The following is a 67,924-nucleotide window of genomic DNA, read 5'->3' as shown; positions in this document are numbered from 1 at the left end:
CCCACTAATATGTGCTCCAGTAGAACCTATTTCAATCTAACTGAGTTTGTGAGTATATTGAGTGGTATTGTTAATCCGAATATTTGCGTTGGTAAGCCTAATTTATAAATTTATTTGTGCTTTTGGAGTTTATTTGCGGTTCATGTTCTGACTGTATTATTCATGTGTGTGTTTCATAGATGTTGTTGGCAAAATTGTCAACGTGAGAGAGTTGGTTTTTGTTCCTTCCGTGGAACATTCTCAAGGAGGATATTTTGAGCTGTACTTTGGTTTACGTGATACTGAGTAAGTCACTATTCTTTTAAAGATTTAAACCAGAATATAATGTCTTATATGACTTCTTCAAATCTTAAAATTAGGTGTATCCATCTAGAGTGTCGTTTAACGGGTGATCTTGTAGTCGAGTTCTATGACTTATGGAAGCATCGTTCACGTAACACAGTGATATGTATTATCAAGTTTGTGAAATTAGAACTATCACAGGAACATAGGTGGAGATGTACCAATGTTACCGGAAGTACGAGGATTATGTTGAATCCGGATCTCAGTATTACCGACGAGATGCTTTGTTGGTAAGTATTTTTTTTTTCCGTTTACAATCAAAACTCTAAAGTTGGCGACTGGACATTCACTGTTTATGGTGTTCTTAATCGGATGTCAGGAATCCTGAAAATGACCAAGTACCAATCATCACACGGAAGGAGAATGTCATGGAGTGATGATGTTCGTTGATTTCTTATTTTGTTGGTGAATGATTTTAAAAGATGATTTATTATTATTTTTTAGCATTTATAATATTATTGAATTTTTTAAATTTCATCATTTTCCATAATTTTACCACACTAAATCCTAAACAATTTACCATTTTTTCTTACACTACCAAGTAACACCTAAACAATCCCTTATTTCACATGATTTTACCATTTATACAACATTCTTCCCGCGCATGCGCGCGGGCAATCACCTAGTTTGCATAAACCAAAGTGAAGTGGTGATTTTGTTCCCATGGCTTCCTTTGCAAGAGCTTCTCCCTTCAAGTACTAATCAAGACAGAAATCTGTTCTTCTGAAAACCATCGCCGCTCTAGGTAATCCTGCCATTCTTGACGAGTCTTGATCTTTCGAATCAGGGCCGGCCCAAGGCTAAAGCCCGTAAAACATGGGCTTTAGGCATCAGATATCTATAAAACGATTTAAGGGCATCATTTTACAGATATTTATTGTGGTAGAGTGGTTATCACCTTCAGTCTCTTCTTAGATCTGCTGAGTTCGAACCTACTCAGTGTACTTTTTATAGAAATTTTTTTTAATTGTATTTAATGATGGGCCAACATTTTTTTTTGCTTTAGGCATCATTTTCTCTTGGGCCGGCCCTGTTTCGAATCAAAGTTATAAGGGGATCAAGAGATACAATATTAATTAATTTGATTTTTTTTTTTTTCATTTTGTGTATCTACAAATTTACTGAAGTGATGGTGAACGTTAAAAAGCTTGTGGCTTCACGTCTAATTGTGGTCTTTGGCATCCTGGTAATTTTTCTTTCTTTCTTCTAAATTCTACTATGATTCTACTCTTCTCGTTTTTGTCTTTTGATGATAGTATAAGCTAGTTTTCTCATTTTTCTTTTTTTGTTCTTTTTTCTCGGGATGGGGTTCTAGGGTTTAGTTTGTTGATGCTTGTTTTTTTCATTAAATGTTGTTCTTCATCCAATTCGAAAAACAAAATAGCAAAACTCAAACATTGTCAAGCCAAAATCAGTTTCTCACAGAAAATAAATAAAAATAAAAACTGTAAACCTACATCGATTTCGAAATTTGCCAATGTATATATGATTATACCATCCGTTCATGTATATTTATTGAATGATTTAGGCATTTATGGTGGTTGTTTTCGGGTGCATATGGATTTCGAATTGGCGAACAACAACGAAGAGTGTAGCGAAAGACGTTGCTTCATTTACCGAAGATCTCCGGACAAGTCTAGTTTCCGAGATTCAAAACATTGGAAAATTTACATACCTCAAGACGAACTTATCTACAATCGGTTTAGCAAGAATGGTAGATTCTTATCTCACCAACAACGACACTGGTTTCACAGAGATTCAAACACAGGTTGTTAATAGTACTTTACATCAATTCATTTTCTTATAATCACATTATCTTAGGATTAGTTTGAGTTATAACATTAACTATAATTTTATGTTGTTTATTGTTCTTCAGATCGCACCATTGTTGTTTGAAGCTTATTCAACGATCCCTCAAGTCTCACAAGTTTCGTACATTAGTAGGGACGGTCTCCTGTTTTCTTACATTGCAGAATCAAACACAAGTGTCGCTGTTTTTGCCAATTCTTCGTCGACTTCAAGTGGTGGAGACTACACTTGGTACACTCAAACCGTTGATCAGTTAACCGGTCGTCTCAACGGGAACGCAACAAAATCTAAGGCGTTAGATTTAACCCATACATATTGGATCCAAGCAGCACAGAGTAATAATTACACTACCGCCTTTCTAGGAACGAGTTTGGGAGGAGAAGATAGCGAGACTCTAATTCAGAGCGTAGTTAGCTTGTACAGCAAGAAAGGTCTTGTTTCGCTAGGGTTCCCGGTTAAGACTTTAACCGATGTTCTGAACAGATTGAATCTACACGGCGAAGAGCTTTACATGTGGACAAAGGATGGGACGGTGCTTGTTCGCGAAGGTTCATTGAATGCTTCTTTCTTCATCTCCAATGGCTCAATTTGTTTCGGTAGAGAATCGAAATCCGTCTGGTCTCAATGCATCCCTGATAACTGCAGTTCTAGTGGTTACGAGGTGGAGATCAAAAGATCAACATTCCAAGCTTTTTGCTCTGTTCTTGAAGTTTCAGGCGTTCCTCTGGTAAATACTGAAACATTTTTATCTTTGAGATGTAGTAAAACTCATCAATTTCGTTCTTAGCTTGGTCTTTTTTTCACCAGAGATACACACTGATGTTTCCCAACAAAGGAGGAGCAACACGCATCAGGCACCAAGCGGAAAAGGCAATGTATCAACTTATTGTGGTTACGATATTTCTTGGCTTGGGTTGGCCTTTATGGTTCGTGTGGTTTATGATGCAAGCAACAAGGAAAGAGATGCATATGCGTGCAACGCTGATAAACCAAATGGAAGCAACACAACAGGCTGAGAGAAAGAGCATGAACAAGAGTCAAGCGTTTGCAAATGCTAGCCACGATATTAGAGGTGCCCTTGCTGGGATCAAAGGTCTAATTGATATATGTTGTGATGAAGTTAAGCCTGGCTCTAATGTAGACACCACTCTCAAGCAAGTGAATGTTTGCTCCAAGGATTTGGTTGGTAAGACTTTGATTCTTTAGCTTTCTCTTATGTGTTTTCTTCACTATCTCTCTAACAGAAAAGTCTTGGTCATGTTGTTAAAAAAATAATAGTTCTGCTCAACTCTGTTTTGGACATGAGCAAAATCGAAAGCGGGAAGATGCAATTAGTGGAAGAAGATTTCAACTTGGCAAAACTTCTTGAAGACGTCATCGACTTTTACCATCCTGTTGCGATGAAGAAAGGGGTTGATGTAGTTTTTGACCCACACGATGGCTCGATATTCAAATTCACGAATGTGCGAGGGGATAGTTGCAAACTGAAGCAGATTCTGAACAATCTTGTCAGTAATTCTGTCAAGTTCACAACGGACGGGCACATTTCGATCCGAGCTTGGGCTCAGAGGCCAGGTTCCAAAAGCTCTGTGGTCCTGGCATCAGACATTCAAGGTGTGTCTAAGATTTTGAAGAGTATGTTCTGCAAGAATAAAGACCAGTCGTCAACTTACGAAATAGAAATATCGAATTCCATAAGAAACAATGCCAACACGATGGAGTTTGTGTTTGAAGCGGACGATACAGGTAAAGGGATACCTATAGAGATGCGTAAATCGGTGTTTGAAAACTATATTCAAGTAAGAGGAACAGGACACCAAGGAACTGGTTTGGGGCTTGGCATTGTACAGTCTTTGGTAAGCTACTAAAGCATAAAACGTTGATTCTCATCACAAGTAAATTTAAATGGTTTTCATTTTTGTTCTATTATTTTCTAGGTAAGATTAATGGGAGGGGAGATAAGAATCACCGACAAGGCCATGGGAGAGAAAGGAACATGTTTCGAATTCAATGTTTTATTGACAACATTAGAGTCTCCTCCAATGAATAACATGAAAGTAAAACAGGACATCGAAGCAGGAGGTGATTACGTATCCACGCCAAACCTCGGACTGACTATAAACACTTCACTGGGAGGTAGCATGAATCTACGCAACCTAAGTCCTAAATTCAACAACTGTCTTAGCTCAAGTCCAAAGCAAGAATGGTCTAGAGTGGTTCTCCTATTGAAAAGCGAAGAACGCAGAAGAGTTACCGAGAAATACATAAAGAATGTTGGGATTAAAGTTTCAGTGGTGGAGAAATGGGAGCATTTGAGTTATGCCTTGGAGAGACTTTTTGGATTTTCACCTCAGAGTTCCATGGGAAGAGCAGAGTGTAGCTTGTCATGTTCGAGCTCAAGGAAGTTACCATTGATTGGCATGGATGGTATTGATTCAAGAAGCCAACTTCCTAAAAGGAGAAGAAACAGTTTCCCTGCACTTGTCCTTCTGGTGATTGATGCAAAAACTGGACCATTTTTTGAGCTGTACGATACTGTCAAACAATTTCGTAGCGGCTTGCCCATGGAATAACCTGTAAAGTTGTTTGGCTAAACGAATCGAGCACTCATGTAAGTGAAAGAGGGGACATCAGTTGTTCTAGACCCTTGCACGGATCGCGTCTTATGGAAGTCTTGAAGATGTTACCTGAATTTGGAGGAACTCTGCTAAGAGAAACACCAACTGAGCTGCAAAGAGAATCACCACTGAGATATTCTTTTGTTGCAGAGAGATCACTAAAACATAAATTCCAAGAAGAGGGACTAAGCTCATTAAGGTTTAACAAAAAATTAGGCAAGACGTTAATGGCACCAACATCTTCAGAGAGTGAGACTTCGGTCAAGTTACTGCGTATAGGTGGGAATCCTATTGGGAACCTAGAGGACGAGCAAGGAACTTCCAAGCCGAGTGACGATGAGTTCTTAAGAGAGAAGAGAGTTCTTGTGGTCGATGATAACTTTTTAACACGTAAAGTTGCAATAGGAAAGCTAAAGAAGATGGGAGTCTCCGAGGTCAAACAATGTGACAATGGAAAAGAAGCTTTGAGATTAGTCACTGAAGGGCTTACACAAAGAAGAGAAGAACAAGGTTCAGTAGATAACCTTCCGTTTGACTACATATTCATGGACTGCCAAGTAAGTTTAATTGGTTAACCTTCCATAACACAATAACAAATAGTTGACTAATATGTATTAATGTTCTGCACAGATGCCAGATATGGATGGATATGAAGCAACTAGAGAGATTAGGAAAGTGGAGAAAAGTTATGGGGTGCATATACCAGTTATAGCTGTATCTGGTCATGATCCTGGTTCAAGGGAAGCAAGAGAAACCATTCAAGCTGGAATGGACGCCTTCTTAGATAAAAATTTGAATCAACTTGCAAACGTCATTAGAGATATCGAAAGCAAGACAACTACTCGACACTAGTATTGTACACGTAGACATGATGCAGCATTTTGCTACTACCTTTAGTGTTTCTTATTCTCTTTTCCATGCATATGGAAAAGTTATACAAGATATTGTTATGACTATGTTACAGCAGTTTTTTTTTTCTAACTTTACTAGAAGCTTCCCTTTGTATTTGAAAATTAAAGAATATGCCACTTCGGATACCTACCGAACAAATTAACTAGTCTAAAGTCACAAATAATTATGAGCAGAAGAAAGGGTTGCGGCAATAACTCAAAGACTTTGATTGATTTTCACATCCAAATTGTAAACTTGAATCTATATATAATAGCAATCTAATAAATACCATTTGCACATCTGAACGGTTGTGTCTTTTTATCGCAACCTTTCGTTTAAATCAGTTATTTTGGTTGCGTCTTTTTATCGCAATTTTCGTTTTAATCGGTTATTTTTTTACGGTTATGTCGTTTCCAATAAATACCATTTGCACATCTGAACGGTTGCGTCTTTTTATTGCAACATTTCGTTTATATATATAATAGCAATCTCAATAAATACGTTTTGCAAATTTGAACGGTTATGTATTTTCGTCGCAATCTTTCGTTAAGTTTGTTTTTTAAACTATAAAATATTATTGTTTTTTTTAAAATTGCATCTGTTCAATTTTTAACTATAAAAAAATCTGAACATATATGTCTTTTTGTCGCAATCTTTCGTTATTTTTTTTAAATAGCTATAAAATATAATTTGTGGTTGTGTACTTGTATTTTCTTAAAGTTGCATCTGTTTAGTTTTTAAATATAAAATATTTGAACTATTGTATCTTATCGTCGTAACTTTTTCGTTAAGTTTTTTTAATAATTATAAAATATAATTTATGGTTGTGTTTTCTTAAAATTGCATCTATTTAATTTTTAACTATAAATTATAAATTTTATGGTTTTGTTATTTAGAAAATTGCATCTGTTCCGTGGCTGAATCGGTTCGTCAAATAAACTTTTTCATTTTACAATTGTGAAAAGTTGCATCTGTTCAATTTTTAACTATAAAGTATAAATTTTATGATTTTGATTTGTTCAAAAGTTACAACAGTTCATTTTTAATAACTATAAAATATAATTTATGGTTATATTTTTTTTTTAAAGTTGCATCTGTTCATTTTACGGTTGTTGGCATTTTTTCGCTATCTAGCATATACTTTGTTATCTATATTATTATTTATTTTTTCCTAAATAACTATTATTTTGGTTATATGTTAATTTTTTCTGAGGGTTATCTTTTTTTAACAACACAATTTAAAGTATTGCGTATTTTTATCATAATGTTTTGTTGAATGTATTTATATAATTATGTTGAGAAGTGTTTAAAAACTTGAAAAAGTACGTCTACTCATTATAATGATTAATTAATATATTTGTTTATGATCACATCTTTTCACCATAATGTTTTTTAATAATAATATAAATATTAATAATGTTTCTGAAGGTTACGTCTCTTTAATCTTTATCATCATTTTTTGCAAAATATATCTTAATTTATTATTAAAAAGAGGACAAAACTTTTTCACCGCAAAATTTTCATGTGAAGTGAATATCAGAGTTGTTGAACAAGAAAAGAATATAAAATATGGCATGTCCAATCCTAGCATAAAATTATAAACTATAGCCACAAAATATATGAATATTTGTACTCAATTTTATTTAGATAATCCAAGTATTGTGGTCCGAGAAAATGTGGAGCGAATAACATTCAAATATTTGTTCTTTGATAACATGAACCAAATATACATTTTTCATGTGTGGCCATGGATGGTTGTTGCTAGAAAATGATGCCATATATCCGAAATGAATGAGCCATCACGTTTCATTAGGCCCACTATCAGATCCCACTATCAGATCCCACTGGCCGAGCTGCATGCACATCTTTTTTTCGACAATGTTTTTTCCAAATCTTTCGGCATTATACGAGAAAGAAAAAACAAACCCATGAAGATATAAGTTATAACCAACCCATAAACGACACTGAAAAATTCACAAAAAGTAGAACTAGTTTCTTAAAAAGAGATAAACATAAAACATTTACACGAAAGATTTAGATTTCACACGAAATTATATAGTTTGAGATTTGTCTACACCACTTAACGTAGAAAAGTCCACAAATTCCTCCTACTAATGGTATAAAACTGTTTTGAGATACGTCCGTGGCAGACGTACTTTGATAGAAATTTTTATTGTCTTGTAATTTTTTAGAGAAAATATAAAGTGTTTGCTCACGTTCTTGATATTTTTGGGTTATTAAGAAGATGGTTTTTGAGGGAAAAAATGATGGATTCTCAAACATAAAAATATGTTTTTGATAAATCGAGAGAGTTCTAGACCTTTGATCATTAATCTTCTCATTTATAACCGTTGATAAATACTAACGTTTAAAACGTAAATCACTATTTCTAAATAGAGTTGAACTTCTTATATTGTGTTGTTATTCTAAAAACCACCATCACCCACTTTTTAAATTGCAAATGATATTCTCTCGAAAAGAGGTTTCGTACAAGTGTACTAATATAGGAAACTTTACTCAAATATATAACATTTTATATGAAATTACCAGAAACATACAGATCTTTTTTTTTATTATTATCATATTTCGGATATATTTTTTATATCCAGCGTGCCCCTGTTAAACGTTACAGGAAAAAACGTAATTACAAACAATGCCACTGCCACGTCAGTAAAGCCACGTCAGCAAAGCCGTGTCGCCACGTCAAAAATCGCTGACGTGTATTAATGAACTCAGCCGTCAAGCGATATAGCGGCAGTGACGGCTGAGTTACGGTATGTTGCGGCTGATTTAAGAAAAATGGCTGAGTTATGAGCAAACGGCTGACTTACGAGTATAACCCAGCCTGGAGTTACGGTTGACTTACTGAAATCTGTATGAGTTATGAAAAAATGGCTGACTTATGAGCATAACCCAGCCTAAGTTACGGCTGAGTTTTCATCCGATGGTTGATTTGTCAAATTTTTGGCTGAGTTATTGCTTCGATACGGCTGACTTAACTTTCTCCGGCTGGCTGAGTTATCAAAGATGGCTTAGTTATGGGATGACGTTATGGCTGATTTATGTTCGAGTGTCATAAATCAGCCGTAATGAACTGGATTAACGGAAAACTCGGCCTTATTACGGCTGACTTAGTAGCGAAAGATTAATTACTAGAATAGCATGCAATGACGGCCGACTTATTAAACGACACGGCTGAGTTAAATATTTTTGGTTGAGGTACGACAGTAAACGGCTGAATTTGGCTGCTGTTTTTTTGTTTTTTAATTACTGTAATAGTATTCATGTTGCGACTGAGTTAAAGTTTTGTTTGATGGCTGGTTTAATTAAGCAGATTTACATTTTCGTTTGGTGGCTTACTTGCCACTTCATCAATTAAAAAATGACGTTGATGCAACATTCCATGTCATCATTCCATGTCATCATCATCAAAGGACAAAAAAATAGAGCCAAATTTTTTCAACTCGTCTTCTTCACCTGAGTTTTTCACATCACCGGAACTTCCAATTCCTCATCGTCTTCCTCATTCTTCTTCAATTTCTTTCATCCTTCTCCCGATATGGTTGATCCGGTTCCGGTAATTGGGTATAGAAACACAAATACGTATTTAACACCGATGAAAGAGGGTGTAGAGTTGTGCAGATAGATGCGGAAACAACGCACAAAAAACTTGTGAAGTTGGTGCTCGATGATAAAGTTAGACGAAATGTTGCGTCTCTTATTATTTCGCGGAAAATTTACATGTCACGGCTGAGTTATATGCTTAAGGGAAGACGAAAAGTTCGGTCAATTTACATGTCATGGCTGAGTTATATGTTCTAGGAAGACGAAAGGTTCGGTAAAATTACATTACGGCTGAGTTATATGCTTAAGGAAAGACGAAAGGTTCGGTCAATTTACATGTCACGACTGAGTTCTATGTTCCAGGGACGACGAAAGGTTCGGTAAAATTACATTACGGCTGAGTTATATGTTTAAGGGAAGACGAAAGGTTCGGTAAATTTACATGTCACGACTGAGTTATATTCTCCAGGGAAGATGAAAGATGGGTGTAAATTATATGTTACGGCTGAGTTATATGCTTCAGGGAAGACGAAAGGTTCGGTAAATTACATGTCACTGCTGTGTTGTCATTCAGGGAAGACGAAAGGATGTGTAAATTATATGTTACGGCTGAGTTACATCACGTTACGGCTGAGTTATATCACTTTACGGCTGATTTATAATACAGATCGGAAAGCAACATTTTTTTGGAGAAGACAATATGAAATTTATTGGTCAAATAACAACAATCAAATTAAGATTCGTAAAAATATGTTTGAGAGATACATAGGAGGAAGATTAAACCGTATGAATCAAAACATAGATAGAAGTAGAAATGTCTCCAAATAGATCGATTGAGAGGAAGATTAAACGAGAGACATGTAAAATCAAAGTAAAAGAGTAGCTATTCTTGATTTCAACACAAACCCGTAACGAATCATGTAGAATTCCATAGATCTCTTTGATTTGGGTTTTTATTTTTGATGACTTTTTTCGTGAGCGAGGTTGCGAGTAGATCTGACGAGGCTTTTGATTTGGGACCCTATGGCAAGCGTTGCGGCTGTGAGGTATAAAAAGATCCAGTCCAATCCGGCAATTTGAAGATCTCTATCAATGTTGTACCCAAGTTAGTTGCAGAATATTAGATCTAAAAGTTTTTCTTGGATTTGGAGACAAAAAAAAAAAAGGAAGAGAAATAACGTGAGTTTGAAGAGTGTGAGATTGGTGATGTGGATTAATGACATGAATAATCAAATTTTTATTTATTATTTTTAATTAAAACAGAATTAAAAATTATTAATTAAAAAAATACTAATAAGGATGTTAATTGTAATTACACAAATGCTCAAAACATATGAGTAATTTTTTAAAGATATATAATATTTTAATAATAAACATATTTTTCTATAACATCTAAGTAAATTTTTCACTAATATATGCAAAAATAAAAGGACCCACGAAAATATGCAACTTGAATTTGGATAGATTCTTATCCAAAACTGAAAAGTTTAGTACATTTCTCTAATCTAACTTCACTTAGAAATATGTAACTTGAATTTGGATAGATTCTCCTTTGGAAAAATGCAAATGAGAATATTAAATGGACCCATGAAATGAAGTTACGTTACGAAAACAACGACGACTATTACTTTTTATTATTTATATATTCTTGCGAAGCAGATCAAAATTTATATTGACTAAAATACCTCTTTCCACGTCAGTCTGACTTGGATTTGACCCAAAAAGCGTTGGAAAATTTATTATTAAATCCAATAAGGCATAAACAAATACATATTACATGTAGTTTTGGTTATAGATTTACAACTATTACCTTAAGCTCCCCATAGTCTTCTGTTTTCATCAATTATACCATCATTTCTTTTTATAAATATTAACCCCTAATCGTCCGCTTTCAAACGTGGAATGTAGATGAATTTATATACACGTTTTAGTAAACAATTAGGCAGTGAAGTTTCTGAAGGAGACTGCACTTATAATAATCTTATTATGATCATATCCTATGGAGACATGTGATCACTTATTTTTCGTATACCCTTATTCTACTACGGTATGGGAAAAACTCCTAAGAGGAATTTTAGTAGACAAATTCTCGCAAAACTAGAAGGATGTGAGGACATTATTAGCCTACAAAGATTTGGACAAGGTACAAAAGTTTTTATTGTTATACTTTCGAGAACACGATATACTCTATTTGGGGAGAAAGGAACAACTGAAGACACAGAGCTCAGCCTTCAACAACGGAGAAGCTTGTTAAACTGATAGACAAGAATGTTTGTAATCGATGAGCACGATTACAAGAGGAAGGGACTTTAAATACGTTGATGGCATCCAAACATGGTTTGCAACAAAACAATGATAAAGGATAGACTCTTGTTAGAAGTTATAAAAATGTTATAGTAGAAGTTATAAATTTTAACCCGTGGTGTACCGCATGATGATTTAATTTTAAAGTTAGTATAAAAATATTTTGTAAATTATATCTCTTTATGACATATTTATTTATGTTATAGTTTACAATTGTTATTAAGTAACGGTATACCACGAGTCCACGAGACAATTATTAATAAACTGAAGATTTAACCCGTATTAAAGCGGTATATAAATATTGATTCAAATTCGTCCGCTATATAAATCTTTTCCGAAATATAACCCGTTCCGTAATTTCTTAACCCGTCCCGTGATTTGTTTTTATTTTAAAATTTAATGATTATTTATTATATATAAAAGTTTACAAATCATATCATCCTCTAAGACCACATGATATTATATCACGGGACAATTTTTGGTTTTATACAATTTTTTCTAAATGAGATTGATTTAATATGTCTAATATCTGTGGTATTAAAAAAATAAGGTTTTAATCCGTATTGAAGCGGCGGATTAATGATATTTTAATCTTTTTATTATTGTTGATTCAAAAACCCATCCCGCCAAATCCGTCCGGCCAAAAAACTCATTTATTTTATTAATGTTCTTATTTATGATATGATTCTAAATCATTGTCTAAATATTTTAATTTATGTAGAACGTTGAACACACATTTTCGTCAATTGGATAATATATGTCCGTTTTTAAAATTTCGAATCACAGTATATGCAGAAAAAAAAATTGATTTTTTTTTACTTTATGTATTGATGATTCAAAACAGTTAAAAGCAAATCAAATAAAGATGATAAGAGAATCATAATTATAAATCTTAATCAAATCTTCTAAATATCTAAATTATTAAATATAGAATATCCGATGTATGAGTTGAGTTAAATATAACCCGATCCAAGTATTTTTTTGTGAAGGAGATTAGAAAACGGGTTAGATATCCGATTAACCCAAAAGCATTTTTACCCAACCGTCACCAAAGTGTTGCGAAAATACTAGTATAGATATAGCAAAGTTTATTTTAAAAAAAAATATATAATTTAACATTAAATTCAAAAAACAAATATGCCACTAGTAAAATTATTTATAGTATTTCATATTAATTAATTCAAACAAAAGAAACAAAAGAAAATCATTCATCTTCCAAACTCTTGGACAAAATTTGTCTAAAAAGTGCATGAATTGTTTTTAATAATAATTGATGATTTTGCATGATTTTTTATTGGGTATTATCATTCTGTATGCCCAGACGACCAGATAATTAGTTGGACCAATTGGTCACTGTGCAAATGTCACTATCAACATCGTTTTGACTCTTTTACCCCTACCACTTCTCTCCTCTCTTTTCTTCTTTCATTTATTTTTCCGATGGTATTTTACTTTTCCGACGACACTAGATCACGAGAATAACACTGACAATATAGAAATCAAATCAAATCGAATAAAAGATATTGAAATCAAAGCTTGCTGGAAAAGCAAATTGGTGAATTGTCTGATTCACTTTTGACGGTGGTGGTTTACTAAATACAGAGGCGATGACGACGAAGATGATTGGAGCTCCGACCGTTACGTAGCTTATTTTCATCCACGGCTTCACTTACAATTTTCTGGTAACAAAACATCGCAATTGATATAAATGGGATTTTCAAAGTTTTGAGATTGATTCAACCAAAATATTCTGGTAACAAAACATCTCAATTACTGGTAAAAGTAGTTTGTAAGTGGTGGTGTTTCCAATTTCAGGGTGAGCTCGTAACAGTGGCGGGGAAGATATTAATGATGATGGTGGTGAAGATGATATGTGGAATATCACGTCATGAGAAATATCAATGGGGACGATAAGTTATAACTTAACGATTAACAAGAGAGTTGAAGCATCCCAAAGACGGTAAAGAGAGTTGTGACGAGGAAATTAAAAAACCCAGTAGATTATTTCAGGTTTTTCTTTCTCTTATTTGATTTCTGATTTGGATAAAATACTTGTTAATATGTTAATCGAATAGTTATCCACACAAACATTATAATATATGTAACTCGTTATTTATATATGATATAACAAATGAGTTGCCACGATTAATATAAATTTATTACATAAATTATAAACTTATCGCGATACAATATGATTTAACACGATATATTTATAAACTTATCGATATATATTATTTTATCATGCTAACCTAATAGTATTATGTTATCGGTCTTTTATTATTTCTTGTTTCTCATTTAATTTTCTTCTCTCTATTATTTTTTGTCTCTCATTTAACACATTATATGTAATTTTGTTATATTTTGTATGATATAATAAATAATTTAACACGATAAATATGAGTTTATCATATAATTTGTAAACTTATCCAGATATAATACAATTTATTCCCGGGCCTGTTTTGTGCGGGAGTCGCGAATAACCTGCGCTGATGCGTTGTTGTTCGCACTGAGGACAAATTATCTAAACGGCTCGAAACAACGTTCTGCGCGTTTGACAAATTTGTCTGGGTGGTTTGAACACTCGTTAAGGTTTGCTCGATTGAGTTCAACCTTTCACTAAAAGTGGTGTTGGCGCTAACGAGTGTACCCATCTGATTGGTCAGATCGGTGGTTGTCTGAGTAAGCAAGGCAATCACATCGCTCAATGCTTGCTGATCAGCCATAGTTTCTTGGTTGGGAAAGAAGGATTTTGAGATTAAAGAGTTTTGTGGTAAGTCCCCACAGGCGGCGCCAAAATGTGGATGTAGGATTCACACTCGATTATCTTTAAGTATTTCAGTGGAGAAAAACTCTTGTAAAATCAGGAAATGAATATGAGAATTCGAAAAGGAAATCAACCAAGAAAAGAAGTAAAGAAATTTGACAAGAACGAAGTACAAAATGCCTTGCGAAAGTAGTAAAGAGAGAAAGTATATTGTATTGCTTAGAAGTAATGAATAATGAGATTCGTCCCCCCCAAACACATGCGTTTGAGGTTGTTTTTATAGAGAAAACATGATCAATGCGGTTATTTACTGCTCATAATCGCATTGATCCGCATTAATCATGTAAGTTACAATTTGACCGAAACGGCTTGAATTCGAACTATCTTGGGCTTCGCGTGGATCTTCCGAACTCTTTCTTGTTGACTCCGAACTCATGCGTCTTGATGCTACCGCGAGCCTCGAACAATATTCTCCTCGCTTCGGCCTTTCTCTATGCGAACTGTCTGTCGAATAAGAGCGAACTCCATACTTGCAAAGATCGAGCTCTTTTAGCAAACTGAATCGAACTCCCGACTGGTTAAGCTTGATTCTCATAATAAAATATCTTTAATTCCAAGAGGATTATTATGTAATAATGACGTGGACAGATCCAAGTGGATCCTACCGAAAATGTGTGGGATCCGACCCCAACATTTAGCCCCCCAAGTCTTGCGAGCTGAGGGCTCGGCTTGGAAGACTTAAGTAATCAGTAATTAATGACTCGAGATCTTTAACATTCCGGAATTATTCCATGTTTTACGCTATTACGCCGATCTCGGATAATTAAATGATTTGATTTTCCTGACAACCGTCATCATTAATTTTCTAATTTTATATTAATACTGCGGGGAAAACCGTCCCACTTCCCAATATTCTCGAGGCGGTCTTCCATCATACTTTTGGGTTCTAAGAGGTAATATTACTTTTCCATCTCATCTTCTTTACCTAGAGAACTTTCATTCTTATTACAGAAGTCATTGTTTCCTTTCGGTAAAAATTCCTTTCGTAAAATGTCGAACCTTTCTTCCGAATTTCGCGAATATGAGGCTGACGATCTCGAAGCTCTCATGGGTGAAGGAACCAAACCTCAAATCCAAACCGGAGATGGGTTTGATCTTCACCCCCAGAGTGAATCGACTATCAATTCTCTTAACGATCTTCGTAGATTATGTCAGATCCCTCTTGAGGTAGAGATGGTAGTTCCGGAGCCCTACGAATCTCCGGAGTCGGGGCGAGAAGGTTACTGCTGCGCCTACGAAATTTATTTCAAAGGGTGCGGCTTATTCCTTCCCCTTCCTGAGATACTTCTCGTCTACCTCAACCATATGGGAATTGCCTTCTCTCAGATGTCGCCCAACATGCTCCGGTATCTTTTGTGTACCTTCACTGTTTCGGCGGAGGCGGGCTACTCGCTGGGACTTAGCGAGCTCTTGGAACTCTTCCAGGCTCGCGAATCACGAACTTCTGGGTATCATGCCTGTGGAAGTCGGATTCACACACTCAAGTATTTTGTTAAGTGGGAAAGATTATTCTTGAGGGACAAAAATGAATACGTAAGAACTTGTAAATTGATACGAAAATTGCTATAGTATTTCTCTCTTGAGAGGATGATCCCCTTTACATGGCCATTGGCCTCTATATTTATACATAGATAAACGACATTAAAATGAGTAATTAAGTACAATTATTTCTTCTTATATGTGTCCGTTTTGATTCTTCGGCTTTAATGCTCAACGTTTGAATTTGAGTTGACTCTGGTCTTCATGGGCCTCGCCTCTTTTGGCCCAAGTGTCCTTGAACCGACTTACCCGTGTCTTCTACACCGAACTCGTGTCACAGTGAAGTCACTTCGGATTCTTGAAATGGTGACAACCACTTCGACCGTCCAATGGGCTTTATCCTTTATGGGCCATTATCCTGATTACGTGGCAATCTTTGGTTGGTCTCGTACTTCTGGTGCGGGATCCGACACCAACAATTAGCCCCCCAAGTTCTTCGAAGTGTTATTCCAATTCGGAGGACTTTAAATGCTCAAGTGGCCAAAGATTGCGCTCGAGAATCTTTCTGATTTCCCGCCGAAAATCTCATCACTCCTTTAATTTCGGCACTAGCCATTTTTAACCGAGTGACATCTGTCATCATTATGACCGTATATTGATTAATTACTATTAAAACGGGAAAAACCTTCCCACTTCCCACACGACTTCCGAGGCGGTTTCATCATTAGCTTGAGGTAACTTCTTTTCACCATTACTCTCTTCTTTTACTTTTGTACTTTAATCAAAACCTCTCTCTTCGTTCCTTCACCAAAACCCTTATTCGCCGGATCTTGAATTTTTCTTTCTTACCAATGACTTCTGATTCCGATAGACCCGAGTCTCCGTCTTTTGACGAGAGGCGTTCTAGTAACGACGAGTGCACCCGCCCTGGTGACATTGCCGGTCCGCACTATAGGTCCACTTGTACTCTTCAATCCCTCGAGCGATTGAGAGAGCTTTGCCGGATTCCGCCGGAAATTATGGCGGAAGCACAAATAGCTTCCCCCACAGAATCTCCAGAGAACCATCGCGATGGTTACTTCTGTGTGTATGAGATTTATTTCAAGGGTTGCGGGCTGACCTTTCCTCTTCCCGAAGCCCTAATTTTATACCTAGCGGCTCTTGAAATCGCTCTTCCTCAATTAACCCCCAATCTTCTCCGTACTATTCTTGGAATTATAACAATCGCGGCGGAGGCCGGTTATGTTATCGGAGTTGCTGAACTAAATGAGCTTCTGAGCGTGAGAAGTTCATCGAAGAAAACGGGATATTTCTCAGCATATCCTAATGCCAACAGGAACATCATTTCACATCTTCCGAACAAGGATGAAAATTGGCATCATCCTTGGTTTCTAATTAAGAAAACCCCCGCTTCGATTGGAAATCTCGCTGATTTTCTCCCTTCGAAGTGGTCTGCGAAACCCGGTAGTGATTAGGTTGCCCGTATCTTTCCCGGTTGTTTCTTTATCTTTATTGACTAACACCGTTGTTTCATTTCGCAGCTTTCATCGCTTCCAACCTCCCATCTGAAGAGTTCATCGAATTCTTCAAAATAATTCTTGAAGGGGAAACCCTTTGGAATTCCTTCACTCTTGAACGATTCCTGGAAGCTAACCACAGACTCAGGATGAGTCCGCCTGGTCATCTTCACCAAATTCCTCCCCCTCCTTCAACTCAAGGAATGTCATCTCGGGCCCTTGCGGCCAAGCGTAAGTTGCTTTCCAAGCCGATGGCTGAGGCTTGCGAGGAGAAGAAAAAGTTCCTCGCGACTTCTATAGACAAGAAGGACTACAGTAGAACCTTGCTGGTTGATGATGGCAGCACCGAGGGAGCTCGATCTGTCGCTTCCTTCAGATTAACTCCTCGTCGCGATCGTCGCGACTCACGTTCTCCTCGGAGGGTTCAATCTCCTCGCCGTGATTCACCTCGTCCTCCCCGAGATGATTTTAGTAACGAGCCAATTAAGAACTTGGTTCGCCGGAAGAGAGACAAGTCCTCTCGCAGCGATTCTTCTCCGTAGAGGGAAAAGTCGAGGGCTCGGACTGACCGCTCACCTCGATCATCTCCTCCTCCTGAAGCAATGGGTCCTCCACGTCCGGTTGATATGTCTTCCTCCTCCCAGCCTGATAGTGGAAAGACTGCTCGGAGTGCGTCTCCGAAAAAGGGAGATTCTGAATCTCGAGATGCTCCCTCGAGGCTGAAGCCTGCTCTTGTACCTCAAGCCAAATCGCTTTCAGGTTTGGTGATTTACACACACTTAAACTTTTTGTCTTTATTAAAATTCCAATTTTTACAATTCTTCCTTCTTCGCAGCTATGGAGACAGAAGGCAGCGTCTTCCGATGCTTCAAGACCCGTTCGGGTTCGATCTTGCCAGATTTCAACAAATGGCGCCCTGCGATTCGTGAACGTTATTTGCTTCACGCGCATCACTCATCTCGGGTTAGTTCCGCTTTCTTTTATATATATATTTTTTATTGCATCGCCATTCTGCGAACTGACTCGTCATCCCGGGTTCATGTATAATGCCAGGCTCAAAGCGAATTTAACGACATGATCGAACATTACGAAGGGTTGGTCATTGGCCGGGAGAAGGAGATTGACATGTGGACAAAAAAATTCTCCGCCCTTGAGGCCGAACTCAGTTCTTCTGCCGGCTCCAAGCACGATCTGGAGGACAAAGTCGACAATTTAACATCCGAGCTCGCGCAGATAAAGGGGGAGCTGCAGGGTCAGTACGACCAGAACTTCAAACTCCAGGAAGAGTTTTCTGGTATTCAAGGTAGGCTTCAAGAGTCCGAATCAAACGCTGATTCCCTGAACAACCAACTCATCGAGCTCAACGCGAAGTACAAGGCAATCGCCAAATTGCGTGACTCCGAGTTGGCGAGGTCGGCGTCAAAAGCCAGAAAAGAGGTCAAGGGACGCGGGATGGAGTTGATCCAAGGGGCCATCCGATTCATGCAGACCGAGAAGGCTAGGTCTGACTTGGAATCAGACATCAAGGAGCACGAGAGCAACCTGATCCTGCTGGATCAAATCCATGATGCAGATTTCTCCGAAGATCAAGAGAGAAACGAACTATCGGCTAATCTTTCTGAAAAGCGGAGTCGCTTGGCGGCTCTTCCTACTTCGACCTTCAACCCTCAGGACTTCGAGGAATTCTTCACCGAATCGCCTCCTATATGCGAATCAGGTCTAGACTGGGCAGGTAATGCTTGGCTCCTGATATTTATTACCTTTCCTTTTCTTGCACCTTTGATTGACTGGAATTATTATTTCTAGGCTCAAGTGAGGCGGAGGACGTTGTCCCGCCCGTAGCTCCTACAGTATCGGAGGTCACTCCGGAGGTTGGTTGTACCGCGGAGGGTGGTCAAGGAGCTTCATCTGATCAAGCAGCTGCCAAGGACGCGAATGAAGCTTCGACTGTTGAGCCGGATTCCGAGGTGGCTGCTGCTCCGTAGTGGCTGTATCCACTTTAAATTGGGGATTGTCCCTTTATTTTTAAGACTTAATTTATTTTGGCCTAAGGAGGCTTTATTGTTTCTTTCGAACAAGATATTTGCCTGAGGAGGCTTTTAAACCTTTCTAGGTTGTGGTCCAAGGGGGTTTGGTTAAAATTATATGCGGGTTTGCAAAGTCCGCTCTTAACCTTTTGTGGCCTTGTGGCAATGCTTTCGAGATTTTTAGGCTGATCAAACCTTTCTCTTTAAAATGCGAGAGCTGAGCTCGGCTTAAAGCGAGTTCCCCACTTCGGGTTTAGTCAACTCAGTAAACTTGTTGGGCTTGGGCCTTAGAAACTTTTGCAGTTAATGCGACGGTTGCTCTTTCCCTTCTTAAAGAGAACGGCTCGTCTTTTAATGCAATAATTGCCTTTTCTCGATTTTCCAAAAGTGGTTTAACCCACTCGGAAACGCTACCATTAATGGATTTATGGTTCCAAGACAAACCCTAAATCATTATAAATAAAGGCTTACCTACCTCTAGGCTTTATTAAACATGACTATAGAATCTCGCTTGAGAAATATTTTAAGAATGGAAAACGAAGAAGTAGCCCCCATCGCTCCCGGCAGCCCACTTTTCTTGTCCGGCGACGGATTTGAACCGGCTGGCGTTCTCTTTCCTCACGCCGTCTTTCACTTCCCTTCAAAGGAGAAGAAAGAGGCTTGCGACTTCATCGACAAGGTAAATATTTAAAGTTTTTTGACTTAAAAACTTTTTCGTTTTGCCTTATTCACTCATTTTTATGCTAGGTTGCCGACAAGCACCGTCGCTTATGTGAAGAGAGGCAGCGGCTGGGACTCAAAAGGCAGACGCTCGAGGCTCGCATCGCCCGGGTGGAAAGGAAGATACGGGCCCTGGAGAGCGATCCCTTTCAATGGGAGTGGCGGAACTTCGACTCCGTTGCTGAGATCCCGAAGATGCTTCGGATGTATCTCCGCGCTAGAGGAGTCCCGGGTCCCGTGAACGCCCCTGTCTGCGCCGTTCCGTCCGACAGTGAAGAGGAAGAGGACTTGGAGGAGGAGGCTAGCAACTGCCGGAAACGCGTTCGGGATCGTTTCGAAGTGGATGCCACGAACAAGGCGTCCACTTCGGAAACTAAATCGGCGATGAAGGAGCCTGTTCCTGAGCCTCTCCCATAAGTGTTCTTTAATTTCTTCACTTTCTTCTTTCTTTTTTTTTTTTTAAAAACTCGTAATGGGCTTCGGCCCTTTTTATTTATGGAAATATTTGCTACTTTCCTTTCTTTCCAAATATTCTTGGAGAAATCTCTCCGCGAATCACTCCATTCCTTGGATAAAATCCGCAGCTTGCTAAGGATATGGGGTTCCTATAAATTATAGGTTCGATTTCCCTTTACTTCTCATCCTTCTTTTCATTTTAGCAGGTATGGAGTTCAATCTTCGCTGTTCAGAATCTATGCCCGACTTCTCCAGAATCGGAATGATGAATGAAGATGTTTCAAATGAGCCAAACAGGCAGCCTTCCCCACTTCGCGGCTTCTCGAGATCTCAGATCCGAGCCCCATGTGCTTTGATCAGGGATCTCCCAATCAGAGACCAAGGAACAGCGACGGCGTTCATAGAGGCACTTGAACTTCAACACCGGAAGCTTACGTCGGAAAAGAGGAGGCTCCGGAAGAGGATTAACCGGATGCAACGCAGGCTTACTACGGTGTCAAGAAATCTTCACATCCTTGAATCTCACCCCGGAGAGTGGATTGAGCTTGGAATCTCTGACTTCACTCGAGTTCCGGACTGCATGATGTCAATCCTCGATCTTGCTGGTCAAGGAATTGAAGTGTTCTACTCGTCAACGAGGATTTCGTAGTTCGAAGTGTACGATGAGGGACACTTCGTCTTTTTTTTTTTTAAATAAACGCTTTATTTCCAATGTCTTGTATGTTCGCATAGCCGAACCGTTTTCCTTTAATAAAGAAATAAAACAAAAATTTTATTAATAGCTGAACTCGTTTTCGAGCTGCCTACGTACCCATTTCGGGATCAAGCCGAATCGTAGTTCATGTACATAAACAATGCATGTAGCTTTTAAACATAAAACTTCTTTAAGTTGATCACATTCCAAGGTCGCTTGACTGGATTGTCTTCTAGGTCTTTTAACCTATAAACGCCGTTTCGAACTACCTCGGTAATAATGTAAGGTCCCTCCCAATTAATACCGAGTTTTCCAGCACCTTCTTCTTTTTTGTTGTCAAAGACGCGTCTTAATACGTAATCTCCCACGAAGAACGGCCTACTTTTAACCTTTGAATTGTAATACCGTGCTGCTGCCTGTTGGTAATTCTGGATCCGAATTAGAGCTTGATCACGCCTTTCATTTATGGTGTCTAGAGAATCTTTAAGCATTGCTGAATTTTCTTCCTCATTTAACGGTGCTTCTGTTCGACAAAGTTCGGGCACATTGATTTCAGCTGGTACTACCGCTTCCATGCCATAAACCAAAGAGAATGGAGTTTCTCCTGTAGGTCGCCTAGGGGTTGTACGATAAGCCCACAGGACGGGTTGGAGTTCTTCATACCATCCTCCCTTTAGATGACTTAAGCGTTTCTTGAGATTGCTTAATATCGTCTTGTTCGCGGCTTCGGCTTGACCGTTTCCTTGCGGATATCTTGGAGTAGAATAACTAACTTTAATTCCCCAGTCTGCACAAAAGGCATCAAACTCGTGTGAAATGAATTGCGGTCCATTATCAGTGACTATTTCGTACGGAACTCCATGTTGACATATAATGTTTTTCCAAATAAAGGTCTTCACCGCCGAATCCTTGATACCAACATACGCCTCAGCTTCAATCCATTTCGAAAAGTAGTCCGTAAGAACTAAAAGGTACTGTACACCTCGAGTTGATTTGTGCAATGGTCCAATGATGTCCATTGACCACCTCATAAACGGGTATGGGGCGGAAATGGAGGAGAATAACTCCGACGGTTGATGGATTAATGGCGCATGGAGTTGGCAGCGCTTGCATCTTTGGGCGAACTTAACACAATCTGTGATCATAGTGGGCCAAAAGTACTCCATTCTTTTAACTTTAAAAGCCATAGCTCTTCCTGATGAATGACTTCCACATAATCCTTCATGCACTTCGCTCATGACGATTTCGACTTCGGGCCCAAAAATGCATAATAGGTAAGGGTCACTAACACCTCGCCTATATAACGCATCTTTTGATAGGCAAAATTTCGCGCTAACGACTTTCATTTTCCTGGCCTGCCATTTATTCTTTGGGAGCTCGCCTGTCGTGATATAGTGCTTTATTGGCTCCCTCCAGTCAGCCCCCCAGTCTTTAGCCGGAATTTGGTCAACTTTGTGAAACATCCGTGGCTCTGGTTCGGGATGTTCGTTTGGTTCAAGAATATTCTCCTCGAGTAATGGCTCGGTTTCTAACATCGTTTCTGGAATCATTTCTTCAGCTAAGACAACGGGTTCCTTGTTAGATGTATCTGATCCCTTTGACTTTCTTCGTTTGTTGGGTGGCGGTTCGATCTCTGGTTCGCCACGGTCGCGCGCCGCTGCCCGAGACCTTGTAACGACGAGGGTTTCCTTGCTGTCTTGAATGCTTCGCTCCAAGATGCATTCTACTGGAATAACTCTCTTTAACTCAGGATCTGATGTTGACGCCAATGCGGCAAGTGCATCTGCAGTTGTATTCTCTCCCCGAGGTATACGGATTAATTCAAATTTCGAGAAATTTTTAGATAGATCCTTCACCACTTCGAGGTATGCTTCCATTCTTGAATCTTTAGCCTCATAGTCTCCATTAAATTGGTTAACTACTAATTGCGAATCGCAATAAGCCAATATTTCCTTAGCTCCAACTCCTTGTGCTAGTCGAAGTCCGGCAATAAGGGCTTCGTATTCTGCCTCGTTGTTAGAGGCATTGAATAACAATCGGAATGACTGTTCTAGAATTTCCGATGTTGGAGATTCCAACTTGATTCCCACTCCGGATCCTTGTTTTGTTGAAGACCTGTCTACGTGTAATTTCCAAGTTTGGTTCTCCGGTTGCTCTATCGTTCCAGGTATTGGTAGTTCGGTCAGGAAGTCTGCTAAGACCTGAGCCTTCATACTGATCCGGCTTTTGAACTCTATGTCGTACTCGCTTAATTCCACCGCCCATTTCGCCAAACGTCCGGACTGACTTGGACTATGAAGTATTGTTCGGAGTGGTTGGTTAGTTAATACTTCAACCGGATGGGATTGAAAATATGGACGTAGCTTCCGAGCCGAAGTTACCACCGCGAGTGCGAGTTTTTCCATCATTGTGTATCTGGTTTCCGGATCAGTCATTGACTTGCTCACGTAGTAAATTGGTTTCTGCTCCCCACAGTCTTCCCGAACCAAGACTCCACTAACCGCGTGGTTTGAAACTGATACGTACAAGTAAAGTTTTTCATCTACTTCCGGTTTGGACAGTACAGGTGGAGTGGTTAAGTATGCCTTAAGCTGCCCAAAAGCTTCTTCACACTTCTCATCCCAAAGGAATCCTTTGTTCCCTTTTAGAATTTGGTAGAAAGGCAACGACTTATCTGTTGACCTCGAGATAAAATGGTTCAAAGCCGCAATCCGCCCAGTCAACCGTTGTACTTCTTTGAAGTTTCTTGGAGATGGCATGTTCAGAAAGGCGTTAATTTGATTTGGATTGGCTTCAATCCCTCTTTCTGTCACGATATAGCCAAGAAATTCTCCGGATGGGACTCCAAATGTGCACTTCGCCGGGTTCAGCTTCATTTGATATTTATTGAGAATATCAAAACATTCCTCCAAATGTTTAACATGATCTTCTTTCTTCAAAGATTTAACCAACATATCATCTATGTAGACTTCCATAGTCTTCCCGAGGTGATTGTGAAACATTTTGTTCACCAATCGTTGGTAAGTTGCTCCTGCATTTTTCAAACCAAAAGGCATTACCTTGTAACAGTAGATACCTCTATCTGTGATAAATGACGTCTTTTCTTGATCTTCGGGGTTCATCATTATCTGATTATAACCCGAGAAGGCGTCCATGAACGTTAACAGCTCATTTCCAGCGGTGGACTCTACAAGTCGATCTATATGCGGGAGCGGGAAACTATCTTTAGGACATGCTTTATTCAGGTCTGTAAAATCGATGCAAACCCTATCTTTCCCGTTCTTTTTCTTGACAACGACAGTGTTTGCTACCCACTCCGGATATTGCACTTCTCTTATGGACCCTATCTTCAAGAGTTTATCCACTTCGTCGTTTACTATTTTTGCCCGCTCCACTCCAAGCTTCCTTTTTATTTGTTTCACCGGTTTGAAGCTTGGATCTACGTTTAGTTCATGACAAATTATACTCGGATTTATGCCCGGCATGTCCGCTGCTGACCATGCAAACGATGCTTTGTTTTTCCTTAAGAGTTCGATCAAAGCTTCTTTTATTTGGCCAGTCAAAGTTGCTCCAATTCTAATTTTCCGGTCCGGCTTGTCTTCTTCCAGTACCACTTCGACTACTACATCCTCTTTCTTCTGCCCACTAGGAAATTTTGTTTTTAGTCCTTCTTTTGCGGGCTTCGTTAGTTGCTATTGAATCTTCATACGGTGGCTAGCTAAGTAACAAGTCCGTGAAGCTTCTTGGTCTCCCCGAATTGTTTCCACCCCATTTGATGTTGGAAATTTGATACATTGATGGTATGTAGAGGGAACTGCTTTCATTCGATAAATCCAGGGAGTCCCAAGGATGATGTTGTAAGCTGCGGGCTTATCGAAGACGACAAAGTCCACAATTTTCGATACTTTTTTGGCAAGGACCGGTAGCTTGATTGTCCCGAGAGACATGGCTGATTCGCTTGTGAATGCAACTAATGGAGACGGAGGTCCTACTATGTCTCCTCGGCTGATTCCCATTTTTTCTAGAGTACTTAAAAAGATCAAGTCGACCGAACTGCCTGTATCTATAAGGATTCTTGATACTTCGAAGTTTGCGACATCAAGAGTAATGACTAGAGCATCGTCATGCGGTCTTTCGAGATGCCGCGTTTCTTCTTCGTTAAATGATATTGAAGCACCTTGAAAATCAATTTCTTCGCTCAAGCTTGCTTTGAGTAAGACATTTCGTCTATGTTTTTTGATGGAACTTATTGAATCTCCGCAAAATCTGGAACCTCCTAGAATCACATTGATCTTCCCCTTCGAACTCCTTGGTTCTTCCTCGTTGGATAACCTTGGTCTTTTGGAATCTTGATCTTTGGAGTTTTCCTTTGCTTCGTGGTATTCCTTCACAAAATCTTTTATATCGAATTTAGAAAGATTGCCACTGGCCCAAAGCTCCGCGAGGTGCTTTTTAAGAACGCTGCAATCCTTGGTTAAATGTCCGGTTACTTTATGAATGTCGCAATATAGACTTTCATCACGGACCCAAGTGTTTGATCTTCCTTTCCCTTGGAATTGCTTCCCGACGGAATTGTTGAAGGGTTGCGACCCGAACTTCCTTGGTCCTTTGCTCTCTCTAGGCTCGAACTTCTTGGTAGGGACGGTGATTGCCGGCTTTTCTTGTTTATTCCGTTTGGTAAAACTTTCTTTTTCGTCTTCTACCTCCATCCAATTGTTTGCGCGGAAGAGTGCATCCTAAATTGTGTCTGGTTTATGAAGTATTAAGTCTTCTTTAAACCTTGAATCATGTCGCAATCCTTTTCGTAGGGCAGATAAAGCTGATTGCTGTGAGATTCTTGGGAGTTTTGATAGCACTCCTTTGAATTTGGTGATGAAAACTCGAAGTGACTCATTAGATCCTTGCGTTAAGTTCCACAGATCGGCATCCAAAACGCTTTTATCCATAAGGATAGAGTATTGCTTTAAGAACACGGCTGATAGTTCGTCGAAATTGCTGATCGAACCCGGCTCTAATTGGGTGAACCACATTAGAGCTTGGCCACATAGATTCTCCGAAAACAGCTTGCAATAGCCTGCGTCCTCATCAGCTTCATCCAATTCGACTCTTCCTGCAGCGATCAGAAAGGCTGCAAGATAGCTTTTTGGATCCTCCAATCCGCTGTAAGGGTCCAACTTGAGCTTCCGGGAATCTTTGATCCTCAAACTTGTAATTCGCGGGATAAAAGGGGTTCGCCTAGCTTCTTCAATGACTCGATTGATGTCTGGCTCCGAACTTGTAGCCTGATGAAATTTTGATTTCATTTCTTTTAATTCCTGGCTAACCTTCCTCATGGTCTCGAACTGGTCGAGGTTCTCCTGCTCGTACTGAGCTGCAAGTTGTTCTTCATCCCCGAGCTGCGTCTCTTCTTCCGACGTCTGAGCTACATTATTAGTAGCACCGGGAGTTGTTTGCCCGCTGGTTTCATTTCGTGCAGCGGAACTTGGCGAGTTGAATATCCCTCTTCGGGTTCCCACCGGGTTTCCTGCACTTAAAGAGCGAACACGAGTTTGTATATTATTGACGTTTTGACTAAGAGATACCTGGGATGTTTGCAACGTATCGACGGCCTTCTCCACATCCGAGAACTTTTGTGATATGTCCGACATGGCTTGCTGCATAGCTTTGAGGGTTTCGGCCAATGATGTCTCAACGGCGTCTCCTCCGGATATTGTCGCTTATCTCGGAAATGTAGAAAAGAAGAAATCTGACCACTCAAGAATCCTGACTTCCCCACAGACGGCGCCAAAATGTGGAAGTCGGATTCACACACTCAAGTATTTTGTTAAGTGGGAAAGATTATTCTTGAGGGACAAAAATGAATACGTAAGAACTTGTAAATTGATACGAAAATTGCTATAGTATTTCTCTCTTGAGAGGATGATCCCCTTTACATGGCCATTGGCCTCTATATTTATACATAGATAAACGACATTAAAATGAGTAATTAAGTACAATTATTTCTTCTTAAATGTGTCCGTTTTGATTCTTCGGCTTTAATGCTCAACGTTTGAATTTGAGTTGACTCTGGTCTTCATGGGCCTCGCCTCTTTTGGCCCAAGTGTCCTTGAACCGACTTACCCGTGTCTTCTACACCGAACTCGTGTCACAGTGAAGTCACTTCGGATTCTTGAAATGGTGACAACCACTTCGACCGTCCCTTCGGCTCACGGGTCCAATGGGCTTTATCCTTTACGGGCCATTATCCTGATTACGTGGCAATCTTTGGTTGGTCTCGTACTTCTGGTGCGGGATCCGACACCAACAATGCCCTTTATCCGATCGTGGATCGGAACCTTATTGATGGCCTGCCCCTAAAGGACAACGCCTGGAGGAAGTTTTGGTTCTTCTTCCGCATAAATAATTTTTCTATTCAGAGTTCTTCCGAAATCCTTCGAATCCACTGGTCATCGAATTTGGGTAGAAACTAGGACTTAACTGAATAAACTCCTATGTTATTTCAAACTGCGTTTCAACATTTCCTTGTTTTCTCGCAGATCCCTAAATTCGGCCAGTTAATTGGAATTCTTTTACTTTGGAAAGAATTCACGGTGCCGGATTTTCTGTCAGAATGAGCCTCACTCACCCCGTCGATCCTCCTCCCGCTGAGATTGATCTCTCGAGTCTAAATGCCCGAGACAGGAGAAATATCAAAGAGGCAAACAAAAAGGTCAAAGATCAGATTTCCCTAGTCGGGAGAAATAAGAAAAATGCAACTTCCACCGGGGACGACAAAGTCTACCGGAAAACTCTCCTAGTTGACGATGGATCTCTTGAAGGTTTAAAGTCAATGGCGGTTGCTGTGAACAATGCTCCTTCCCCCACCCCAGCAACAGACAACGTGGTCGCTGCCACTGCTGAGGAAGAAGGCCTTACAGGTGATTCTTCTCTCATGAAGAAGAGGAAGGCCGATGAACTTGAACCCCTGCTCCAGGGACGTCCCAAGAACACAAGGAAGGGCAGAGCCGCTCCTTCGAATCTGTCTATTCCTGAACCTGCTGAAACTCAAGATGTAAATCCTGATTCATGAATTGTTTTAAATGAACCACTAGGTTCAGGGATGTTACCCCCTAGACGTCCCCGAGGCAATACTTCTAGGGTTCGATCGTCTCCGAGCTCGGGACTTGTTGCCAGAGCTTCATCCCAATCAGGTAACCTTTAATTATCATATTGTTACTTGAGATTAATCGACTTTTTTAAGAAGCTCAATCGTCACATAACTATCTTTATTCTAGATAAAGAGAAGATTGGGAATATGTTTAGGTGCTTCCACACCCGCTTTGGGAAGAAACTCCCGCCCTTTGAGTGGTGGAAGCCTGATATCAAGAAGATGTATATCAGCCATTCATTCCACTCCTCCAAGGTTTGACTATTTGCATCCTTAAACAACCGAATTCGATTTTTTTTTTTAAATGCATCTTCTTTCATTAGGCAACTCTGGACGTGAATGGCATCATCAATCATTACGAAGAGGAGCTTGCCAAAGTTTTTAAGAAAGCTGATGTTGCTGAAGGAGAGGTTGAGAAACTGCAATCTTCCAGTCGGCTTGTGCAGGAGACTGCCCGCCTCGACTCCGCTCACCAGGAAGAAATCGAGCGACTCGGCTCACCAGGAAGAAATCGAGCGACTCGAAAGATCCGGCGAGGAGACAAGGAAGACTTTGACTGAGACAGAGCAAAAACTAGAGACTGCCCTTGCTGATCATAACTTCGCAAAAGGCGAGATCGAGCTCCTGAGATCAGAGCTTAACAGGGTTAAAACAGCTGCAGAGGAGCTCGAACGCAAAAATGAATCTCTTTCCGAAATGAAAGATCGAGATGTTCGCAAAATATCTCATGATGCTCGGAAAGAGGTTAAAGGAGCTGGGCAAAAATTTCTTCTTGCTGTGCAGGAATTTATCAATGCAGATAAAGCTTAGAACAAGCTTAACTCCGAGCGTGATGAGATGAAGAGCAATCTCGACCTGATCAAGGAGATAGAGGACGGAACAGTCAACTTGGCTGAAGAAAAGGAGACAGTTGGCGCTGAGCTCGCGGAGACTGAAGCTAAGCTAGCTACTGCTCCTCAGCCGTATTTGAATTTGCAGCAGTTTGCTTCTGAGTTCGCTGATTCCCCTCCATTGACTGAACCATATATTGTTTGTCTCTGGACGAGATGATGTTAACTGGTTCTCCTCGCGTTCATTTTAATGGGTTCGGAACCAATGTTAACAGAATCTCCTCGGGACGAGCTTAGGGGTTCTCTGGTCAGGATCCTGCCATCTCTTCGATTATGGGAGACGGCCTTGAATCGAGGAGCGAACCTCCTCAAGATGTTAGCTCGCTTAATCCTGAGGTGGTTCCCACAACTCAAGACGCTGTCGTCGGGGGAACTCTTGTCTCAAGCCAAATAGGAGATGAAGGCGGTTCGCCTATGAATGAATGATGGTGATTGCATTCACCTTTTATGGGGATTGTCACTTTAATTTTAAAACATGAAATTCGCTTTGTTGGCCATGGGGCTGTTTATTTCTTTCTGGAGTTTTCTGCCCAAGGGGGCTTTTATTATTGTCTTGAATAATTTGCCCAAGGGGGTTCTTAATTAAAATTTCTTTTGAAAGAAATATTTAATCTTGGTGGAAACCATCGATTTTACCTAGAGAGTTTGCAAAGTCCTCCTAACCGAAATGGTTTTAGAATTATAGGAGAGATAGACTGATCAGACCTACTTGCCTTTTTTAAAGAAAAAACATTGGATTTTTTCTTCAGTCTCTCGGTTGCGAGGTTAGAGCTCGGCTTACAAGAACACTTCGCGATACTTCAAATGTGTTCGATTAGAGAACTCTCCAGTAAGAACTGTTTGCTTCCTCTAAAAAGATAAAAAGGTGTGATACCATTTATTGATTGTCTTCGAATTTCGAGTTCGAAATTAAGTTCGCCTACTAAGTGTTAAGTGATACTTGAATAACCTATATCTCGTAGGTCTTGTTTGTGCATGTACACGAAAATCGAAAGGTTATAACTACCAGATCAATAGATTGACGTTTAACTTCCGTTTTCAATAAATACTCAAGTGAGTAATCTTACATATTTTTCCTATATAAGGAGAGCAAGATTTTGGGAACTTCCCAATAAACCTTTTTCTTGCAGTTCTCTTTTTCTTGTTTTCGATGGCCTCTCCTCAAGGCGAACCTTATGGTCCTAATCCACCACGACTCCCTTCAAGCGAATCTCTTTTCCCGACGGGGGATGGATTCACTCCACAAGGGGTGGCTATTCCTTGTTTTCTTTCTTCTATGTCTAAGGAAGAACAGATCGAGTGCCATGAATTCATGGAGCAGGTTCGAACCCGGTACCAATTGTTTCAGGGTTTTATTTGATAAATTTGTAACGCATCTGTTCTTTGCAGATCACGGAAAGGTACGCTTTCCTTTGCTCCGAACGGCAACGCCTTGGAAAGAAACGCCGTAACCTTGAGGACCGGATTGCTAGAACGGAAAGGAAGATCTAACGTTTGGAGTCGGACGTTCACAACTGGGAGAGGAGGGGATTTGACTCTATCGCCCGCATTCCCAGCTGTCTTCGAGAACACATCAGATTTCTGAAGAAGCATTGGGATATCTATCAAAGGAGCCTCGAACCCGACGAACGCGAAAACGATTCGTCATCAGACGAAGTTCCTTCTGCGAACCCTCCTCCTTCTTAATTATTCATTATTTTGTAATATACTATTGGGCTGGAGGCCCAACGATATTAATCATATTTCCCTTTTTGCCTTAAATTTGCCGATTTACTCAAATCTTATTTAATGCGTTTAATCTAGGGAATATAATTAGCAATTAACTCGATTTATATTTTTCACGAAAGTAGTAATTTCAGATTTGGGAAATCGTCAATTAACCCTCTTAAATGTGGTCAAGTATTTTTTTTTTTTTAGTATAAAGCAGGTGTAATTCGTTATTGAATTTTACCCACAATAATTCTACAAAAATGTTCAAGGAAGGGAACTCCTCAGAGAATCCTTCCAATTCATTCAAAGTGATAAGTGATGATCTTCCGGGGGAGTCAGATATCAAGCTTATAAAAGCAGGAGAATCTGGCGAACCAGAAGATTCAAGAATATTGAGGAAGGGAACCAGCATTCAGGTTCCGATCGTATTAATCGAGAGATTGTCAGCTCAAGATCGTGTCAAGGCCGAGGAGTTTATTACCAAGGTATTATTAATCCTAATGATTTAACTCTTTTTGTTATTGCTAAACAAAGCGTTTCATTTTCTTCAGCTTATCATTCGACACGACGAGCTCGAAGATATGAAAAAAGAGATTAGGAAAAGGATAATGGAACTAGAGAAGCGTCGCCTCGATATTGCTCGTGAGCTTCATCGCGTCGAAGCCCATCCTTCCGATTGGATCGAACTAGGACTTGAAGAGTACGGAAACATGCCAGGTTGTATTATGAGCATCGTTGACCTCGCAGGTCAAGGAGCAGAGCTATTCCGTAACTCAAGACCCTTATAGATCTGGTTCTAGCTTATCTATAAATATTTATTTATACATTGTTCGCAACGTATTTTTATATTCATGCTCGAATATTGAATTTATAAAAACAAGACTCCATGACTGGAATAATATTTTTATTTTTATATTATAGTTGGACTCGTGTTTAGCGAGCTGCCTACGTACCCAAAATAGGATCAAGCCAAATCGTAGTTCGATTGTGTTTGCTTTAGTAATAGAACTTTTTCAAGTTGATGATGTTCCAAGGCCTTTGAACGAGGTTTCCGTCAAGGTCTTGTAAACGGTAAACACCATTTCGGATCTTTTCTGTGATTTGATAAGGGCCTTCCCAGTTAATACCGAGTTTTCCAGCTCCTTCTTCTTTTGTGTTATCGAACACTCGCCTTAAAACAAAGTCTCCTACATTTAAAGGTCTGTTTTTCAACTTTGAGTTATAGTACCGAGCGGTCAATTGCTGATAGTTTTGAAGTCAAATAAGGGATTGATCTCGCCTTTCATCGATTTTATCAATAACGTTTTCTAATAATTTAGAATTTAGTTATTCGTTAAGAGGAGCTTCGCTCCGGCGTAAACCAGGAACATTCAGCTCGGCTGGGACTACAGCTTCCATCCCATATACTAATGAGAATGGAGTTTCTCCCGTTGCTCGTCTCGGGGTTGTTCGATATGCCCACAACACAGGTTGCAGTCGTCATATGATAGTAGGATTTTAGCTAAGATCAATTATCCTTAAATCACTATCATGTCATTGCAGTATTTAAGGTGTCAATCCAAATGGGTGTGATGCTAGCAATCAAGATGCAATCAGATTTTACAGAGTCAAGCCAAGCAATAACAGGTTTTGATGTTGTTAACAATCCTAAGTGATCATGCAAAAACAGAAATTATAACAGAAATAGCTAATATACTCGACCAACACAGCCTGATGCCAAGCACTGGGCGTGGTCGAGTATCAGGTCGAGTAACAGCAGAAACTGCAATAAAACTACTCTACCACACAGTCCGTTTGCCAGACACTGGATGTGGTCGAGTAACAGGTCGAGTACCAAATGGAAACTGCAATAAAACTACTCTACCACACAGTTCGTTTCCAAACCACTGTGTGTGGTCGAGTACTTCAAGTGAATTAAGCCAAAAACGAAAATTAAGAACCAAGTGACAAGATCAAGCAATCAAAAGCGATGTAAACAAAGAAATCAATTGGAAGAGAAATTCCCGAGGATGGGGTGATCGAGTAGTGAAGTCTCCTTAATCTAACAGATGGTTAACATGCTCAACAAACTATCCCTAGACAACAAGTTCAATAGCCAAATCAAAGTGCTACCGCAACAGAGATCCTCAAGCAAAGCTAGTCCCAGACTCAATCACCATTGACGAGAGCTAACCTAACAGGCATTACGAAACAACAAGTCTAAGCCAAAACGCTCCCTGTAACCAATACCTTGGTACAGAGCCACGAATCTCTGGAATTAGTGGTTCAGACATTTCATCGAACACCTTTTGGGTGCGGAAATGTCTGGGCTCAGATTCCAGTTGATCAGAAAGCAATCAGCATTAAGAACAACTAATCCAGAAGGGATCTACCAATCAAACTCAACCACCTAGCAGATCAAGGATTCTAAACTACTCTAACCCATCCTCAAGAACCCTAATCACTACTCAAAATTCATAACCAAGAACACAAACCCAGAAATACATAAAAACTTCATATTAGCAAGATCTCAACAAGATGAACAACTTTGTAGAAGAAATCAAAAGCAAATACTCAATAGATTAAGAGAAATCTGGATTACAAATATGAAGAAAGCACTAATTGTTCTGCAGAATCAAACTTAGCCAGAATAAAACTTAGTCTGAAAATTATGAGAAACAACCTATTTATAGCAAATACTAGGAAACCCTAAATCACAAGACGACAAAGTATTAAGGCGGTTTACGGAGACATTCGGCTTCGTGCAATCGAGTGAAGAGGTCGAGCAAAGCTGGCTCCTTTGCGGTTTCTTGATCTGGTCGTGATGCGATCGAGTGACTAGGTCGAGTATGCACTCGAGTCCCGCTTCATCTTCTTCTCTTCCTTATGCTCAGTGTCTGGTTGAGTTGGGATCTGAGAAGCCTCTGAAGCGTGCAGTCGAGTGCTTGGTCGAGTAAGTTGGTGGAGGATACTCGACTGCGTGCTCGAGTCGTGATCTGGAGTCGTGGTCTACTTGGTGAAGGAGAGGGTACTCGACCATGAGGTCGAGTGGTAGGTCAAGTTGGTGAAGGAGAGGGTACTCGACTTGGTGATCGACTTGGTGATCGACTTGGTGCTCGACTTGGTGGTGGTCGAGTGCATTTGGAAGGTCATGATGATGGTGCTCGACCTCGTGTTCGAGCGTACTGATGGGTTCTGGTCCACTTCTTCCAATTTGCTCACCAACAGCTCCAAATCACCTGAAAACAACTCAAATATGCAACATGCATGCAAAACTATCCTAATCATGCAAAGTGATGACAAATGATGAAGAATGGTATGAAACAATGACGAAATGATGATAAAGTGATGCTAAATGGATGCTCAAAACAAGTAAAATATAGACATATCAACTCCCCCAAACTTAGTCTTTGCTTGCCCTCAAGCAAACAATTAAGAACAAGCTGGAGGAGAGGTTTGAAAGCGGGGACTCAGAACCAAAGCATGCAGACAAAGCAAATGAACTCAATGTCCAAGTTAGTAATTGTGGAATGCTTAGAGACCAAACTCTACTTAAAAACTTTAGCCATATTCATCACAAGACAACCTAACATTTGTTCCAATCTACACACACCTTCAGATCATCAATTCCCTTTAACATTGATTAAGCTCAAATCATGAATCAAGCAAAACATTGTTGAAGAACTCATTTGGTTTAAAGGACAAGGCTGAGAAACAAAGATGGTTCCTCTGTAAATGGTTTCGGACTTTTTTCACAGTAACAGGGAACTCTCATGAATAGACAGAGCTTTAGTAGAATGCTAAAGGTTAGAACCAACCTACGCATACAATAACAGACCCCATCTACCCAAATAAACATAAGTATATCAAACTCCATAGATGGTCCTATCTCTAAACCCCAGAAATGATCCTAATTCTACCCTTTTGCACTCAAGGCATGTTTCAATAATCTCTTGGATCAACCCATTCTTTGTTCTTGGTTTTTGTTCTAAGGAGAGGTTTTCTTTTAGACTTTTTAGCGGATTGGGACTTTCTTTAACAACTAAGGCTCTTCTTCTCATCTCATGACTTAAGACAACTCTAGGCTTTTGCCTTTCTTTTTACTTTGCACAGAGCCTAACTTCTTTTATTTTCAAGCTTCCCAATTCCTTTACTAGACTAACATGATATTCTTTTCTGTTTCACTTTCATCTCCTAAGAACAATAACACTTGTCTGTCTTTCTCATTTTTATTCCAAACACATTCCCAAACCCAAAGTAAAACTCCCACCTAGTCCTATCTAGCCCAAAAAGCGTGGACTAGAACTACATGGGATACCATTCTTGTCGGTTCATACCTAACACTTTCTACCAAGCTCAATCCGGAAATAGGCCTCACACACACACAAATTTATTCAGGGCTTGAAAGAAAGGTTAGGTTCAGGGTGGGGGAAACTGTTCCAATGATGGGAATCAGCTACTTGGATTAGCAAGAGTGGTAGAAGGTGAAAGAAAATCCAAGTATGTGTATTGGTAGCCACAAGTTCAACAACAATGCAAAGACATGATAATTATAAGTCAAGTTCAGGTTCTAATAGATAGGGAAAAGAATCACATCAAGCATGCTTCAATTAAAACAAGAGAGTCAAGTTGTGAATTCCAAATATGGTGCAGTCTTAATTCAAATTCTATCACAAGCATTAAACAACTAATAACGAGGGCATTGAATTCATTCAGTAAATGAGCGTGCTTACAAGGTTATCTCATCATCATCATCCCCTATGCAAATGCAACAATCCTATATGAAACCTTCTAGACTCAATCTTAAAATGAAAATACAACTACATGAACACTCTATTTTTGTGAAATCATTTTCAGAAATTTTTCAAATTTTTAGGGTTTTTTCAATAACATAGATGAATGCAGACAATATGTACAATGCAAGAAAAATTTGAAAACAAGAACAAAGCAAACACATCAGATACTTCCTGAGCCCTCCCCCAAACTTAAATCACACAGTCCTCTGTGTGACCAAATTTGGAAGAGAGTACTCAGGACAAACAAATAAAGAAAGAAAACATGAGATGGTATAAACAATGGGGAAGTGGAGTTGTTACCTCAACTGAATTTGCAAACTATTTTCCGAAAAGCAGCGAGGTGATTTTTAGGATCTCCTTTACCATCATAAGTTGGTAACTTAACCTTTCGAGAATCTTTGATCCGAAGGTTCGAGATTCTCGAGGTAAAAGGTGTTCGACGAGTTTCTTCGATTACTCGATCGATCTCAGGCGCCGAACTGGTCGCCTGATGAAATTTCGACTTCATTTCATTAAGCTCTTGACGAACATTGATGAAATCGTCTGATAGGGTGACATCAAGATCTTCCATAAGGAATCCGTCGTCAATAGGAAGATTTCCCTGACCCTGGAGAATTTGTTTCCCGGTTGGGTTAGTCGCTTCCCCTATAGCTGCATGATTGCTAGTATTAGCAGGTTGGCCTGTAGGAGGGGTTTGAGTATTCCCGGGCCTATTTTGTGCGGGAGTCGCGAATAACCTGCGCTGATGCGTTGTTGTTCGCACTGAGGACAAATTATCTAAACGGCTCGAAACAACGTTCTGCGCGTTTGACAAATTTGTCTGGGTGGTTTGAACACTCGTTAAGGTTTGCTCGATTGAGTTCAACCTTTCACTAAAAGTGGTGTTGGCGCTAACGAGTGTACCCATCTGATTGGTCAGATCGGTGGTTGTCTGAGTAAGCAAGGCAATCACATCGCTCAATGCTTGCTGATCAGCCATAGTTTCTTGGTTGGGAAAGAAGGATTTTGAGATTAAAGAGTTTTGTGGTAAGTCCCCACAGGCGGCGCCAAAATGTGGATGTAGGATTCACACTCGATTATCTTTAAGTATTTCAGTGGAGAAAAACTCTTGTAAAATCAGGAAATGAATATGAGAATTCGAAAAGGAAATCAACCAAGAAAAGAAGTAAAGAAATTTGACAAGAACGAAGTACAAAATGCCTTGCGAAAGTAGTAAAGAGAGAAAGTATATTGTATTGCTTAGAAGTAATGAATAATGAGATTCGTCCCCCCCCAAACACATGCGTTTGAGGTTGTTTTTATAGAGAAAACATGATCAATGCGGTCATTTACTGCTCATAATCGCATTGATCCGCATTAATCATGTAATTTACAATTTGACCGAAACGGCTTGAATTCGAACTATCTTGGGCTTCGCGTGGATCTTCCGAACTCTTTCTTGTTGACTCCGAACTCCTGCGTCTTGATGCTACCGCGAGCCTCGAACAATATTCTCCTCACTTCGGCCTTTCTCTATGCGAACTGTCTGTCGAATAAGAGCGAACTCCATACTGGCAAAGATCGAGCTCTTTTAGTAAACTGAATCGAACTCCCAACTGGTTAAGCTCGATTCTCATAATAAAATATCTTTAATTCCAAGAGGATTATTATGTAATAATGACGTAGACAGATCCAAGTAGATCCTACCGAAAATGTGTGGGATCCGACCCCAACAGTTTGGTTAAGTCCATGAAGAAAACTACGGATAGACGATGCAATTTCACTGGATTGTTTTCGAATAAAAAACTGAAACGAGAAGAAAAAAATATACAACAAGAAAATAACTTATGAAATTGGAGAAATAAATTTTTTTTTTCAAAAAAAAAAAAAACAAACCATTTACTTGCTTATGTTGAATCGAATGGAACCAAAAAGCGAAGTAATTATTAAAAATTGCCGACTGGTTTTCATCTACAAACTGAAACTAAACCGAATTGAACAGTTCGGAAATATTGGTTTGAAAACTAATTAAAACTGTCTTGAGGTAGAGTTTGATATTTTGATTTTTTTCCACTTTATACATCTTATATATGAACTAAAAATTGTTATAAGAAAAAAAAAACAACTAACAAATATTTTTAGTTATTTTTCTTACCATTAGTTTTCGGGATTTGTTAAGAAAATTGTAAAAACTGTCAAAATCTAGATTCCCTATTTCTTTAGAGAAACCATTTTTCTCATAATCTTGTATGGATGACTAAATGGTTTTTAAAAATAAAAAACCAAAAACCATGCTAAAAACTACTACCCCATTGGATAGGCTGGTAGAAATATAGCTAAAACATTATTTATTGATTAATTTAATTGAGGTAGACAAAAAAGCCAAAGAGTGGTTGAACTCCTCGGGACTCTACTGCGGCTATGGCGGCCTTCTGGTGGGACTCTACTGAAGACAAAAGGAAGATGCATTGGATAGGCTGGGACAAGCTGTGTCTTCCCAAACATGTGGGTGGTCTAGGGTTCAAAGATATCCAGGTCTTTAACCAGTCCTTGCTTGCCAAACAGGCTTGGAAAATTTTGCAGGATAAGGACAGTTTGTGTGCAAGATTTTTAAAGAGCAGATATTTTGAGGAAGGCAAATTTCTTCAAGCTTCTTTGGGAGATAGACCCTCCTTTGCTTGGAGGAGCATACTTCATGGTAGAGATCTCCTACATCTTGGTCTTAGAAAGATGATTGGTGATGGGGAAGATACATTTGTTTGGACTGCTCGATGGATTTTGGATGGTGTTATGAGAGCCCCACTCATGAGAAACATCATTTTTGATTTGGATATGAAGGTAAAAGATCTGTTGGATCCAATTGCTGGTACTTGGGATTTGGAGTCTTTACATGAGCATTTCTTCCCCAGAGATGTTGAATTGATCTTAAAAATCAAACCGGTCATCTCCTCTGAAGATTTTCACGTTTGGGAACATACTAAGAGTGGAGAATACTCGGTTAAATCTGGTTATTGGTTTGCTTTTCAAAGAGAAAAGGCTGATTTGATTTGTGAGTTTCAAATGCAGCCTTCCATCCAACCGATTAAAGACTTAATCTGGAAAAGTATCACTCCCACTAAAATCAGGAACTTCTTGTGGAAAGTTATTAGTGGTGCTGTCCCTGTGGTTGATAAAATGATGAGTCGTGGACTTAAAGTGGACTCAAGATGTCAGAGCTGCGGGCATGAAGGTGAATCTTCAAATCATGTGTTATTTAACTGTACGGTAGCAAGACAGATTTGGGCTATGTCAAACTTTCCCTTTCCTGCTGAAGGTTTTGACTCTCATTCTCTTTACCACTTCTTCTATCTCTTTGTATCTGCCAAAAATAATCTGATTCCTTTGGAGACTAGAAGATCTTTTCCATGGATTTTGTGGCAGCTTTGGAAAAATAGGAACCGGTTTTTCTTTGAAGGAAGAAGGTTTGTGATTACTGAAACGGTTGCTAAGATTAAAGAAGATGCTAATCAATGGTTTTATGCTCAAATGCTTGAGAACAGAGAGAACTTGTTGGAGCAGACTGTTCCGGCTCCTGTTAAAGTGAAATGGGTTCCTCCTCCTCATGATTGGTTAAAATGTAATGTTGGATCATCATGGGACAGAACTGGAAGAATTGGAGGAGCTGTGTGGGTTCTTAGAAATGAGTTTGGAGAGGTGTTGTCTCATGTTAGAAGGTCCTTTGCAGAGGTGAATAGCAAACTCGACGCTAGCATTGTTTGTTGGCAATGGGCTTTGGAGAGTATGAAAAGCCTAAATGTTGACAAGATAATTTTTGGTTCTGAGGACAAGGAACTCATAGGTGCTGTTTTAAGACCACCTGCTTGGCCCTCTTTTAAGTTTCAGGGCATTCTTTTGACTGATCTCTTAAGGAATTTTTTGGTTTGGAAACTGGTTGGTGAAGAAAGGAGCTCAAATCTTGGAGCTCATCTAATAGCCAGAAGTGTAACAAAAGAGGATCGCCGCCAATCGTACGTAGTAACCAGGTTTCCTCTATGGTTAAAACATCTTTTTGAAAAAAAAAATAGTATTGTTTAGTGTAATACTCATTGGGGTTGATTTACAATGATTGTCTTGGATCCGTTACCCATTTTTATATGATTGCTCGTAATCATGAAATATATATCAATCTTTCAGGGAAAAAAAAAAAAAAAAAAAAACTACTACCCCATTCAAGGACTTAATTATATTTTTATCTGTCTGTATCGCGAACCTGTCGGCTTGAAGCTATCTATAAGAAAAATAGTAATCTAACATAATAAATCAAAAGTTTTTGGTGTAAATAGAAAGATACTATTCTTGTCGGGGCCATTGGGGTAATAATCAGACAATTAAATATCTTACAAAAAAAACAAAAAGAATTGAAAAGAACAAATTATTAAAATGCAAAGACTGGCCAATCGGATAAGAAGAAACTGTAAGAAGAAGTTGAAGCAAAAAAAAAAAAAAAAAAAAACTAATTAAGAAACAAACAAATTACAAATGGAAAAAGTTTTCTCCGACGAAGAAATCTCCGGTAACCATCATTGGTCGGTTAATGGAACGACGGCGATGAATCGTAGTGCCTCCGAATGGGCATTCCATCGTTTCATACAAGAATCTTCTGCCGGAGAGTCTACGACGGCGTGTGGTGTTTCCGTCTCTTCTCCTCCGAATGTTCCTGTTGATTCAGATGAATACAGAGCATTTCTGAAGAGTAAACTTAATCTTGCTTGTGCTGCTGTCGCCATGAAAAGGGTATAAAACTCTCTCCTCAAGCTTCATTTTTAGTATCTTCAGAGTCTCTAGAGAACTCGCTTGAGCATCAAAACCAAACCTTTTGATCTGTAGAATCGACCCACATGGTTGAGTTTGTGAACCTTATTTTTGTCTCTGAAGTGGATTTTACATTATCTTTCTTAAGATTACACTTTTCATTAGTTGCTTAGTTAATTGATTTGTGGTGTTAATATTGAAACTTGATAGGGATGTTTCATCAAACCTCAGGATACTTCTGGTAGATCTGACAATGGTGGAGCCAGTGCATCAGAACAAGGCTCTCTAGCTTCTTCTAAAGGTTTTACAATGCTCTCATGTTTTTTTGAATTCAGTTAATCGTGCTTTGATGGATTGTGGAAGCAATGACGTGTGTTGATTCCTTTACCTCTATGAGGATGAGCCTTTTAAGATGTTTTTGATAGTTGTTGTGTTTGTTTTCAAGATTTCTTGTAAATGCTTTTTTACAAATCCCAAATACCGCGGTCATGCTAATGGACCAATCTGTATGCAGCTACACCAATGATGAGCAGTGCTATAACAAGTGGATCTGAGCTCTCTGGTGATGAAGAAGAAGCTGATGGTGAAACTAATATGAACCCTACTAATGTTAAACGCGTGAAAAGGTAGTAAATTTACATCCTTTCTTGGATTTAAATATCCTCTCACAAGACAACGTCTTGACTTGAACATGAACATTTGTTTGTTATAGGATGCTCTCTAACAGAGAATCAGCTAGACGGTCCAGAAGAAGAAAGCAAGCACACTTGAGTGAGCTAGAGACACAAGTATGTTAATCTCGCCGCATTCTTATTCTTTCTCCTTAACTTTTTGTAGCTCTATTGTGACAATCTCCATTTTGTTTAGGTTTCACAGCTGCGTGTAGAGAATTCAAAGCTCATGAAGGGTCTCACTGATGTAACTCAGACATTCAATGAGGCATCTGTAGAAAACAGAGTTTTAAAAGCCAATATCGAGACTTTACGAGCAAAGGTAAAATCCATTTTTTCTCTCGGTCTACTCAAACTCGCTTAGCACGGTGTATAAGACTGTTTGTTTTGGCAGGTGAAAATGGCTGAAGAGACTGTGAAGAGACTCACTGGCTTTAACCCAATGTTCCACACTATGCCTCAGATTGTTTCAACTGTTTCTCTTCCTTCAGAGACTTCAAATTCTCTAGAGACCACAAGCAGCCAAGTTACCGCACCAGAGATCATCAGCTCGGGGAACAAAAGCAAGGCCTTGATTGGGTGCAAGATGAACAGAACAGCTTCGATGCGTAGAGTTGAGAGCTTGGAACATCTGCAGAAACGTATTCGAAGCGTTGGGGACCAGTAGCTGCTAAAGAAGAATCTTGATTTGTAAAATTGTCAAGAGAGATGTTAAGACAAATGTTGTATGTTTTTGTAAAGAACTGTTTTCAGATTATTGAACTTTTTTTTTGTCTTTGTTTTAACCCATTTCTTCGTCGATTGTTTGTGTTGAACTTCTAATTCTCATTCATCTCCTACGCTTGCAAGTTTTTACTTTATATACATATCTGTAAAATTTACAAAGTTTTTCTAATTTCTGTTAAGAATTACATGCTTTATATATTTTACCTAGTGAATCTATTGAAATGATGCTGTGGCAACAATTCTTTTTCTTGTCATCTAATTTTATTGATAATACCTTGAAATGATACTTGTGATACAACCTAAAGCCGCCGGAAAACAAGATTTTCCCGGAGTCTAAAGTCCGATGAAAAAAGGCATAACTTATACTAAAAGGTAAGAAGGAATGAAGCAATAGTGAAGGGGACCAAAACTGAAAAAGCCATAAAACATTTATTCCCTTCATAATGAACAAAACAAAACAAAACTACAAGTCACCTAGTTCTTGAAGATCCTTTGAGAGAGAAGTATTGGAGATGCCCACGGCCAACCAACGATACCCAAGTCCTCCTATTGAGATGAACCACTGCCTTCAAAGATCAAAATTCCTAAACTTCCTTACCCATCAAGATAGAACTAATCATAATTCTAATTCTCCAAACTTTCTTCCGGATGCGAGGATGTTAGAGACAAGGTGACAAGAAACGCCCTAGATAGAAGCTTCATGAAAGACAAGACCTCCTTCAGGTCTATATTGCAAAGAAAAGGAGCGAACGATCAAGCCCGGATAACACCAATCTCACAAGACCTAGATCAGGTCTATATTGTAGAGAAATGTTGTGGCACCAATTAAAACATATAATTTTTGTTATTGAAATTAGAAATTATGAGTTCAATCCTAATTTCGGTTTGGTAACGGTGTAGATTTTACGGATTTTCGAATAGTTTGGTATAACTTTTGGTTTTAGGCCGCAATGCTTGTTATTTTTGGATAGTTTGTTAGAATTTCGGGTTTAGAAATAATAGTATCCAAAGTAAAACTTTGAATATGAAGCGTTTTGGTTTGGATTAAGGTTTTTTTCAATGATGCCTTAATTTTTCTTTTAAAATCTGGTTTCAAACAATATTTTTGTTCAAATTCGGATTCGATATATATATATATATATATATATATCTTTAAACTTTATTAAATTATGGTTTAGTTTTCGTATCGATTATTTCTATTTGATTCAGATCGGATTCAACATTTCGAAAAAGAATTAATTCAGATCAGATTAGTATTAATTTTAAATGAAAAAGTACTTAGACCACAAAAACCAAAAATACATGTATTATAAGAGATTTGCAAGTACAAATTTTATATATAGTAGCTAAAACAAGTATTATATTTTTTTAGATGGGAATCTAGATTCCAATAAAGCTGTTGACAAAAAAAAAAAAAAAAAAAAAAAAGATGGGAATCTAGATTATATTGGATAAATAAAACCAAGAAAACAAAAAACACAGATAACATTTAGAACCAGAAGAAGAAAAAAACAAGTAGCAGCAATGGCGACATCTGTTGCGACTCTATCTTCTCCTCCACCAGTATCTCTACCTCTCCTCTCATCATCTCGCTCTTCCTTCTTCTCCAATTGCTTCACAGTCACGACCCGACCAAACAACCGTTCTTTGGTTGCGATTCGACCGAGAATCCGACAGGAACCGACGAGAAAGCGACTCACTTGTAATGCTTTGTTTGGTCTTGGTGTACCTGAGCTTGCTGTGATTGCTGGCGTCGCTGCGTTGCTCTTTGGACCTAAGAAGCTTCCTGAGATTGGCAAGAGTATTGGCAAAACCGTCAAGAGCTTTCAACAGGTTTGCTAAATAGAATTTGGTTTTGAAAAATGAAAATGATTGAGAAAAAGTTGGGAAATTTATGAAATTCTGGAGTTTTGTTGTGGTAAGCATGTTGATTGTTGTTGGAATTTATGTTAAAGGTCAAAAGGAGAAATTTCATGTTTCAGGTGCTTAGTTTTTCCATTAGTTCTGTTTAGATTTGTGAGGAATTGATATGTCACTAGAGAAAAATTGGAAACTGAGTGGTATATGTGACTTTGCTATATCGAGTAAAGAATAAAACATTCATTTGCTTGTAAACAGTAAGTTTCATTGGTAACTTTGCTGTATATTATGAACCAAAACATGTTATGTTAGGTCAAAAGCTTGTTGATTCAGAGAAGATGGTTGAAAAAAGGAGAAAATTTATTCAATTCTGGAGTGTTTTGTGCCAAATCATGTGAATAGCTTGCTGATTGTAGTTGGTATCGATGTAAAATGAATGTGTTTTTGGGGTTTCAATTGCTTAGTTGTTGTGGATTTGTGAGGAACTGAAAAGAACACTCACAAAGATTGGAGAACTTTGCTTTTATAGTGTATGTAGATCAAGAATAGAACATATCGTTAGCTTGTAACAGTAAGGTCATTCATTGACGACTTTGCTGTATAGTGTAGATCAAGCATGTTGTTATGTTAGGTTAATCTGGCAATGTAGCTGTGATTTAATTATTGGAGTGATATTAGTTTCTTCCTTTTTTCGATAAACCTTCTTGTTATTGTTATGGCTCTCATGGGTTGCCTGTTTGTGGTATCTGTGTTCCTTTTATCGTTTTACTTGCATTGATGAAGCCTTGTGTGGTTTGGTATAATGCAGGCTGCAAAAGAGTTCGAGTCTGAGCTTAAGATAGAACCCGAAGATTCTGTTGCAGACTCATCTCAAGTAACAATGAGCAACAAAGAAGAGGAGAAAAAAACTGAGGTTTCTTCAAGCTCAAAGGAGAATGTATGAAGATGAGACTTTATTGTTTACATTTTCCTGTAGCTACAACAATTTTATGTGATGATGAGTTTAGCCTTCTTATGCAAAGTATAATCAGTTTGTGTTTTGAATCTATAAAACTCTCTGAAGTCAAAGCAAATGATTTGCAGAAACTATGAGACTGCACAATCAAAAATTCACATGTAATTCTCTAGTTGAGACCGAGGAAATACAGACTACTCAGTCAACAAATTGTCAAAATTAAGACAAAACAGAATACAAAATTCCTCTCTAAGTTCATGTTTCTGGATTTTACAATTCAGTTTTAGTTCCAGAATCACTGAAGCACAAGACTAATTGTCTATGACTCGCTTGTTCACTGATTAAGCTTCTGTCTCTTGATCCTCTCAAGTGCACCCAGTTTCTTGGCTGCACCGTCTTCGCCAGCTTCTTCATCGTTTTCGTCTCTCTTTCTAGCAAGTCCTCCAAAAACAGCAGCAGGGACTTCTTTCTGAGCGATCTCCACTTGGTCATCTCCATCAGACTCATCATCACTTTCATCGGGAAGCTCGCTGTCTTCTCCATTCCCTGTCACTGGTTTCCCCTCATTCTCACCAGACTGTGAGATAACTCCTGCACTTACAAACCCAACTCTTCTTACGCCATCTTTTGCTGCAGCTGTGGTGGTAGTTGTTGTAGTAGTCAAAAGCTGCCTCTCCAGAGCCGCCATTTCGTCTTCAGGTAAACCGGCTTTCTTCAGCTCGTCTTTTGCATCTTCTACATCTAGCAGCTTGTCCTTTTGCATCATGTTCTCTGGTAGAATGAAATGGGTCTGAAACAAAAATGATCAAATATAATCAGTTTCCAACTCCAAGTCAATAACTACACTAACTGGATTCTCAGAATTGACAAAAAGAGTTGCTTCTTTGAATGCTAAAAACAGTGGAAACTGATGCAAAAGCACCCTAAAGTATTATGCTTTACCCAGGGATCAAAGAGACTAACCTGACTGTAGCTTGCGGAAACACTTCGCTTGATTCGGAGCATTTCTCTGTAGGTATCCTCATTTCCGTGCTGGACCTCGAACTCATGCCACTTGTTCCAGAACTCAGGGTCGGACCTTGGATCTGCAAACTGAGAGGCATACTTATAGAGTGCACGAGCACGATCAATTTCTCCCAAGCTTCTCTCCAGCTCTGCAAATTTTATGCACATGATCTTCACATCCTTGTGTGGAAGCCCAGATTCTATCGCTTGCTCATAAATCTCCCTTGTTCTGGGAACACCAAATATCTCTGCTGCTCGAGAAATGTATATCTCGTACATCTCAAGCTTCTGACCTTCTGGAACTTTTTTGGTAGCTTCCTCATAAACCTTCATGGCTCGCTTGGCCATACCATAATCCTCTTCTAGCTTAGCATACTGAAGGTATAACGTCCTGACAGCATCAGATGGAGCCTGCAAGAGAGATAAAAGACAAGTTAGATCACAATATTTTCACATCAATAGACAAGTTCTCTGAGGAACTGGCCAATTAAAGAAGTTAACTTAGGTGCTTGTTTGATCAGACAAGAAACACAAAAACAGTATTTTTAATCAGGTATGGGGTATAAAGGATAGATGAGCTACCATTGAAACAGCATGCTCAATACAACTCTCTTTGCCCGCTCCAGCTTTGTCTTCCCATATCTCTTGACAAACTTTGTAAGATAGGTTACCCAGATGTCTTTCACATGAGGATACTTGAATATCTTGACACCTCTTTCATACACCTTGAATGCATCTTCAAAGTACTTATTTTCCTCAAGAAGGAAAGCATAATTCAATATAATCTGTGGTGTAGCTATTCTCAAATCCAATATTTTCTCATAGACAGCTCTTGTCGATTCTAACGTCCCCAGACTTTCTTCCAGATCAACATAAAAGGACCAAAGCCTCAAGGATCTATGCAGCTTCATCTGGACTGGTTCATTGCCATCAGCAGCAACTCTTCGTCTGACTTCTACTGTTGGTACAGCTGTAGCACGCCTCATCAGCTCTAGTGCTCCTTTGAAATTCTTGTGTCTCAATTCCATCTCAGCCCACTCACACCACACACTGGCGAGATGATCTACGTTTTTGTAGTTTACTTGGACTGCCTTGTCAAGAATCACTCTTGTGTTGACCAGGTCTTTGTGGTTTTCATACAACTTGGCAAAAGCAACCCACAACGTGTGAGGCTTCCCAACAGCTTTCATAGGATCCACAGTCCTCACTGCTTCTGTGTATGTGAGAATCTGCTTCGCTGCGTTTCCTTCAAATATTTTGACTCTACGATGCCATTGCTCAACATTGTGTGGATTTTGCCTAAGGAGCACACTGTTTGCTAGTGCAGGTCTTCTGTTCATCAGTTCTTCCAAGCGAGCCAATCTCAGATCCACATCATTATCATCATTCAACCAAAACCCATTCAGTATCTTCCTCTGCAGCTCTTTCACCGAAAGATTAAAATTGAGGCGAACATCCTCATCTTCATCCTCTACGCCATTCTCTTCATTCTCATCTTCTTCATCACTTGAACTCATCATCTCCATCTTTTTAGCGACAGTGCTTTCCTCAAACCGTGAATAAACGTCAAATATCACACTAAAATCTCTCACCGTAACAACTTTCATCATACCCTCCTCATAGATATCCCTAGCTTTCTCCAGCAAATTCTTCCTAATGTAATAATCCGCAAGAGAAGTCCACAACATTCCCACTTCATCCGTAAACTTCCTAATACCTCCTCTAATGATAGCATCAACATTAAGACCCGAAATCACATTAGCATGATGCACAAGAAGCTCACACAACTCCATCCACAGCTTATGCTTCGTCTTCCCTTTAATCGAATAAAACTTATCATCATTCAACACAGAAGCTAATCTCTCTGCAGATTCCTGCCAACGCTCTGACTTCACAAGAAACTCAATAAACTCCTCAATATGACTAGGATCATACATAAGATACCTCCTATAAACTCTAAGAGAAGTCTCAATAGGAATCCCATCTTGACTCACAAACACAAGATACGGTTCCCAAATCCTATCATGTTGAGTAACAGGCAAAGCACAAAGCGCACGGTCGAAAGTTCTTCGAGTCCGAGTAATCAATTGCTGAACCGTAAGAGTCTGAAGATACATAACCCAAATCCTAGGCATCTTATGCATAGTAACCAAAGCTCTTTCAAAAGTATTATTGAGAGAATCATACTGAGGATGAGTAACTGGCAAATTCCTAACGATATCGAGTCGTTCTCTAAGATAAGCGTACCACAATTTATAGCTTCCAGGAAGTGCTTTTAAAGCTCTCTCGTAGATGATGAATCTCTTCTTAAATGGCGATTCCGCTTTCGCTATCAAATACCTCCACCATAGCTTTAAGCTGAAGGGATTCCTCAATAACTCTTCCTCATAGAGAAGATCCTCCTGAGAAGGGTATAGATCTTTGGAAATCGCCATATCCTTTAGATCTACAATAGAAAAAAACGAAAAAGAGTAGGGATTTGAGAGCTTGTTTAACGAATCTACAGGGAATTGAGAAAGCTTTGATTAGACTGAGAAGATTTACCTGCGAGACTGTGAGGACCTAATCGCCGGCGATATGGTGAAGAACGGCAAAAACGACGGTGAAGTGTTTTTTTTGTTCTCCGGCGTGAAGGTTTTTTTAGGGTTGAGGAAAGGAGAAGACGATAGTGATTTGATTTTAGCTAAAGTGTTGTTATAAGTTTATTGATATTGTAATATTACGAAATTACCCCCACTCTGGTCCATTCATAAAAAAAGCCCTACCGCAGATTACATGTAAGTTTTAGGCCTCACAAGTTACAAGCCCATCAGAGAAACCTATTGAAGAAGAAACTTTAACTTTATCTTGACTTCATCAAAATCCACGTGTCATTAACTGGGTAAAACCAGAATACGTGTTGGATGAGTTACCAAAGTAATCCGACATCAACCTTTGCCGTCCGAGCACCGATTCCGGTAACGGAATCATCGCCGATAAACATATGAAGCATGGATTCTTCTGGGTTTTTATCGGGGTAAACCAATCGAAGCTCCAATTAGAAATAACAGTTCAAGGCATTATAAATATGCGACGGAAACCACTTTCTTTTCTTCATCTCAAATTGCAAATCTCTGAAACACTTTCTGTAATCGCAAGCTCAAAAGAAAACGCGTCGAATAATACACTTCATTAAGCGATAAATCGCTTAAACCAATACCATCAACACATTCCCGATAAGATTTATTAAAACTTGAAAAGAAATAAAAAAAACCGGATACACCGGGAAGAGAAGTCAAACAACGACTGAGACAAACCCGAAAGCCGGCCAAAACGATACTATGTCAGCCACCGCTGCTGGAGATGTGCCGACCGAGACGATGCTAAGTAAGCCACTGTTGCCGGAAGAAAGCCAGCCAACCCCGCTGAAGGAGCCGGAGATGCCAGACGTGAGCCCGCTATACGGGAAACTATTCGATTCATGTGTCGCCAAATCAAACTAGACGGCAAGCAAAAGTTTGTTCGGGAAGTTTCTCCCTTTCTGAAATATTTTGGAGAGAGAAGAGAGAGACGACATTTTTTTGACCTGATTAAATTTTTTTTTTTTTTTTTTCCTTCCATTCATAAATTAGTAATTGGATTTTGATTTTCGAGATATTTTCCTTTTCTTATAAACGTAAGTTTTAAAAAATCCAAGCTCTACTTCTATTTTATTTGTTTACTTTATAATTTTCCAAGTTTTACTCTCTGACAATAACATCAATGTAAAGAAATTATATTTTATCAGAGATCTTAAGAAACTAAAACAAATTCTAATAAAAATCAAAATCTCCTCCACCAAACATCACACTAAAAATATTACAGTATCACAATTTTTTTTTTTATATAAAAAAACTTCATTTATAAACTTACTAGAAAGCTGAACGATTACAACAGGTTAAAACATAAATCTGCAATAAACAGAAAAGAGATTACAAACTAATCAATTTTGGAAAAATTGAAACCAAGTTGACAGGAAAGAAATAGTAGAAGGAAGATAACAAATGTTGGTAGTCTTGACAAACTTTAGCTTATTAAGATAACAAAAACTAGGATCGGTACTAAGAATATTAGAGAAATTTTGTATACCGAGTGACTCTTAGATTCTAAAATCTGACAAATCAGATACAAGATGTAAGAACTATTTTAAAACCCCAGAAACATTGTTTTAACTTTTAAGTAAACAAAATTTGGTAGTGATTTGGTTTGATAAATTCTCTTAAAAGGTTTTTACATATCAAAATCAGTTTCATCATAAATGTTTTTGTGTAAAACATTCGTCCACTCTCTTTCCTTACTTAATATGATGGTTAAGTTCTAAAAAATCTCTTTCGAGTATCGTTTGACCACTTCCATTTTTCTTTATCCTCAAGTTTTCTCTACGGAAGCAACATGACCACAATCTATAGCGGTCTCTCCATTCAGATTTCCAATTTAGATTTTCTCTCTCCAACTTTCCTCTACGAGAGCAACATCCATAATGTACCTCCATTCAGATTTACACATTAGTTAAGCATCATGTTTGGAACAAAAATATTTCTGTTCGTGGTTATTCTACCACCTTCATCTCACCGCTTCCATCAATCTTTACGTGTAAGCTTCTCTCTGATTGTTTTTCTTGCAAAAAAGTCGAGAACCACATGCTATGGAAAGTCGAAAAAATATTATTCTTAAACAAATTTGATCTTTATTATCAATCAGTCTAGTTGAAACTAAATTTGATATGATACTTTGATTTTATTCATCAATGTATTCTGAAATGAGCAATTGATTTTAACATTGGTTGAAAAAGGGGAAGAAAACAAAGGAGTCGATGATCAAGTTGAAGATTGTCGATTTCATCAATACTTTTAGGCTTCCTGTAAAATTTAAAGTCTTTTTTAATCTCTTTTCTTTTCACGACAGAAACAAGATAATTACAGCTTTGAAATAAAAAATTTAGGTATCAATGGAAAGAAGTAGCCATTGTTTTTGACAAAAAAAATAATTTGTAATCTTCATGAAAATATATATTAAGCAACAAAACCATAAGGTGGACTCAAAAAAAGCAACACATTGAGAGGGCTACCAAGTTTTTGATGACAACCCTAAAGACTTCCAATTGTAAGTTTTTGTCATTTCTTTTTGAGAAAATGTGCTCAAATATACCTTAAAAGTGACTTAATTATTGAGATAACACCCGTGGAGGGGGGTCTTACTCAAATAATACTTAAAAGTTGGCAAAAGTCTTTTAAGCCTCTCTAACTATTTTATTTACATGTTTGCCATTTAGAATTAAAAAAAGAACCGTTAATCGAGATTAACTAAGAAGAGTGAGAAAGTGGAAAAGAGTGTTTGTGTTTGGTTTTTGTGTCGGGAACAACGGTCGGGCCTGAGGGAGAAATTCTGGTAAGATATCCGGTTGTGTTTCAATTAATGAGTTTGAGTTGTTCTGCTATTATGTTAGCAAAAGTATCAAACTGCTATGATTTTATAGTAGAAATCGTTAATTTTTTACAGACGGATCTGTGTACAATTGGCGACGGCGAGGTTACGGCGAAGATACGGCGTCGATTAACGGCGGCGAATGTGGTAAGAATTTCTTAGTTAGCTGTTGAGGGATTTGAGATAGTTAGCTGTTGGAATAATTTTTGAGGGATTTGGATTTGAAATAGTTAGCTGTTGGAATAATTTTAAACCTAATCGTTCTGTTTTGTGATTTATGTTCCGATGGGATAAAGACGTGGATTGATTAATTGATCAAGCGAGTGAAGAAATGGGAGAAGAAGGTAACAAATTATGTATTTGAATTTGGCGGGGTTGATAATCTAATGATAGAAATATGGGATAGAGTTTCTTTGTAAGTATATGTAGTAAAGTTACAAAAGAGAGACATAATGAAGTTGTACTTTGTGCAGTAATTGCGAAGAAGAGCTACCCCAAAAGACTTTATGCTGTAGGGAAAGCACCGATGAAGGGAAGGAGCATGCATATTAACTGCACCTTGGATAGTTTAGCAAGATTGAAAGAGAAGATTGGGGAAGATGCTTACTCTCAGATACGTGATCAGTCTAAAGTGGGAGTATTGTTGAAGCTTGCTGACAGTTCTTTTGTATGGTGGGCAAAGCTTGTGCATCACCTGTTAACTCATCATTGACAATTAGTAGGCCATATGAGATTTGGTGTCTCATTGAAGGTAGTCCAATTAGGTTTTCGCTTCATGAATATGAAGACATAACTGTTTTGAATTGTGCGGAAATTGATGTAGAGGACATAGTGGCGGTTGACCACAGAGAGTTTTGGGGAGATTTAAAGGTGGCTGCAGAGAAGGGGCCAAACTGGAATGAGTTGGAGTCAGCATTAAAAAGTTGTAGGAGTTGGAGTTTACAAAAGAGGAAGATGCTTGGTCTGTTATTCGTGGTGCATGTAGGTATATTGGGGATATCTAGGTCAAGTAGGATACCTTTGGACTATGCCAAGAGAGTGCTTGACACAGAGGCATTTGAGAGATTTCCATGGGGTCGAGTTGGATTTAAGGAGCTTATTACTTCAATAAAAGTTTTGAGTTATGATAGAACTTCATATGCTATCCATGGCTGTCCGCATGTCCTGAATATATGGGCATTTGACAGTATTCCACATCTTGCGAAATCACATGGGAACAAAGTACCGGATGATGGTGATGGCGATGAAGATGAAGATGAACCAGAACCAGTGCCTCTCTTGCAATGGAATGGTGGTCGTCCAAGAATCTGTTTAAAAACTTTCTTTGAGATAGAGAAACTGAGAAAGAAGAAGGTATGTTTGTTCTCCTCAACTTTCATTACCCATATGTAGTTATAACAATTAAATAGCTTATTTATGTCCTCCTCATATAGATCAAGGTGCAGCATTTAGTGGTGAGGCCTGTGGAAGAGATTTATCCTGTTTGGCCTGGAGAGAATGCTGTGTATGGGGAAGGTGTAGGTGCTAATAAGCTGGTGGATAATCTCCTGCATGATATTATTAATGGTGGTTTAAAAGAAAGTGGATTTGGTGACCCGGAGATTGGGAAGAAAACTAGAAAGAGGAAGAAGGAAGTGGACAGTGAGGATGATTTTGTTGACCCACCTAAGAAGAGAAAAGCAGAGACAGAGAAACGCATAAAGAAGAAAGCTAATAGTGGGAAGCAATTAAGAGATGTGAGTGATGATAGTGGGGAAGAGGTTATGGAGGAACAAGGAATGAAGAGACTTTTTAAGATGATAGGCAGTTTGTCTGAAGAAATGAAAACATTGAACACCAATTTCATGGCTGGGCTTGAGAAAGTAGACCTAAAATGCGAAGGGCTGAAGAAGAGTGTGACAGATCTGCAGGATGATGTGGAGAAGCTGAGGAACAAGGCAGAAGAGAAGAATGATGAGATCGAAGAAGATTCTGCAAATGGTTCAGAAGAAGGGACAGGAACCAACGATGAGGTATGATGTGTACATCCTCTATTTAATTAGGAAGCATATGAGGTAAATATACTCTCAAAATTTTCACAAAGAGCCTGTTTTATGTATGTAGAAAACGACAAGTTAGTTGCTTTGGGAGTCACATTTTTCAAGCTTGTGTCTCTTTATTTACTTATGATTCTTGAACTCATTGTTTTTAAAAGTGAACTTGTAAAACATAATTGAGTGGTAAATGGAGACTTAAATGTTAGCATTTGTAATGGTCAAGTTTATGTCTGTTTATTACTTCTGATTTCTGAATCCTGAACTCATTGTTTTTAAAAGTGAACTTGTAAAACAGAATTGGGTGGTTAATGGAGACTTAAATGTTAGCATTTTTAATGGTTATGTTTGTTTAATCTCACTATATATTTGTTGTCTAGATTATTGAACTATGTTTATTTAGTCATGGCATAATCAGGAGAAGCAGACTTCTCAAGAAGGTTATCCCATTTCCGTAGTCGTCAGGAGGGAAAAGGAAAAGGGTAAGGGTAAAAGGAAAGCAGGTTCAAAGAAATCAAAGACAAGAGAATGTGATGACCCAACGAAGACGTCCAAGAAGTTGTTTATGGAGGAAGATTCAGGGAGCATGTCACCTTTGGTAAAGGATCCAAAAGGTGGGTTAATGCGTGACTCTGTAATGCATAATCTGATTGGTGAAACGTCATCTCCTGCTAAACAATTCAAGCCCTTCTCTGAGGCTGATTGGGATAGAAGAGATACAGAATCTTCAGCGGGAGTGATGACTAAGTCGATGTTGCATAATCAGAAGACTTCTCCCCTTGGCAGATGCATAAAAGAGGAACCACCATCACCCAATTGCATTCCTTGATCCCTGGTTTGTGAATCAGTGGGCAGTAGATTACATCAAGTTTGATAAAGACTCCAATTGAAAATTTACTGATAAATATATTGAAGTGTATAATGGGGAATCTCCACCTAATGGAAAGACATACAAGAAGTGGGTAAAGGATATAGATATTCTGTACCTTACTCACAACATTGGGAAAGATCATTGGGTAGCTCTGGAGATAAATTTAAGGACGCGGAGGATCAAAGTGTATGATAGCATCATGTCCTACTACACTGATGTGGAAATTTACGAAGCTTGCAGGCAGTTCACTAGGATGATACCTGCATTGATTCAAGCTATGGCACATGTGGAAGAGAGAAAAAAACTTGGTGCTTCAGCCTTCTCCATCTACAGGGTAAAAACAGCTCCCCAAAACTATCAAACAGGAGATTGTGGCGTATATTCTGTCAAATTCATAGAGTGTTTGGCCATTGGTATTAGCTTTGAGGGTTTGTACGATTCAGCCATGCTTGGTATTCGGTTGAAGCTTGCTGCAGAGGTTTTTGATGAGGTCCCAAATTCCGATTGTTTCATCCAAATTAAAGACCCTCGTGGTGTTGACACCGTAGGTGTAGAGTTCATCTCCCAGAATGACCCTTCTTAATCTAGAGTTAACATGTAGTGTGTGCCGTGTGCAACTTTACAAGGGTGCATATTCGGAATCTTACCCATTAGAGTATGCACCATTGTAATCATGACACTGTATTTTGTTCTACTTTGGTTCTAGTATTTTGTCATGAAACCTACTGGCCCTTAACAGGGAGAACAAACTAGTATCTATTTGTTAGAGATATTTCTTTCATAATTGAGAAACAAGGTTATTAAAGCTTATTAGGAGATAACATTACAACATAATTATATTGTATATTTAAGTGACAGAGTTTTGAAACAGAACAATAGGACAGAGTAGTGGCAATAAATAACAAGACTAATAATTCAGGTACTTGTTTTCATCGGAGTTTAACACATATTAAGAAACCTAACTGCGTAATTAAAGGCAAAGCAATGTTCGTAAATATCAAAATTGGAGGATTGACTAACTTGCAAATCGGACCGAGTTGATCTAAATTAAAATGCCGGTAGAAAACACAAGCACCGGTTGCCCCCATTGATTTGATCTGTAGCTCGACCTGATCTGCAATGAGGAAATCTTTGGTTAGGTCAGTCACCTTATCTAGAAAGGCATCAACGACGTAGTACCCTCTTCTACTGCTCCACAGCAAAGGAGCATCATCCCAAAAGCGAAGAGTGCGTTTAGGTTTAGTGTAGAGGATGCAGCTAACATATCAAGGGCGTCTTGGGATGGACCATCCTGAGTCAGCCTCCGGAGAGATTCCACAAAGAGTGCCGTGATGTTACCCTTCTCATAGCACTTCAGTAAGAATGGCCGAAACATCGAGGTTTCAGCTGCTAGCTCACCATTGTAGATAAATTCACTTAGATCAGTATTTTGTAAGACCTCCCTTGAGTAAACTGCCTCCTTCATAGTGGGTCCTGCAGCAATGAAAGGACCTAGCAAACGAAAACCTTGTTCGCCAATCCGGCTGAGAATGTTAGCTAGAATCGGCAGTGGGAAGCAATCCATTTTTTCCATTAGGGTTTATGTTTGTTTCAAATGCTTTCAACACATCCTCTTACTTACAACGTATATAGATGGGTAAAAATAATCATCTACTTGTGTTTAATAACAGTGGGTGAGAATAGACGTGAGCAGCTGTTCCTTAACTATATCATAAATGCTACCACCTCTGAAATGAGTGGATACAGAGTCACTATGCTGAACTTATAAACATAGCGGACTGAACATGTTAGAAAGATTGTAAATTGTCTTATTCTTGTTATAGATACATTTTACTTTGTGACTATATTTATGTCACTACAGGAAATTTGACTATTGATAGCGCCCGAAAAACGCTACTGTATCATACGATAGCGTTTTGGTAAATGCTGTGTCATCCCCCACGATAAAATGTCTGACACTTTAGATAACGTTTTTAGCATGCTATTTAATGTCGATAAACAATAACGTTCTATGTCCGCGATATTTAAGTGTATACAATAGCGATTATATTTCGCTATTTTTAGTCTATTTATAACATCTTTAATATTACTTATTGTAGCGTTTGTTTTCTGCTATTTGTTTGGATTCCTGAGCAAATATTTTGTTAAACCAAAACGAAAAATGAAGTGAAGAAGAAAACTTATAATAACATTAGTTTTTCAATCCAACAAACCAACATAAACACCACACAATTTCAAGTTCCAACAGAAGCATATAAACTTATAAGCTAGCCAACATAAACACCAATAGTTCAAGTTCCAAGCTAAGAGCCCTAGTTTGTTTCTAACACAATTGTGCTGAACTCAAGACCCTACAATCTTATCAGTAGGCCATGCCACTGTTGTACCTAAAGCATCAGCAACACATTCCACTTCCGCACTTGGTCTCCATACTTTGGCTGTTCCAATCTTTATAATTTTAACCCATACCTTGCTAGAATTAGGTCCTAAGGGTTTACAGTGGACTGTGTCTTCCGGATTGGATGACATGACTATACCTTCTGCAACGATCTCTCCTGAGTTCTCACAGTCCAACAACATGCAGTTGTTAGCAGTGGACTGTGTCTTCTTCTTTCCATTTGATGAGCTGTTAGCGACGCTGCAGCTTATACTCTACCACTCAGAACAAAATTAAAGATCAACTCAAGATCATCATATAACATTTTGACCTAACTTAAAATTCAGTAACTGAAAATTATACCTTAGGTGATGATGCTTTTGGTGATGCTTGTCTTGAAGGTTGAGTATTGATCTTGTTCGTTGGCCAGGCAATATAATCTTGAAGTACATGCTCCATCAAGTATATTTCAGTAGTTGGTCTCCACAGATAAGCATCTTTCTTAACCACCTTCTCAACCTTCACCACTGCAGCATTTGGACCAATAGGAATATCATTAATTACTTCTGTTGGATCAGTAGACCATATATGACCCTCAGCAACTATTTCATTCTCCTCCGCATTACAATCGTAGATGATGATCAGGTCATGTACCTAAGTGAGTCAAAAACAAATATATATCAGAACACGGAATAATAATAATACAGTTTCATAAAAATCAACCAAAATCAAAATTTTACCGATGAATCAGAAGTTTGGTTATCAGTTTCAGAATCAACCATCTTGATTTTGGTTGCTGGCCATGCTATTTTGACTCCCACAGCTTGGGTAAGTGATCCAACAGTTTTAGTTGGCCTCCAGAGAGAAGCATTTTCTACTAGTACAGACCTAACAATGACAACTGATGCATTAGGACCAATTGGAATATCAGCAACCTTGTACATTGGTTCAGACGAACAGTACTCTCCTTCACCGACAACAACCTCCTCTTTTGAGTACCAATCCAGTAGTTGACACCTACGAACATCCTGTCTACAACTACTATCCAGCTCCGAGGTAGAAGAATCATCAGGCTGTTCACAGAAGAAGTTGAATATTAAAACCATACATTGGACTCATCAAGCATTGTTGACCAATGTGAGTTAAAGATTAACTAACCTTCTTCCCAGTAGTCAAGATCTGAAGTTTATTTTTGAGATTTTCAACCTTGTTGAACAATTCCTTCTGCGTTTTCTCAAGCTTATGCACATGTGCATCTCTAGCCTGTAAGAATGCTAGCTTTGTTGCAGTGATCCCTCTGCCCATCCCTCTAACCCTTCCAGGTTTGTCTCTTCCTAACACCTGGCTCACAGCATCCTCTCTAATGCTAGTGCTAGCTGTAGATGCCATTTCACTATCAATAGATTTTATTTTTTCCTGACACAAATGTGAAAACAGAGTTAGTGTGAGTTATACAAAATAAATTACATATATTAATCTTATGTCACTTACAACAGTATCTGCAAATTCTGGTCTCACAGGTCTCCCATCTGAATGAGTGTGTCCTGCTGCCCATACTTTTCTCCTTGACACTTTGCTTGGGTCAGAACTTTTTTTCTTCTGCAGGTAACAAAACTACATCAGCTAGCTATGTGAAAAATAACATCAAATATTAACCTACATACCATATCATCAGCTAGTCGATCTAACCTTATCTTTTACCCACTGTGAGAACCTCTCTACGTGTAATTTCCGTAAAAGAGTTTCACTTTTACGACATCTTACATCCATTGATTGCAATTCCTCAATGTGCATACTGTTATAAAATATCAGAAAGATAGTTTTAAACATTAAACTATAAGAAATAAGATGAGACAAAAGACAAACTTACTCTACATATGGATTCATCATTGTCATGTTCATTAGAACATATCTATGGGCAATGTCTCCCTCTTTATCACTTAATACCACTTGCACTGGTACATAATTTTGTAGAAACTCCATGCAGAATGCAATACACTCCTCAGCTAAATAACCTTCAGCCATACAAGCTTTTGGCCTTGCAAAGTTTTTGACATATGCTTTTAGTGTTTTCATGTACCTATATATACCTCAACCAAATACGGATATACTATGTTAGTAAACTATTGAAATACAACCTGAAAATCTTCAAAGTTAAAAGATGATTACCTTTCAAAGGGGTACATCCATCTGAAATGAACAGGTCCACCCAAACGTGCCTCCCTTGCTAGATGTATTGGAAGATGGTACATTATATCAAAAAGGGATGGAGGAAAATATCTTTCTAGTTGGCAAACGGTCTCGACACACTCAGCCTCCAGTGATATTAGCTTTTCTGGATCAATAACTCGCTGACACAACCTTTTAAAGAAATTACATAGTCTAATCACTGCAATTCTAGGACCTTTTGGTAGTAATCCTCTCAAAGCAACTGGCAAGAGATTCTGGAGAAGCACATGATGATCATGTGACTTCAATCCACCAATCATAGGAGGATCCACTGAAACACAATTGGATATATTTTCAGAATAACCATCAGGCCCTCTGAATGAACTTAACCTCTTGCAAAATGTTGTTTTCTCAGATTTGGACAGCCAATAAGCAGCTGGAGGCAAATAAGTCCTCTTCCCTTTTTCCTGTGTGTGTAACTTTTGTCTAATCCCCATGTCTACGAGATCTTTCCTTGCTTTCACTCCATCTTTTCACTTAACAGATTGCATCAACATAGCCAACATAGCATCAGAAACATTCTTTTCCACATGCATTACATCAATATTGTGACGAACCGGCATATCCTACCACAAAAGAAGAAGAATTAGTTCAATATGATGATATGCAACTTTATGACAATTACTGAAATTTGAAATTACATACCTTCCAGTAAAGTAACTCAAACAAGATGGACCTTTTCTTCCACCTTCATTTAACACCGTCTTCATCAGATTAATCATTTGATAGTTCCTCATCTTCAATTATAGCTTTTCTTTTCCTTTTCCCTTTTTTCTCTATACATTTACCAAAATAATTTCTGAAATCCTTGAGCATCTCACTAATTTCTACTCTAGTTTGAACTCTTCTTGCACTTCCTTTCTCTACTGTATTATCAAACCATTTCTTTCTTCTTCTGTACGGATGATCAGGTTTGAGCCTCTTTCTGTTGCCCAAATACACATGCTTACGGCTAAATTTTAACCATCTAGAAGGTGTATCCTTTCCACACACAATACATGCCTGTTTCCCTTTGACTTTACATCCTGCCAATGACCCTAATGCTGGATAATCAGTTATACTCCATAGCAACATTGCTCTAAGTGTGAAATTCTCCTTCATGAAAGAGTCATAAACTAAAATACCTTCATGCCACAAATCCTTCAGATCATCTATCAATGGAGCTAGGTAGACATCAATGTTATTGCTCGGTGCAGTTGGCCCAGGGATCAAAAGAGTGAGCATCATGTTCTCAGCCTTCATACACAATGTCGGATGCATGTTGTAGTTGACTAATAATACTGGCCATGTGCTATACCTCGTGTTCTGGATGGCAAAAGGATTCATCCCATCAGTGGAAAGGCCGAGGCAGAGGTTTCTTGGTTCAGCAGCAAACTCAGGCCATTTATCATTCACATTGGCCCAAGTTAATGAGTCAACTGGATGCTTCATTGTACCATCTGTACTTGCATTATTGAAATGCCACCTCAACTCTTCAGCCATCCTTTTGGATCTAAACATCCTTCTAAATCTATCTTTAATTGGAAAATACCTTAGAACCTTTGCTGGAATCCCCTTCTTTTCTTCACCGGTATTCTTATCCCTTTCCCATCTGGAGAGACTACATCTTGGACAGGTTTCAATATCTGCATACTGCTTCCTGTATAGGATACAATCATTCTTGCATGCATGTATCATGTCATATCCAAACCCAAATATTTTCAGAAACTTCTTCATCTCATCTGTTGATCTCGGTAACACATTATCCTTAGGAAGCATATCATGAACCATTTTGAGCAACTGATCAAAATAGTTCTCCGACATACCGCTCTTCACTTTAATCCTGTAAAGCCCCATGATTGCAGATATATTGGTGTAGTTGGGATAGATGGAATATAAAGGAGTTTCAGCATCTTGTAGCTTCTTTCTAAACTCAGATTTTTCTACACTATCAACATCATCATTCTGATCTTCACTATGGTTACTAGGCTTTGAATCACTATCAAAGAAGGCTGTTATAATCAAATCATAAGCTTCAAACTCAGAGCTTGGATCTTCATCTGGCTGAGCAAGTTTCCTATCACCATGAAAGCACCAACACGGATTCCTCTTGTATTTCTCATCCAGGGCGGATCTGACTAATAAAAGCCATTGCCATTTCACGATCTTTTTCCACCAGGAATTCCCAGCAAACCCTCTACTCCTCTTTGAACTAAACAAAGAAAGACTCGGCTGTAAGACTGCTTGAAGGGTCAATTTGAAAAAAGTCCAATTCAACAGGCGTGTAACTGGTTGAGCAAAGGACTGCAACTCAATCGATGGCTGGAAACAAGGAATGATCATATGAGAGTCTTACCCTTACTGGCACTACTCCTCCCAAAAGGGGGACTAGGCGGGCTATAAGGTACATAACTAGAAGATAGAGGCAGGAAACTCAACTTCACTTCCTTCATCCCTTGAGTACGACGGGATAGCTATTCAAAGCAAAGAGTTTGATTTTCTTTATGCCCATATCTCGGTTTTCAGTAACTGATGTCAGTGTATGGATGGAGGAAGAAGGTTATCCAGATTGGAGATAATAAATTGACTAGTTCTTGTCTTCGCGCTACAGAAGCTCAGGCATTCTTTCTTAGAACAGAAGGTAAAACTCATGACGAAGTCTGAAACCCTACTTCTTTGTTGACTATAGAAGCAGTGCTTGGAAGTAAGGCTCGAGGGAGACTCATCTTCGGAGAATTAAATATCCAATCTATGAACTACAGAGCGCTAAACAGACAAGCACTCCCTCATCTAATGTCTTAGTTGCCTAGTAGAGTCAGGAACTCGGAGCCTATCACAGAAGAGCTCCCCGGGGTCCTCTCAAGCGCCGAGGGCTCGATACCCTATATGTGCTTACCGAAGGAGATGAGCTTTATTCTCATACAAACGTGCAAACAATCAAGAAGAAAGAAGAATACGATTCTAACTATCTACTTACCGGTTCCCGTATAGATCCACCTTGCTTCAAAATAAAGAGTCAAAAACTATTATCATGAAAAAAAGAAGGATTTTCTCACTACACGAGTAAGAAGTGACTAGCCGCCTATTCTATATCTATAAAGAGAGACGGATTTCGCCTGCCACTCTACCGAGCTAACCAGAGCAGATGAGCATCTCTTTCAATTGACTTACCGACTCTCCCGCTGCTGCTACTGCTCGGAAGAGAAGGACAAAGGACAGAAGAAAGAGACAGAGGAGTACGCGAAAGTAAAGAGGGAGAAGAGAGTTATTCGAGGCTACTCGACTCGATGGGGAAGGGTGAAAGCTTCCCTGTAAAGGGAAGGGCTTGCTTGTGGCGAGCGGAACCATCTTTTTGTGAAATGCAGATGCAGTGGTCGATTGCCTAGAAAAAAGCCTTTTTCGGGTTACCCCAAAAGAATCTACTCCTTACTCAAGTTCTCAGTGAAGACCAAGCAACATTTCATTGATTCAATTCATTTTTGAAGCCCTTCCTTCGGTCCGGGGGTACCACGCAATCCGTTTAGATATATTTCAGTTGCCGCTGCACCGTGCTGACCCATTCCTATTCAATCTAGAAATCGATAATATCGTAAGAGAAGAAAATCAGATCTCAATCTAATCGAAGAAGAGCCTCATTACGGAATTGGCATCGAGAAGCTAGGGCCCAAGTAGTGCCTCGCAATCTAGGTCAGGTACATTGCGTACGATCCGCGTAGGCCGGTAAACCAATAGTGTAAGATCCATTCCAAGCTTGAGGTTGTTTCTGACAAAGGGAAAACACTTTAGGAGATAAATCTTCGATATAGTAAAGTATTTTAGACGCTTAGCCATGGGAAGATACCGTCAGTGATCCATGGATCTCCGATCATCCAACGTAGAGAGAAACATCTTGCGGGCAATTGTTGTGAACAAAGGAATGAATCTTACACTATAGTATTCCCGGTAAAACGATTAATTAGAAAGAATGTATGAACAGTGAGAGCTTCTCAAAGAGGTCCCGCAGAGTATCTAGCTATTGTTTTCGATATGTATGAAATCTTGACTTTAGTCCGGGGGCATCCGATCACTGAATTGAACCCTCGGACGTATATTTTTGACGTCCTTACCAAAACTTCCGGGAGTGAGAAATTTTTTCTCCTTTCCTTGCCTCCCAGTCCTTATTTTGAGCCAGTTGGAGAGCCCATAAAATGGAAGTGCTTCTGTCTTACAGGCATTACCCTCGTGCTCTTTCTGATGCCCGGCTAGTTACAATTGAAGGTGGAGTAGCTTTGCCTTTACCTTAGCTTTTCGATGCCATCTTCGTGAGTATGATCATTCTAAGGAACCCCGCCTAGGATTTGAAGACAGGACCTCTCCGTCATCATACTGACCGCTCTACCATCGATGGTCAGGCATTGGGTTTGGGTAAAGTTTAGAAGAATCTTTCTTTCCAGCTTTGGTCACATAAGCTTGAACCACTCCGGGGAAACATTTGGATATTATACGATCGGACTTCTAGGGCATGAGCTACTCTCTTCTAGCCTTCCAGATCTAAGAGCATGTCGTTGTTCTTGGAAAAGAAGAGGGATTATATAGCTCCTTGTCATCTACAATAATAGGACTCCGACAGGCCAGCCAGAAATAAACTATAGAAGGAGGTTGCTTCGCTAGACCAGCAGCCAAACCAACAATGAATATATAATATAATGATAGTGATTCGGCTCAATAAAAAATGGAATGTAGAAAAGAAAGGGCGGAATAGGGTCTATAGTAACTGACTATACGAGAGAATAGGATCTCAACAGGGCTCTAGCTAGGTTAGAGACATTCATCGTCATACCGAGGATACCATAGATGGCTAGTGACAAGGCTTAGCATTTGGATAGACGTAGGCCTGTTCGATATTTCTTCATTCCCGATAGATCCATCTGTTGGAACATCCGTGATCCATCATAAATCCCTCCGAAAAGAAGTATCCTTTTATGTGCTTGACTTATCAACCGAAAGTGTGGAGGAAGGAAAACTAAAATTGCTACGCTAGGGCTGCTTCACTAGTAGAAGATTCAAAGGATTGCCAAAGAGTGAACTAATGTGCTGCACAAGCTCTGCTCAAGATTTCTAATTATGAAACTGGAGAACCCCCAAAAAGATAAAAGAAGAGAGCCAGGATTAAAAACCTACCCTTCTCGCCCGGGAGGGAAGGAAAGCACCAGCCCTCGGAAGAGCTACCAGGGCACTACTTCATCTATGCTGAAACTCTCCTTGATCTATAAGGCGAATGGAATTCCTCACATAGAGGAAATTAAAGACTTAGCCCAGTCCTCAGTTTCCACTTTATTTTGAAATGAAAAACTTCGCCGACGGAAGACTGAATTAGGCAGATCGGAATATCAGCGCTTATCTCCTTGATTGAATGGCCTCGGAGTGAACAGAGTTGACTCAATGTGTATGCTGCTTAATAGGGGTATCGGTTACCGTGGACCGGAAATCTTGAATCAGTGAATACTTAGCCAAGAATGCTCAATCCGGGAATTTCATTAGACCTTGAATGCGCTCTTGGAGGAAGAGAGCATCGAATCGTTGCTGCTTTTGCTATTGGTCTACAAATCGCTGCAACCAATGTCCCGAAAGTAGCCTTCGTCCTCTTTTGAGTAGAATGATGGGCAATGCAAAAGGAATAGAAGCTCTAAGCAAGAAGGAAAGGCTGCTAGGGGAAAGAGAACTAAAAGAAGTCGACTCAGTCCCTGTACTCCTTATCGATAAGTAAGGTAGGAGCAGCTTGCTGTTTAGTTCCAGTAATCAAGCTAGGCTCTGGCTATTCGTAGATCTGGAGTTCTATAGCCGATTGTGCTACTTTCAATCCTTAGTAGTGGGTATTAGGCGAGAGGGTGCCTATATCATAGCTGTTACTGTGCTTTCTGGATACCTTTCCATGCTTTTTAACAAGCCAGCTACGCACCTTGCTCTTCTCTTATAAGCAAGTAGCTTTGATTTGGGAATAAGCTGAAAGTCAAAAAGTAGTATGTATGAGTTGAAGTGAAGGGCGCTAGTAAGTAATAATAAGTAGAGCGGAACACTGTTGGCTGAACAAAAGACGTATGACTTGAGAAAGTAAAATCTCCGATCTGTTGTCGGGAAAAGGAGCTCCAATGGTACTTTAGAATAATAGGTCCTAATAGGGCAAATAATAGGTCCTTTTAGCGGTTTTGAGTTGACTTCTAGTTCTGGACCGATGGGAACTCCATTCCCCTAATCACTAGATGATCATACATTGTCTTTGTTCCTTGATGAGACAAATTCCGGCAATCTATGCAGGGACATAACATAGAACTAGGATTACCCAAACTTGTTGTTGCTGCATTCACAAAATTTCTAGCTCCTATCTGATACTCATTACTAGGCCTGTAAGCAGCAAACATTAAAAAGTTCATAAGCAATCTGTAACACAGTTCATAAGCAATTAAACAGTCTTGTAAACTTCATACCTTGGCAGCCAAACCCAAGACTTCTCCATCATCGAACAAGACCAACAATACAGCTCCACATACACTCACATTAAACCGAAATACATATCAACAACACATAAGAGAACAAGCAAAGCTAAATTCGAAAACAATTACCCACCTTAGTTAGGGTTTCTGAGAAATCGACTGAGATTGAGAAATCGAGTTGTTGCGAGCTCCAAATCGAGTGAGAGAGAGTATGAAATCGAGTGAACTCCTAGATTAGGGTTTCCACAGTGAAATCGAGTTGAGAGAGAGAGAGAGATGGAGTTGCGAGAGAGAGAAATTGAGTTACGGGAGAGAGAGAAACCAATTACAGATTGAGAAATTGAGTTGAGAAAGGGAGAATCAAGTTGAGAGAGTAAGGAATCGAGTGAGAGCTGAGCGGAAATCGAGAGAGACGCATCTACGGCGGAAGAACTAAGCGAGAAATCGAGAGAGAGTTTGAGTCTCTCTCAGATCTAATTTTGCCTTAGATAAAAATCGAGAAAGAGAGTGCCTTAGTAAAACGAAATTTTGTTTTCCCCCTTTTTAATTTTCAATAGCGGTTTACTAATTTCTTCGACCCGCGTCAAATTTTTTGGTTCCCGCTTGTAACATTGATAGCGTTTACAAATAACCAAACGCTATCTTTAATACACGGTACACTCAAAGATAGCATAAACATCAAAAACGCTATCCTTTTCTGCTATCAATAGTCAAATTTCCTGTAGTGTGTTTTCTGGTCAATAACTACCATTGGACTTAGTGTAGTTACTTACATTACACAACTCTGGTTAGAGAAATATATTTAAATTAAAGGATGGACATTATATATAATTTAACTTCACACATATTTCAAAAACCACAATAACGACATAGAGTTATTTTACATATAGCAATGAAAAATACGAGTACATAAGTTACATACTAAACGTAAAACACTCCCTAATTTAATGATGCCTAAAGATATAGGTTGGTTAACACATATTACGTAACCTTGTAGCGTATGTTAAGGCAAAACAATGTTTGCAAATGAGAATGTCTACAGGATGGTAAAGCATGCAAACCGGGCGAAGTTGTTTTGGTTGAAAATAATCCCAAAAGATATGAAATCCAAGTAGACCCATTTCACGAATCTCGTCTTCGACATGTTCCGCGATCATGACTCCTTGAGCAAAGTTATCAACCCTTTGTAAAAACCCATCCAATATCTCTTTACCGTCTGCAACTGCTCCACAGCAAATGAGCAACAAGCCAAATGCATAATGACCAAATATGCTATGGTCAGCGGATTCACCAAGACAATCCATTGCTTCTTGAGAAGGACCCTTTTGTGTCAGAAACCGGAGAGATTCCATGTATTTGGCAGTCGGATTTCCATACTCGAAGCACTTGTGTAAGAAATGCCTATATATCGAGTCCTCATGTGCATATTCACCATGCTCGTAAAATTCATGAAGATTAGCAGTACGCATTACCTCGTTTGTATACACAAGCTGCTTATAGGCAGGTCCCGCGGCAATGAAAGGACCAAGAAAACGAAAATCTTCTTCTCCCACACGACGAATGATGTCAGCTACAAGATGCTCCGGTATGTAAGTAGACATCTTCTGAGGTGTAATTGCATATGAGATAAGTTTTTTGGTATATGAGACGCTCTAAATATGTCCTCGTTTGTTCTAGGTTTTGAGTTAATTTATAGTAGATTTAGTTGGAAGAGTATTTCTTAAGTCCAAAGTTATTAGTTGGTGAGGTTAATAAATTGTGACTGTAATGTTGTGGTCTAAAAATGATGGTATTTATTAAGTCCAAGGTTATTTATTAAGTCCAAGGTTTTTTTTTGTTTTCTCTGTTTACCAACGAATTAAATCGTGCCACGTATGCGTCTCTTACAATCAGAAAAAAACCTAAACTAAGGAACGGACCTAAACAATTCTCATATTTTTTATTTATTTTTGGCCTATTTTCATAAGAATTCAGTCCTAAAATCTTTTAAGGACTGCCCATTGGGCTTGCTCTCATGAGTTGTCTTAAAAATTACCACATCAAGCAAGATACCAATTTATGCATGCATAAGAAACTAAAGTAACACATTTACCAATATACATAAAACATGCACAAGTTCTCTAAACTTGTGTTTGAAGTAGACATTTACAACAAACTAAATCCAACAACTTAATATTGTAATTAACATAAGTTTATAACATGACCAAAAGTAATAAAATTAGTTAAATTGTTTAAAACATGACAAATAGAAATTTAAAGAAGCTTAAGTTTTTAACAAAACCAAAAGGAACAACAATAAAGAAACATCAATAATCAACTTTCATCTCCAGAGGATGAGACTTCGCAGCTCCGCCCATTGTGAGTGACGCAATACTCACGGAGCTCATCGGGGATGGGTCCAACTTTGTCCAACCCGTTCTTAACCCAATCTTTCGGGTGAGCCTCCATCTCCCGAATTCCCCTCTCCAAGTCTTCCAGTTCCTTAACAAGTTGGCCGTGACGCTTAATGAACTCCGCATGATTGGCCTCCAACTACAACACACAATATTACATATAGCCAAAATCAATCAATATATCTCATATACTTATTCAATAATCAACAATACACTTATCCTATAAGTCCATTAGCTACGAAGATTAACCCATACAAACACAATCAATCAAAACAATTCTCAAACCCTAAAAAGTTCACAACTTTTAACATTATACTAACCTTTGCAAGCCAATCTTGCGTCTTGGCCCGTACATGAGATTAGAAGCTGATAGCTC

General features: G+C 38.9%; 4 protein-coding genes and 1 pseudogene across 5 annotated transcripts; 4 read left to right on the top strand and 1 right to left on the bottom strand.

The window, feature by feature from the left end:
* The first annotated feature begins 1,471 nt into the window (after nucleotides 1–1,471).
* On the top strand, nucleotides 1,472–5,680 carry LOC9310516 (annotated as a pseudogene).
* Nucleotides 5,681–40,010: 34,330 nt separating this feature from the next.
* LOC9310515 (basic leucine zipper 63) lies at nucleotides 40,011–42,085 on the top strand. 2 transcript variants are annotated; one of them, XM_021023574.1, is made up of 6 exons: nucleotides 40,011–40,519; nucleotides 40,769–40,838; nucleotides 41,052–41,163; nucleotides 41,250–41,325; nucleotides 41,405–41,530; nucleotides 41,603–42,085. In XM_021023574.1, exons 1-6 carry the CDS (start codon nucleotides 40,265–40,267, stop codon nucleotides 41,873–41,875), a joined length of 912 nt encoding a protein of 303 aa, XP_020879233.1. In that variant the 5' UTR covers nucleotides 40,011–40,264; the 3' UTR covers nucleotides 41,876–42,085. The 2 variants fall into 2 exon arrangements, with proteins under 2 accessions (XP_020879233.1, XP_002874448.1); XM_002874402.2 differs by having other exon boundaries at nucleotides 40,013–40,519; nucleotides 40,748–40,838.
* Nucleotides 42,086–43,407: 1,322 nt separating this feature from the next.
* On the top strand, nucleotides 43,408–44,842 carry LOC9308396 (sec-independent protein translocase protein TATA, chloroplastic). Its single transcript, XM_021021351.1, has 2 exons — nucleotides 43,408–43,767; nucleotides 44,603–44,842. Exons 1-2 carry the CDS (start codon nucleotides 43,459–43,461, stop codon nucleotides 44,735–44,737), a joined length of 444 nt encoding a protein of 147 aa, XP_020877010.1. The 5' UTR covers nucleotides 43,408–43,458; the 3' UTR covers nucleotides 44,738–44,842.
* Nucleotides 44,843–44,919: 77 nt separating this feature from the next.
* Nucleotides 44,920–48,429, bottom strand: LOC9310514 (pre-mRNA-splicing factor SYF1). The gene is given in 5 exon segments (XM_021021350.1): nucleotides 44,920–45,539; nucleotides 45,713–46,165; nucleotides 46,337–46,357; nucleotides 46,360–48,200; nucleotides 48,299–48,429. Coding segments are annotated over 4 exon segments (2,760 nt in total). The 5' UTR covers nucleotides 48,190–48,200; nucleotides 48,299–48,429; the 3' UTR covers nucleotides 44,920–45,083.
* Nucleotides 48,430–50,572: 2,143 nt separating this feature from the next.
* Nucleotides 50,573–53,294, top strand: LOC110227710. The gene is made up of 2 exons (XM_021023013.1): nucleotides 50,573–52,549; nucleotides 52,630–53,294. The coding sequence occupies exons 1-2, from the start codon at nucleotides 51,866–51,868 to the stop codon at nucleotides 53,212–53,214; spliced, it is 1,269 nt and encodes a 422-aa protein (XP_020878672.1). The 5' UTR covers nucleotides 50,573–51,865; the 3' UTR covers nucleotides 53,215–53,294.
* Nucleotides 53,295–67,924: the final 14,630 nt, after the last annotated feature.

Source organism: Arabidopsis lyrata, assembly GCF_000004255.2.
Source record: "Arabidopsis lyrata subsp. lyrata unplaced genomic scaffold ARALYscaffold_6, whole genome shotgun sequence".
Taxonomy (NCBI): Eukaryota; Viridiplantae; Streptophyta; class Magnoliopsida; order Brassicales; family Brassicaceae; genus Arabidopsis; species Arabidopsis lyrata.
The sequence above is the reverse complement of the archived record's forward strand: the minus strand, read 5'-3'. Positions and strand labels throughout refer to the sequence as shown.

Coding starts and splice junctions, on each gene's coding strand:
- LOC110227710 (XM_021023013.1), top strand. CDS start 51,866: ATGGTGGGCAAAGCTTGTGCATCACCTGTTAACTCATCATTGACAATT. Junction 52,550..52,629: donor AGAAACTGAGAAAGAAGAAG/GTATGTTTGTTC, acceptor CTCCTCATATAG/ATCAAGGTGCAGCATTTAGT.
- LOC9310515 (XM_002874402.2), top strand. CDS start 40,265: ATGGAAAAAGTTTTCTCCGACGAAGAAATCTCCGGTAACCATCATTGG. Junction 40,839..41,051: donor CTCTCTAGCTTCTTCTAAAG/GTTTTACAATGC, acceptor ATCTGTATGCAG/CTACACCAATGATGAGCAGT. Junction 41,326..41,404: donor TGAGTGAGCTAGAGACACAA/GTATGTTAATCT, acceptor CATTTTGTTTAG/GTTTCACAGCTGCGTGTAGA.
- LOC9308396 (XM_021021351.1), top strand. CDS start 43,459: ATGGCGACATCTGTTGCGACTCTATCTTCTCCTCCACCAGTATCTCTA. Junction 43,768..44,602: donor CCGTCAAGAGCTTTCAACAG/GTTTGCTAAATA, acceptor GGTATAATGCAG/GCTGCAAAAGAGTTCGAGTC.